The sequence below is a fragment of the Camellia sinensis genome, chromosome 6 (assembly GCF_055761805.1).
Source record: "Camellia sinensis isolate YWXY chromosome 6, ASM5576180v1, whole genome shotgun sequence".
Lineage (NCBI taxonomy): Eukaryota > Viridiplantae > Streptophyta > Magnoliopsida > Ericales > Theaceae > Camellia > Camellia sinensis.
Genome location: NC_138966.1, coordinates 151252840 through 151324928, shown reverse-complemented (window position 1 = coordinate 151324928; position 72089 = coordinate 151252840). Strand labels below are relative to the sequence as shown.

Here is a 72089-nt window from a genome sequence, read left to right as displayed (position 1 = left end):
TGTTGTTGTTGCCATCATTATCACCATTGTTATTATTATTATTATTATTATTATTGTTATTTTCTTTCTTTTTTTGATAACGGGGTATCCAAGCCAGCTTACATGTACCTCGACTAATCCCAAGGCCATGAAGTTAAACAATAGGGCAAACCTCTAGTGGCGCCTTGGGGTGATTCAAACTCAAGAGTACAAGGTCATGAGTTACCATACCTGTGTTCCATTGTGATTGTAAGTTAGCTTATATCTCTCTTTTCTATATAGGTTGTAAAGTAAGACCTTCATCAATTTGTCACCTTAGTCTAGATTAAACAAACTTGTGAGAGCAAGCGGTGCATTGATAGAATGCATGGTTAGAGATTTAGACCCAAAAAAAAATGTGAGAAAAAGGCGAAAACGGGCCATTTGGGGGAAAAAATTGAAAACAACCCCCACACAACCCCAAGATTTTAACAGTCACGTCAGAATAGATTAAACAAACTTGTGAGAGCAAGCGTTGCGTCGATAGGACACATGGTTAGAGACTTGGACAAAAAAAAATGTGAGAAAAAGGCAAAAACGGGCCATTTGGGGGCAAAAATTAGAAACAGCTCCCAAACAACCCCAAGATCATAACAGTCACCTCGTCCTAGGTTTAAAAAACTTGTGAGGGCAAGCGGTGCGTTGATAGGATGCACGGTTAGAGATTTAGATAAGAAAAAGTGAAAAAAAGGCGAAAACGGGCCGTTTGGCGGCGAAAATTGAAAACAACCCCCAAACAGCACCAAGATCATAACGGTCACATCGGTCTAAATTACACAAACTTGTGAGAGAAAGCGGCGCATTGATAGGACACACGGTTAGAGATTTAAATATCACGAGTGCTGTAACCTACAAGTCATAGTAGCTAACTTGCTAGATCAAATATTCACTTATGTTATCTAGTTATTGCAATATGAGGTATAAAATCCAAATGCAAGCATTGATTGATAACATCTATTTCAATTGTTAGAATTATTATATTGATAGAATTTAATCGGTGGGTCATACATCTATTACTTGTGGAAATTTTTCTGAGTGTAGTGCATTGATATTGATATAATTTTAATGTTGATTAGATGTATACATATGAATGTTGTTTTATTTACAAAATGGTATTAATAGTATTTTAATTTGATCATGTTATCTTCACTTTCCATGGACCTTTTTCAATTTTTGTCCAATTTTACAATCTGAGTGCTACGCAAATATTTTCATAAAAAAATTACCTGACATTATCTTTGTTTTTCTTTTGTATAGATGAATGAACTCATGCACAAAGCTGAATTGTACAGGACTAGTTGGCACTTGTTACATTTTTTTAAGGATTATATATTTTTGGATAGATGTGTATGGAAAGTATTTGGATAGATTACTAGTTATATTTTTGGATGGATGTATATGGATAAAGATTTAAAACATAATAACGACTACTTGTTATGTTTTAAATTTTTATAGGAAAAATTACCAGAAAATCCTATTTCAGATTCTTCTATACCAGTCAGTCTATGTTTTTTATTTTTATTTTACTAAATCCTAAAGTTTACACTTTTAGACCCGGAGGTCCTGTTTTTAGTTTTATTATATTTTTTTGACCATTTTATCCTTAAATATATAGCTGCTTGTTTGAATATCATATTTGGGAAGTTCGTGATGTGCGTTTGGATTCCGGATTCTTTGCAATTTCTGATTTCTCTTTGCTTGCGATTTGCCAGTTTCTAAAGCTATAGATTGGGCGTGATTTTGCGATTACTGAAGCTCTAGATTTTGCTGATTTCGATTTGCAATTTACAATTTTGTCTGGTTTTCAATCGATATTCTGGAGAAGGTTAGTTTTTGTTTGAGATTACTGTTGTGATTTGTTTTGTTCTACATTGTTCTTCGTCGTTCTTCATCGTTTATCATCAATTGATTATGATGATGTTTATGTCATGCGATTAGTGATTGATTTGTTGTTATGATGAAATCATTGTGTTCATGTAAAATTTTGAATGATAAAATTTTGTTGCATCAGTGTTTGAACAAACTATTGTTAAGCATTTAGTGAACTGGAAGTTCACGCTATCAGTATATAAATTGTATATATGTGTGTACACTGTGAGCTTAGAATTTGTTGTATGTGGTGTGTATGCTGATAGACATAGGGTTTATGATTGTTTACTGAGGAGGTAGGTTCTTTTTTTTCTTTTTTTTTTTTTGGATGTAAATATTTGAACTATTTAAAAAGTCATAATACGGTTTGAACAAGCTGTTGTTGGGCATTTAGTGAACTGGAAGTTTACATTATCAGTATATGAGTTGTATAATTGAAATTTTATGTATGAGTGCATGTTGTGGGCTTAGAATTTGTTGTATGTAGTGTGTATGATGATAAATATAGGGCTTATGATTGTTTGTTGAGGAGGTAGAGTTTTTTTTGTATGATGTGAATATTTGAACTATTTAAAAATCCTGATACATTTTACTGTGCTAGCAAATCTTCACACATATGAATGTGATTGAATATTCAAATTATTTTATGTACTATTGATGATTTTGCAGTGTAATACGAGACAAATAGATTTTTTCATATTGTTGTTGTGCTGCTATGGTCAAACATGTTTGTGATAAATGTGGTATAATCATTTTCCTTTGACCAGTTAGTGAAGTGTGTGCAACAAATGGTGTAATTTGTCTGTTGATTTAATCCCCATGTTTTACCAATTGCCCGGTATAAGAATTTTTATTTGGATAACAATGAAGAATTGCAAACCATGATATTGTTTGGTAAATCAACTGGAGTTGAATGAATTGATGTTGTTGTTAAGTAAAAATTGGGTGTTAATAGAGATGGTAGTTTAGCAAATCCATGCATTGAACATGAGGATCAAACAAATTTGCTTCGTAAATATTTTGCGCACAGTGAGAAGGTTTTATTGTCTTCAGTTTGGGCAAATGGTATCACGCATGTTGGTCAATGTTTTACAGGAGGAGCATTTGAGTTTCATACTGTTTTATGCAAATATGCAGTGCAATGTGGGTTTAAATTCAAATATTTGAAGAACGAATTACTGTTGTATGCTCACAGAGAGATGATAGGGGATGTTTGTGGTCTGTGCACGGTAGAGCCTAAAGAGTAAATCAATTTTTTTTACCTTAAGAGATGGTCTAACTTACATAGTTGTGGTGCTGATAATCATACTTCAAAAATTCCAAGGCTAATTAGCTCTGATTTGGTATCAAATGTTGTATCTGAGCGTGTTAGGGACAGACCACTAACGCGCCTCACTAATGTGGCATATACTTTCAAGGCAAACTATAGACTTAATATCAACTACCATATAGCATGGTTAGGTGTTGAGAAAGCGAGAGAGGCTATGCATGGTGACTATTTAATATCGTTTGACTAGCTGAGATGGTACGGTGACGTTGTTAAGCGTTATAATCTAGGAAGTCATATCAATATTGACTATGATTTGAAGACTAGTCAGTTTAAAAGGTTTTTTGTAGCATTTGTTGCGTGCATCAATGGCTTTAAATATTGTTGCCCTTTCTTTTTTCTTCATGGAACATTTCTAAAAGGGTGATACAAAGGGCAGCTGCTTACAGCGACAGCTAAACAAGATAACCAAGGTTTGTTTAGCTTTTTGATGTGAAGTTTTACATTTGTTTACTTTTTGTGTGTCAGTTGTGACTGTTAATATTGGTTTTGTTTTGAGGATTGTTTCTAGTAGCCTTTGCAATTGTTGATTTGAAGAGTGAATCGAATAGGTCATGGTTTCTATATCAACTGTCAAAAGTAATTACTAATAATAGATGCATGACATTTGTATCTGATCGTAACCTAAGGCTTTTGGAAGCAATGTCGAAGGCATTCCCATCAGCATATCATGGATGGTGTTTTGAAAGGTATGGAGAATGGTTTCAAGGAACACTTAATAGGAAAGTTGGGTGATTTTGCATATGAACCTACTGTGACGGTCATCCATTACTAGAAGAGTTGAAGAGTGACGAGAAGCAATGAGCATATAACTTCTTGTTAGGGTTATAACCTAAACATTGGGCAAATGATTACTTTAGGTAAAGTGTGTACAATTGTGTGTTTCATGAAATATAATGAGGGTTATATGTACATTTTTTATATTTTTGTGTTGTTATAACAATGTGAAATGTCACATATGGTATTAAAATGTGACAATTTTTGCTGTCATGTATTAGGGGACAGCGATATGGTGAGATTACATTTAATGCTGCTGAATCATTCAACAATTGGATCAAAGAAACACGAAATCTTCCAATAACAAAATTGGTTGATACCGTTTGGAATCAAATAATGTGTCAAATGTCAAAGCGGAGAGAGATTGCAAACAAGTGGAATGGAATTATTTGCCCTACCTTTAAGACTAACTTCCAAAATTCATTCAATGCTAGTAGGTCATGGAATATGAGTAAAGCTAATGATGATGTGTTCGAGGTGCATTCGTTTCCATCAGTTACAGTTGATATTGGACACTGTGTTTGTTCTTGCTACCAATGGCAAGTAAATGGATTTCCTTGTGAACATGCTGTTACGACTATCCAAAGGAGTGCATATAATCTTAATAATTGTGTTGAAAAATATTTTCATGTAGAGAATTATTGGAAAGCATATGTAGCGGCTATTTTCCCAATACCATCTGTGGAGGAACCAGCTTTTTCTTTTAGTGATTTCATCATATTACCTCTAATTGTAAAACGACTGTAGACCGCCCGAATGTCTCGGCTCTGCGCGCGAGGGCGTGAAATCTTTTGTTCTTAGCTACTATAGTTCGGACTTATGTCACGGTTCTGAATCTAATCTCATAAAGTGCAATGTAAGATTGATAAATCACCAAAGAGTTCAAATTCGGCAAATCGTTTTGGAAAACTGATTTTAATAAAGAAGTGTCAAACGTGGACTGTTTTGCCAGATACAGAGTCGCCACCTAAATATTTTATTTTGAGAAATTTAGGAAATCCTGACTCGTGCCTAAGGCCACGTGTCCGTCATCACCAAAGTTGCCTCGGCTCAGGAACTTGGGTACGAGAGGGGAAGGTCATGTAATGAGCATCCCTGCTCGCCTGATCAAAGGATCAGCCTTTACTAACATGATATTTTGTTTTTTAAAGCACATGTGTTCTTACCGGTTTATTAATCTATTATTATTATGTGTTCTTCCTGTTCGGTTCCAGCCTCACGGCCCAAGAAAGGACCAAGATGGTTGAGTTTTTGATGACCAACATCGAAGTCTTCGCATGGTCGCCTTACGTTATGCCCGGCCTCGATCCAAGTTTTATTTGCCATCACCTCAATGTCTTCCCCGAAGCAAAGCCAGTCATTCAGCGAACAAGGAGATCGGCGCTTCATCACGCCGAGGTAGTTGCAAAGGAAGTGAAAAACTTGCTTGAGGCATGAGCAATTTAGGAAGTGCACTACCCTCGGTGGATTTCCAACACAGTAGTGGTGCCCAAGAAGAATGGGAAGTGGCGAGTTTGTGTCGATTACAAGACAGTTAACCGAGCTTGTCCGAAGGATAGCTTCTCTTTGCCCCGTATTGACCAGCTTGTGGACTTGACAGCTGGACATAATCGGCTCAGCTTCTTGGATGCCTATCGCGGCTACCACCAGATTGCCATGCATGGGCCCGACTGAGAGATTACTTCCTTCATGACTCCAAGGGGACTCTTCTGCTATCGAGTCATGCCTTTTGGTTTGAAGAACGTCGGGGCAACTTTTCAGACGATGGTGACCAAGATGTTTGCTCCTTTGCTTGGGCGGACAATGGAGGCCTACATTGATGATATGGTGGTTAAAAGCCGGCATGCAGGAGACCACTTATCCGACTTGGCCGAAATATTCGCCATTCTCAAAAAACACAAGCTGCGCCTGAATGCATCTAAGTGTGCCTTTGGCGTGGGATCCGGAAAATTTTTGGGATTCCTAGTCACTAACCGAGGCATCGAAGCAGACCCCACTCAGATCAGTGCCGTGCAAGATTTGAAGCAGCCCAGCTCGACTAAGGACGTGCAGCATCTGGCCGGGATGGCCACCGCGCTTAATCGATTTATAAGCCGATCATCAGATCGCTGCCGCCCTTTCTTTCAGGCATTGAAATCAAAGTTCTCATGGGACGAAGATTGTGACCAAGCTTTAGCCGAGCTCAAGGAGTATCTGTCTTCTTTGCCACTGTTGGTTACATCAAAGCCAGGCGAGGAACTCTATCTTTACATTGCCGTCTCACAGCATGCAGTCAGCGCGGTGCTTGTCCGAGTTGAAGGAATTAAGCACCTCCCAATCTTCTACATCAGTAAGACCTTGCTACTGGCAGAGTCGAGATACTTGCCATTGGAAAAGCTTGCGTTAGTATTGATGATGGCTTCAAGGAAGTTAGCGCACTATTTTCACGCCCATACCATCATCGTTCTGACCGAATTCCCCTTTAAGGCCTTGTTTGAACAGGCAGACTTCTCTGGCCGAATTCTCAAGTGGGCTGTTGAATTTGGTCAATTTGATGTTAAGTTCCAGCACCGCACTGCTATAAAAGCCCAGACCTTGGCCGATTTCGTTGCGGAATTCTCACATGGAACTCATTCGGTGTGCCTGGTCGACATTGCCGTGGTAGACGATGAGGTGAACACAAGCATAATCGAGACACGACAACTTGGTAGAGTTGGCGACGCGAACTTTGCGCGCCCCTCCAGCACACTCTCAGTTTGTACAAATCCACCGCACGGTGATGCGATAATGGAATTGGGAATCACCGTCCAACCTGCTCTGTCCGGTACCGCATCACAAAGAGGGGAAGAAATGGAGGCACTCAGCACAGAGCCTGCGACCGGCATAATACCGCAACCTGGAGATTCGCCTACGGACTTGGGCATTGTAGATCAACTTGCCGAGTCCGGTGCCGAATCACCAAGGGGGGAAGAAGTGGAAGCACTCAGCACAGAGCCTGCGGTCGGCATAATACCGCAACCTGGATATTCGCCTACGGACTTGGGCATTGTAGATCAACTTGCCGAGTCCGGTGCCGAATCACCAAGGAGGGCTGATGTGGAACCAGTCGGCACAGAACGTACAGCCGAACAGTCGAACAACCGTGATCTCATCAACCTTCGAAACTCTCAGGACCCTTCAGAATGTTGGAAGCTCTTTGTGGGGGAGATGTGGAAACTTTTCGTTGACGGAGCGTCGAACCGTCACGGTGCCGGGCTAGGTATCGTTCTTATCTCGCCGGATGGCCTAACTATTGAACATTCTATCACCCTTGGCTTCCCAGCATCCAACAATGAGGCCGAGTATGAGGCACTTTTGGCCGGACTCAAGAGCGCTCTTCAGATGAAGGCTTCTGAGCTAATGGTGTACAGTGATTCCCAGCTTGTGGTTAACCAAGTTTCTGGGGTTTACGAGGCGAAGGACGACAGAATGGTAAAGTACCAAACTCTGGTCAGGGACCATATCAAGCGATTCCAGGCGATCAGGGTCCAACAGATTGGCCGAGAAGAGAATGACCGGGTCGATGAGTTGGCCGGCCTTGCTTCTATGGTCAACCGCACATCTCCCAACCCTCTGTTGATCGAATTCCTTCCAAGGCCCAGCATTGAGAAAACCGGGCAGACAGATGTACACTGCGCCGAGTTAGGTCCTTCTTGGACGGACCCTATCATCACCTTTCTCAGAGAACGAACCCTTCTAGCCGATAAGAAGGAGGCACACAAGGTGCGAGTAAAGTCAGAGCGATTTTGGCTCTCTCTTTCAGGAGCTTTGTACAAGAAGTCTTTCACCGGTCCTTACCTGAAATGTGTGCACCCGAGCAGCGTGGAAGCCTTCCTGTATGAAGTTCACGAAAGCATCTGTGGCAGTCACATAGGGGGCAGGTCCTTGGCTTATCGCACTATTTCACAAAGCTATTGGTGGCCGTGCATGCAAGCCGACGTACAGAAATATATTCGCAAGTGCCAGAAGTGCCAGAAGTTTGCACACCAGATTCATCAGCCGGCCAGAGACCTTCTTCCCCTCACCAACCCTTGGCCTTTTGCAATGTGGAGATTAGACATAGTGGAGCCGCTCCCAACAGCACCAGGCAACCGGAAGTTCTTCATTGCGGCAACAGACTACTTCACCAAGTGGGTTGAAGCCGAGCCTTTGGTAACAATCAAGGAGAAAGACGTGAAGCGGTTTGTCTGGCATAATGTGATAACACGGTTCGGCGTCCTTAAAATTTTGATTTCTGATAACGGCACCCAGTTTGACGGTCGCCTAGTCAGAGGGTTTTGTGAAGATTTGAAGATTGAATTCTACAACTCCACTCCGGCTTACCCACAGTCCAACGGTCAAGCCGAGGCGTCAAACAAGCCTATTCTTGACGGACTGAAGAAGAGGCTTCAGAAAGCCAAGGGAAAGTGGGCCGAGGAACTTCTCAGCGTCTTTTGGGCATACCGAACTACCCCGCGGCGTTCTACCGGGAAAACTCCATTCACTTTGGCTTATGGCATGGAGGCGGTCATACCTTTGGAAGTAGGCATGCCCACTCTCAGAAGTGAAAGTTTTGAGCCCGAACTGAAAGCCGAGGCCATCGCCCTAGAACTAGACCTAATGGAAGAGCGTCGGGAGAAGGCCCTGATCCACGTGGCCGCCTACCAACTAGAGCTCTCAAGGAAGTACAACAAAACGGTGCACCCCAGACCGTTCAAAGTATGTGATTGGGTTTTGAGAAAAGTTATGGGCAACACCCTAGTGCCAGGTGAAGGCAAACTAGGGGCAAATTAGGAAGGACCCTACAAGATAACCGGTCTGGCGGGCAAGGGGGCATACCACTTGAAGGATCTCGATGGTAAAGGAATACCCCGGCCATGGAATGCGGCCAACCTCAAACTGTATTATTTCTATCTTTATTTTTCTTTTTGTATTATTTCTAGCTTAGGCTTTCTTTTTGTGCAAAGGAATTTTTTGGCTTACACTTCAGAATGTAATTCTTTTTGTCAATATATAGAAGTGTCCTCTTTGCTTTGGCATTTTGATTATTGCTCTGTTTTGAGTTTCCCAACCGAGATGATTTACTCCGGTTGGAAGAGTTGATGACCTGCTCAACTTAGGTTTCCCAACCGAGATGATTTACTCCGGTTGGAAGAGTTGATGACCTGCTCAACTTAGGATTCCCAACCGAGATGATTGATTCCGGTTGGAAGAGTTGATGACCTGCTCAACTTAGGTTTCCCAACCGAGATGATTTACTCTAGTTGGAAGAGTTGATAACCTGCTCAACTTAGGTTTCCCAACCGAGATAATTTACTCCGGTTGGAAGAGTTGATGACCTGCTCAACTTAGGTTTCCCAACCGATGTGACAATTCACTCAACATAATCAATGAAATGTCAAAACAAATTCCAAACACTAACAATGGCGTTTTGAGTCAATTGGAATCTCAATAATATGGCTCAACATAATCGATTTAACAATGAAAATAGACTCCAATCATTTACAATGTGAAGATTCATTTTTGAAACACAAAATTCAACGATGGAATATCGATAATGTAACACAACATTAATATAACATGGATAACAAACTTTAAACATTCATAATGAGAAGATTCATACTTCAAACACGAATGTCAATAATGAACTATTAATAATGTGACTCAACATAATCAATATAATATGAAAAACAGAATTCAAACATTCACAATGAGAAAATTAATTCTTAAAACATGAATCAGAACATTCATAAAACCAGAAATTTGTAATTCATAAATTACAAATCGTAAATGTTGAGTCCCTAAACACTAAAGCTGAAAAACAGAGCATTCAGAAATATTTGCAATTGGAATGTAAATATTTTCATTTACTTATACCAATGTGACATGAAAAACAAAGCATTCATAAAGAAGAAATTTATAATCTGTAAATTTCAAAGGCTAAATGTTGATTCAATAAACATTAAACCTTAAACATTGAAATGTAAATATTCAGATTTAGTGATTTTAATGAAAGAATATGAACTAGTGGATTTAATTTCAGAAAATAGTATGAAATTGAAGAAAACAACTTACTTTTGTTCACCATTGTGGATATCAATTGGAGTGACGATCGCAATTGACAGAATGAACAGTTATTGGCGATCTCAGTTGCCGGAATGGATAGTTCTTGGCAATCTATGTTGCCAGAATGAACAGTTCTTGGCAATTTTTGTTGTCGGAATGAACAGTAATTGCCAATCGTAGAGTTTTGATCAAAGAAGAAAGAGTTCAATGTTAGGGTTCTGATTTTGGGGAAAAACAAAATTGTAGAGTTTTTGGTTAGTGTTTCAAAGAAAAAAGGCACCTATGATATGAACATAAGGGTAATATTGTCATTTTATCAAGGACAGGACTAAGTGGAATATTATAGTAAATTTTGGACTAATTGGAACATAAGTAATTAAAGTAGGATTTATGAAAAAAGCTCCCATTTTTATACTAGATGGATGTGAATTGGATAATTATATAGATTACATGCCCTTTTTAATTGGATGATTATGTAGTTTGGAATTACTTGTGGATGACAACTTATAATAGTTGATGACTTTAATTAAACATGTTAAGTATTGGCTGATTTGTATATTGTTGGATGTTCATGATTCAGTTGATTTTGTTGTTTTGAATGATTATTGCAAATTACAGGTTATATTGAATGGTTTGAATGGATTATTATATATCGTATAGGCCAAATAGAATTCTTTTTAAATTTTATTTCTATTTTGATAAACAAAAAGAATTGAATTGGCGACCAAAATTTGGTTTGGTTTTTTCTCTTTTGACGACCAAGTGATTAGTTGGTGTTTCACTATTCACATTTGGCGGCCAAAATATTGGTAGGCAGAAAGATACATTTGGCGACTAAATAATTAGTCGGTAAAATTTATAATTTTGGCAACCAAAGTGCTTGGTTGCGAAAAGATCTATTGTCGACTAAAGTTTTAGTCGCGCAAACATTATTTTTGGTGACTAACATTTTTGGTCAGGAAATGTGACAATTAGCGGCTAACATTATTTAGTTGGGAAAATATCACTTTTGGAAACTAAAGTGTTTTAGCAACAAAATGGTTTAGTCACGGTAATGTAACATTTAGCGACCAAAAATTTTGTTGGCAAATACAATTTTCCCTGTAACGATTCCAAAATAATTACAATAATCCAACTCCAACCACTACTTCAAAGTGATATAAATAAAATAAGAAGTTTTCATTAATCAGAGTTAATATACAAAAGGTGATACATGCGATATACATTCATAAATCATTCATTCTGAATCTACAGCATGTGTTACAAGATGAAACAAGAAATGAAAGCTAAACAGATATTCATATGCTCTAATAGCTTACATCTTTTCAAGATCGTGCTTTGTTACAACAAAAGGAGTCATTAGCTTAATACAAATGAAGCCCTAGGCTTGAAAAGCAAGTAAATACAAAACAAAAGTAAGCCTTTAGCTCCACAATCCTTCCAAGCTAAGTCTTGGCGGAGACATATCACTAGCACCTAAAAATGTTTTTCCCAAGTAAGGTGAGCCAAAGCCCAGTAGAAGCAATCTAGCACAATATATAAATTTTAACAAAGATATAAGTATGATATGCATATATAATGCCCATGATAAAATTATTCATATTTGCACAAGATCATAATATTCCAAGTTTCATATCTCAATTCATTTCATGATAATTTATTTCACCTCAATCCATGAGTCCAGTCCATTGTTATCCAGACAACCCCTACTGAGACTACAATTCAGTGGTTTTTTAACCAATACAATCATTACACAACACTTCAATTTGTCATTTTGCAAAAATTTCGTCCGCGAGAATCGGCATCCATGTATATATGTGCGGTTTTCGGGACTTTCACCCTGGACATTTAGGCTAACTTAATTCAATGGAGTCCATCTCTTTCTTCTCCTAAACATGGAGTACATCCCCTTTCTCCTTCAAAACATCATACATATACAATGTATTAAATCACAGTCATATTCAATGACAGCAATTAAGAGATTAGTTTCAATTCACCTAATCTTCATAATTTCTACAACAATCATAACTCTCCTCCACCAATTGCCCAAACAGATATTTGTAAACAGATATACTATCTCCAAGATAGATAATAAACATTTCAAATTTCCATAGGTGAGAGATAACAATATACAACCCCGCCATTTATATAAACATCTATCCAATTTCACATTCCCCATACCAATTTCATTATTTATACAAAATAATCATTTGAAACATTTTAGGGCAAAATTTCATTTTTTTCCAAATCCAATCCACATGTCAAAATCAACAAATTTAACACAACACAGCCTCACATCTACACCCGTAATCATTTTCAATACCTTTATTTGAAAACTCCTCTTTTGATTTTAAACCAAAACCCTAGGTTTGTCTAAACTCCTCCAAATCCCCAACATTAGTTGCACAATCAACAAATAACTAAGTTAAAAATCATAGGAGAGTGTAGAAAATCCCAACCTCAAAGTGAGAAGACAAGCAAAACAATGTAGAAACTCCAAAAACGCCGAAATCAAGATTTATTCGGATCAAAATGTAGCCCTTGAGGTGCTCTACCTTTTTTTCTAAAGACACCAAGGAAGATAAACCAATGGATCCAGATGAAAATGTAGAGAGAGAATGAGTTTTAAAGAGAGACTTAAGATTTAGGGTTTTGAAATGTTTTAGAGAGAAAAAGAGATGAAAAAGTAATGTAAAAAGTGGCTGTTACGAGCTGATAAACACACAGTCCGCGTGAGAGTGAGAAGTGACACTCGAGTGTCAGACACAATAAGTTGTTCCGCTCGAGCGCTGTAAAACCCAAGTTGTGTGTAGACTTATTTTATTTGATAGATTAGTAATTAAATTAAGTTATATGGGTCATTTAATAATATCAAAGAATTAGTTATGAGACGGCGTTATAATTTCTATTACTTATATGGGTAATTTTGTAATTTTGAGAAATTAGGTTAATAAGCCCACATGTTGTGGCTTTAAGTATGGGAAAAAACAAAACAGGGGCTGGTGAGGGTTTTGGAGGCAGCAAGGGTTAAAGTAAAAGAAAAAAGAGAGAGAGAGAGGATTCAAGGGAAACAACGGTAGGAATTGAGGGGAACATTCTTGATGCTCATTGATCACGGTATCTTTCTACACCATTGTTTATTTTATGTAAATGGATCAATAGGCAGTCTAAAGGTCATGGAAAAAGAAAATCTATGGGAACGCCTAATAGATGTATGGTGCAATGTGTATAGTATATTGTGTGGGTTCTTGATAACAGTGCAATCTATTGTGTAGGTGTAGTTTTAACAATAGAGTTTGGTATATTAGATAAGGTGTGTTTGGCTATTAAATTGGGTGGATTGATTTGGTGTCTCTTGGATTTTAAGTACTGCATATATATGTATATATATATATATATAATGGGTTTTTGTTGATGTGTGAAAGACATCAAAATATTATTTTATTTGAGGTTCTATGTATTAGGTTTGTGTGATTGAATTAGTGGAGCTGGGTGTTTGAAGTTAGTGTGGTGGAATATTACTTTAAGCATTTGAGGTAAGTAATCCTCTATCACTGTTGGTACATTTTTACTCCTATTGAATCGTTTAAAATTATAAATATTTATTTATTGCCTTCATGTTCTCTTAAAATAAAATATGGGTCAAGTATAAAACAGCATCGAATATTATTATGAAAATTATTTGAATATTTTGTTAAACTATTCTAAAAATTGTACCAAATGTTTATTCTGAAAATATCGAATATTTTATTTAAAAGTCATGTATTGTTTGAATTTTGAATATCAATCTAGTCTGACTATGATTTAGACCCTAGCCAATGGGGGTTATTTATTGGCACAGAAACCAGTTTCTTTTGGGGCTTCACCACCGGCCTAGGTGTGATTTTGGGCCTTGTCACAGGCTAAGTGACCATAGTCGCCAAGACTTGAATTTTGTGAATCAAATCATCGAACCATCTGAATATCGAACCATCGATTTGAACAACGAATTTACTTTGAATTATCTTGTTGGCTTTTCAATTCAAATATATTGTACATTGTTTATTTTCAGCTATGAAACCATCTTACAAATAATTGTTCATTTATTGAATTGTAGCAAAAATTATATTTATTAGTTATCGACTTTTTATTTTTTTGTATACTTGTTCCAGCTAGCAGTGATGGTTGGTTATTTGCTGGGCTATCTGGCTTACCCTTATTTTATTTTTTTTAGATTCTGAGGAGTAGAGTTGCGTGAGTTTTTTTACTTGTGGGTGTGCCAAGAGTAGGACTATGATTTTAATTTACTTTGGGTTACTAGTTTGTTAGTGGATTATAGTAGTGAACTTGGTGGATAATTTCATACGACAATGATGGTTTATTATTTATGGATTTTGGCATTATGATAATTTAAGATTTAATTTGTGTATTTTATATTGTTGGTTTATTTGATTGGACTCTTAGCCTTACATGCTCACTTAGATGAGTGTGCGGCGTTGTCACGAGGCTTGGGGTGTGACAATTTTGTGGTATCAGAGCCAGGTTGTAATTTTAAAGGCTAGTATAGAATAGTGGTGAGATTGGGTAGATGTAGGATTGGGAACGCTTAGAATTTGGAACATTGTTAATTTTATTAATATATTATAGGGATTTGAGAATGGAATAAGATGATATTTTATTATTGATGCATATAGGTTGCAATGGAACATGAGGAGACATTGGCAAATACGGATAAGAATACAGGCCAAGGTCAAACGAATCGACGAACTGGTAATAACAACCGACGAGGGAATGTAACTAATAATGGTAGTGGTTCTCAAACAGTCAGAAGAAATCAGGGGCAAGAGCTAGGACAACAAGAGCAAGCTGCAATCCCCAATCTAGATGGGATGGTTCAAGGGTTTCAGACTTTGGCCGGGGTGGTGCAACAACAAACCACCATAGGAAATAACTTGACCGGACTTATGGAGCAACAACAATGGATTCAGCTAGGTGTTGGGCCACAACTAAGGCCACGTTGTAACATTACTGAGTTTAAGAAGATAGCATTGGCATTTGAGGGAGCCACAGACCCTTTGGAGGCTAAAAAATGGTTGACAGAAATAGAAAATTTATTTCCCGTTTTTTAGTGTACGGATGATCAAAAGGTGACCTATGCTGCGTGTATGCTACAAGGGATAGCTAATGATTTGTGGCAAATAGAGAAGTGCATACATGAGCATGATGCCAACCCATATACATGGGAAAGGTTTAAGAATGCATTCAATAAGAAATACTTCTCTAGGAGTGTTCGTCTACAAAAACAGAGGGAATTTTTTAAGTTAGAGCAAGGAAATAAAACGGTTGCAGAATACAAAGCTGAGTTTACGAAGTTGTCTAAATTTGCACCAGCATTTGTAGCAGACGAGGATAGCAGAGTACGAAAGTTCGAAAGTGGGCTAAGAACGGACATTATACAATAGTGGTTCCTTTTGAGTTACCTACTTTTGGAGCAATGTTCAATAAGGCATTGTTGGTTAAGAGTGGCCTCACTAGAGCCCAAGAAGAGAAATAAGAGAATTATAAGAAGAGACCTAGTACTTCCAACTTCCAAACTAGCAACAACTCGAAGGGCAATGCTAAGAAACAAAACACTTCTTCGGTTGGGAGTTGGGGAAGTCAAACTGTGGGTCATAGTGTTGACAAGCAGAATGATCGGGTACAATGCACTAGATGTAATGGGTTCCATCGGGATAGTGAGTGTCGTTGGAATACTAGGGCTTGCTTCTCCTGCGGGCAATAGGGGCACAGGATAGCTGATTGCCCTAACCAGAAGGGGCGTAAGACTGAACAGAAAGCACGGACAGACAAAGTGTCTTTAGGAAATCAAAAGAAAAATGCAGGTCATAAGCCAAAGACTCAGGGCCGAGTGTACGCATTCATGCGACAAAATGTTCAGACTTCCAACACAGTGGCGTCAGGTACTGTTTTAGTGTCTTCTGTTTAAGCAAATGTGTTATTTGATTCTGGCGCTACAAATTCATTTGTGTCTATGGGATTTGTTGAGAAACATGGATGGAAATGTGTCTCTAGAGAGATCTACTTATGTGTTGAAATCCCAATAGGAGGTGTTATGGTTGCTGACTTAATTTGCGAATCTCGTGTGGTTAGTATAGATGGCAGGAAATTGCTTGTAGACTTGACTGTTTTAGATATGCGGGACTTTGACATAATTCTTGGGATGGATTAGCTGGTAACCAATTATGCTTCTGTTGATTGCCGAGGCAAAAGGGTAGTATTTCAGATTCCTGACCAACCAAAATTTTATTTTGTGGGTAGTGCAGTCAACACTCCTCCTCTGGTAATCTCAACTTTGCGAGCTAAACGGTTGTTAAGGAATGGTTGTGAGGGTTATTTAGCTTTTGTGAGAGATAACCGTGAAACTAAATTAAAGTTAGAGGATATTCTAACTGTAAAGGAATTTCCCGATGTTTTTCCTGAACACTTACCGGGGTTGCCACCAGATAGAGAGATTAAGTTTGCCATCGAATTAATACCTGACACGGGTCCTATCTCCAAGGCTCCGTATCGGATGGCCCCAGCAGAGTTGAAAGAGTTGAAGGAACAATTACAAGAGTTACTAGATAAGGGCTTTATTAGGCCTAGTGTTTCTCCTTAGGGTGCGCCTATTTTATTTGTGAAAAAGAATAATGGTAGTTTTCACCTTTGCATTGATTATCAAGAGTTAAACAAGGTAACAATTCAAAATAAATATCCTTTGCCCAAAATAGATGACCTATTTGATCAGTTACAAGGAGCACAAGTCTTTTCTAAGACTGACCTTCGTTCTGACTATCATCAGTTGAAGGTTAAGGCGGAGGATATACCTAAGACCGCCTTCCGAACTAGGTATGGGCATTATGAATTTTTAGTGATGTTGTTTGGGTTTACTAATGCGCCTGCAGCTTTTATGGATTTAATGAACAGAGTAATTAAACCCTTCCTAGATCAGTTTGTGGTAGCTTTTATTGATGACATTTTTGTGTACTCAAACAGTAAAGAGCAGCATGAAGAGCATCTGCGAATAGTGTTGCAGATATTAAGAGAGAAGAAATTGTTTGCTAAATTAAAGAAGTGTGAATTTTGGCTAGAGAATGTATCATTTTTGGGTCATGTGATATCTAAAGACAGGGTGGCTGTTGACCCCAAGAAAGTAGAGGTTGTGGTAAAGTGGAATAGGCCTACTTGTGTCACTGAAATTCATAGCTTCGTGGGTTTAGTAGGATATTATAGAAGGTTTGTTAAGGGATTTTCCCGAATTTATATGCCTTTGACACGTTTAACACAAAAAAGGGTTAAATTTCAGTGGTCTGATGATTGTGAGAAGAGTTTCCAGGATCGAAAGAGTCGATTGGTGTCTGCTCCAGTACTTATTGTTCCGTTCCGGGGATGAAGGTTTTACCATCTATAGTGATGTATCGAAGATGGGCTTAGGTTGCGTCCTGATGCAGAATGATAGGGTAGTGGCATATGCGTCTAGGCAGTTGAAGTCATATGAGCAAAATTATCCTACACATGATTTGGAGTTGGCTGCAGTGGTGTTTGCATTGAAAATCTGGAGGCACTACTTGTATGGGGTAAAATGTGAGATATTCACTGATGATAAAAGTCTGAAGTATATTTTCACTCAAAAAGAATTGAAGATGAGGCAAATACGATGGTTGGAGCTATTAAAGGACTATGATTTGGCTATCAATTATCATCTAGGAAAAGCCAATGCAGTGGTGGATGCCTTGAAGAAGAACTTTTGGTGGAATAATATGAAGAGGGAAATTGCTCAGTATGTTGCTCAATGTTTGGTATGTCAACAAGTGAAAGTTGAACATCAGAGACCAGCAGGTAAGTTACAACCTCTTCCTATTCCCGAGTGGAAGCGGGAACATATTACCATGGATTTTGTGACAGGGTCGCCTAGAACCCAAGGTGGTAACAATGCTATTTGGGTTATCGTTGATCAATTGACAAAATTCGCCCACTTTCCAGCTTTTAAGGTGGTGTTCTCCTTAGAGAGGTTTGTAAAATTGTATGTCAAGGACATTATGAAGTTGCATGGTATTCCGGTAACCATAGTGTCTGATAGAGATAACAGATTTGTATCTATGTTTTGGAGGAGTTTGCATACAGCTTTGGGTACTAGTTTGAATTTTAGCACGAGCTTTCATCCTCAAACTGATGGACAGTCAGAGAGAACTATTCAAACTCTTGAAGACATGTCGAGGGCTTGTATTATTAATCTTGGAGGTTCTTGGGATGAGCATTTGGCCTTAGTGGAATTCTCTTATAATAATAGTTATCATGCGAGCATTCAGATGGCACCATATGAGGCTTTATATGGACAGAAGTGTAGATCACCTATTTGTTGGGAAGCTGTGGACAAAAGGAAGTTGTTAGGGCCTAAGATTGTGCAGCAAACTATGGACAAGATCAATCTTATTAGAGAGCGCCTTCGGACTGCACAAAGTAGATAGAAAAGTTATGCAGATAACAGGAGACGTCATTTGGTGTTTGGGGTTGGAGACCATGTGTTCCTTAAGGTGTCTCCTATGAAAAGAGTAATGAGGTTTGGTGTTCGTGGTAAATTGAGTCCTAGATTTGTTGGACCATTTGAGGTTTTAGATCGAATTGGAGAGGTAGCTTACAGACTTGCCCTACCACCTTCACTAGCTGGAGTTCATAATGTCTTCCATGTTTCAATGTTGAGGAAGTATGTACCGAATCCCAATCATGTGATTGATCATGCACCGTTGCAGTTTAAGGAGGACTTGACCTATGAGGAACACCCTGTAAGAATTGTTGATAAAAAGGAGCAGCTTTTGAGGCGTCGAGTCATCCACTACGTTAAGGTTCAATGGAGCAATCACTTGGAAACAGAAGCCACTTGGGAACTTGATGATGAAATGAGACAAAAGCATCCACAACTTTTTGAGACTCCAGGTATGTAAAATTTTCGAGGACGAAATTTCTTTTAAGTGGGGAAGAATGTAAAACCCAAGTTGTGTGTAGAATTATTTTATTGGATAGATTAGTAATTAAATTCATTTATATGGGTCATTTAATAATATCAAAGAATTAGTTATGAGATGGCATTATAATTTCTATTACTTAGATGGGTAATTTTGTAATTTTGGAAAATCAGGTTAATAAGCCCACATGTTGTGGCTTTAAGTCCGGGGAAAAACAAAACAGGGGTTGGTGAGGGTTTTGGAGGCAGCAAGGGTTTAAAAAAATCTAAAAGAAAAAAAAAAAAGAGAGGATTCAAGGGAAGTGGCGATAGGAATTGAGGGGAACATTCTTGATGCTCATTGATTAAGGTACCTTTCTACACCATTGTTTATTATATGTAAATGGATCAATAGGCAGTCTAAAGGTCATAGGAAAAGAAAATCTGTGGGGATGCCTAATAGATGTATGGTGCAACATGTATAGTGTATTGTGTGGGTTCTTGATAACAGTGCAATCTATTGTGTAGGTGTAGTTTTGACAATAGAGTTTGGTATATTAGATAAGGTGTGTTTGGCTATTAAATTGAGTGGATTGATTTGGTGTCTCTTGGATTTTAGGCACTGCATATATATATATATATATAATGAGTTCTTGTTGATGTGTGAAACTCATCAAAATTTTAATTTATTTGAGGTTCTACTTATTAGGTTTGCGTGATTGAATTGGTGGAGCTGGATGTTTGGAGTTAGTGTGGTGGAATATTATTTTAAGCGTTTAAGGTAAGTAATCCTCTATCACTGTTGGTACATTTTTATTCCTATTGAATCGTTTAAAATTATAAATATTCATTATAGCCTTCATGTTCTCTTAAAATAAAATATGGGTCAAGTATAAAACAGTATCGAATATTATTATGAAAATTACTTAAATATTTTGTGAAACTATTCTAAAAATTGTACAAAATGTTTATTCTGAAAATATTGAATATTTTATTTAAAAGTTGTGTATTGTTTGAATTTTGAACATTAATCTAGTCTGACTATGATTTGGACCCTATCCAATGGGGGTTATTTATTGGCATAAAAACCAGTTTCTTTTGGGGCTTCACCACCGGCCTAGGTGTGGTTTTGGCCCTTGTAACGAGCTAAGTGACCATAGTCACCAAGACTTGAGTTTTGTGAATCAAATCATTGAACCATTTGAATATCGAACCATCGATTTGAACAACAAATTTACTTTGAATTATCTTGTTGACTTTTAAATTAAAATGTATTGTACATTGTTTATTTTCAGCTATGAAATCATCTTCAAATAATTGTTCATTTATTGAATTGTAGCAAAAATTATATTTATTAGTTATCGATTATTTATTTTTTTGTATACTTGATCCAGTTAGCAGTGATGGTTGGTTATTTGCTGAACTGTCTAGCTTACCCTTATTTTATTTTTTCAAATTCCGAGGACTAAAGCCGTGCGGAGTTTTTACTTGTGGGAGTGCCGAGAGTAGGACTACGATTTTAATTTACTTTGGGTTACTAGTTTGTTAGCGGATTATAGTAGTGAACTTGGTGGATAATTTCATATGACAATGATGGTTTATTACTTATGGATTTTTGCATAATGATAATTTAAGATTTAATTTGTGTATTTTATATTGTTGGTTTACTTGATTGGACTAGCCTTGTGTAGACGTGCCCGAACGTCCCGGCTCCGCCCGCGAAATCAGAGCGAAATCCGTTTTGTTCATTAGCTGCTACAGTTCGGACTCAAAGTCACAGTTCTGAATCTAATCCTGCAAAGTGTAAAGCAAGATCGATAAATCACCAAAGAGTCCAAATCCGGCAAATCGTTTTGGAAAACTGATTTTTGTAAAGAAGTGTCAAATATAGATTGCTTTGCCAGATACAGAGTCGCCACCTAAATGTTTTATTTTTGGGAAAATTTAGGAAACCCTGACTCGTTGCGTAAGGCTACATGTCCGTCATCACCAAAGTTGCCTTGGCTCGGGAACTTGGGTTCGAGAGGGAAAGGTCATGCAATGAGCACCCCTGCTCGCCCAATCAAAGACCGGCCTTTACTAACATGACATCTTGTTTTTGAAAACACATGCGTTCTTATTCCGGTTATTAGCCTAGAATTACTATGTGATGCGCACAACACACAATTATAGACTAGATCGCCTAAGTTTGAACAAAACATCTCATGTTTGTTTGTTTGAAAATGGTTTGATTGTGCTACTCGTAAGTTGGCTAAGACGTGGATTTGCCACCCTCGAGTGGGCTTAGAAAACATGATTTTGCCACTCTCAATTGGGCTTAAAACTCGCATTTTGATGAATTGTTCCAATTCAAGTAATCCAACCTTCATCCATAGGCATTCAGGCAATTTAACACATAAGCAGTTAGCTTCATGGCAAGCATGCTGTCATGTTAACACTCACACTCATGCAAGATACTAAAGCATAAAAGCTTACCTAGTACTTTAGCCAAAACAATAGCTAGTTAATAATTAATACATGATCCTAGCTATGTTAAGATAGCTAATGCAACACATGCAAAATGCAACTAGAAATAGGCTCGGCTATTCTAAAATGGCATATGAAATGCAACTTGATAATCATGTATTCAAGTATGAATTGAAATACAATGCAGTTAGTATGATGCGCCGAGCCTAGTGCATGCAATACAGATGAATGATGCAAACATGCATAGCATAAGGATGCTAATAGAAACATGACCTAAAACTAACTATTGTAAGCGGTTAAGTAAAAGGGAGAAAGACGTAGGGTTGGACGACATTCACACACTCACGCACACTTATTACAAAATTCGCCCTCTCGACAGAGGGTCCGAATAAATAATACAAGCTAGCTACGCTAAGCTATTCTAACTAATCTAATAATCTAATTAGACTAATTATTACAACACCAAAACTAATTAACTAATAAGCTAATTAATTATTACGATCCAAATTGGAACAAATAGCTACACTAAGCTAAATGAATATTACAAAACCAATTAAATGATTAAATTACACTAACTAATCATGAATGCTGAGATGGCCTCGCAGGTGAGGAAAAGATGCATGCCCGGTCGGCTTTGCTCGGAAATCATGTTGCCTCTGTTTGCACTGTTTTAGACTGCTGAAAACTGTGCCAACTTCTGAAACACTTCTGATCCACCTCATGGATATGCTGAGAGGTCATCGGCCAAGAGGTAAGGCCATCGGCCAAGAGATGAGGGTCATCAACCGGTTTTTAGTCCATCGGCCAAATATTGTTAGCCGATCGGCACTGCAGATAGCCGATCGGCCATCCTTCCTGCAGACTGCTCCTTTTTGCTGTAGCAGAGGACAAACAAGGGCATGGCAATACATTTGCAAGAAAATGTTGTGCAACTACACCCCTTATCATGTTTGAGACTCAAAGGAGTGTAGTGTTCGACACTCGAGCCATCAATCACGTATTTCGATGCATGATGGCCAAAGAGGCCGAATTGCACAAATCAATATGGAATGAATGCAAAAAACACATGAATGCCTCACACTCTATCATGTTGGATCAAGAGTGTCGGCGACCGAGAATTGAGGCACGTTTCGTCACTTCAAGTATGAAACGTCCCTCGTTTCTCGTGTTTGGTTTAACACCCAAACCAAACACAATGCAATGCATCCAACATGGAGATGTTATGCAATACAACATGAGCATGCCAAATGCAATGTAACAAGTATGCAATGCAACCTAGACATGCACACATGCAATATAATAAGCATGCAACAACAATGCCAACAACAGGCATATGACAACATGCAAAGATGGACTAGTATGCAACAACATGCAATGTGACAAGCATGCAACAACATGCAAAGATAGACTTAAACCAAAATGGGCAGACCTCAGCCATACCCAAATCAGTGGCCAAAATGATGAAATGAAGGCATGAAACGCAAAACAAGCATGCATGCCTAATGGCTCAAGAATTAAGGCATAAGATCACAACTCTCAAACATGAGCAAGGAGTGACAAATGCAAGTGTATGAACACACTATAAGCTCTGAAATCATGCATGGAATGATGTCAAATCAACCAAACGATACAAGTATGGCATGCAAGAGGCTTAAAGCTTGAAGCTAGCAAAAGGGACTTACACCACAGCTAGGCAATGCATGAAGCATATGGCCAATACAACCCAAAGCAGTCCTAGAGCATGGAAAAACAATCACAAAACATGCATGGAGCAAAACCAAAACAAGCTAGCATGAAGGGTCAAAACATGGAGTATGCAAGGCCAATAAGGAGGTTTACACTACACCTACCAAAGCCAAGCATGAGATGACTTAACCAACAAAAATCAGAGTTATGATATGTCAAATTAACACCAAAAATGGGCTAATACCAAGTCAACACATGCTTGAATAACAAGCTCATTCATTAGGCATGCAAGACTAATAAAGAGGACTTACACTACAAGTGTAAGAAGCAAATAAGGGATGCCCTAACCAACCAAAAACAAAGCTATATGATGGCAAAAAGAGACCAAAAACACACTTAAATGGTGGTCCAAAAGCCTAGGCAAGATGGCATACACATGGGCTCTTTTTAAGGCATAAAGCATGAACCCTTCAAATCATTGAAGGAGTGAAAGATGTGAGTGCATGGCAATGAAACATACTCTGAAATCACATAAAAAATGATGCCAAATCGTGCAAATGGTCCAAGTAATGGATGCTAGATGCTTGGAAACTCAAAGCTAGTGAGCTAGAATGCACTATGGCTATACAAAGCATGGCATGCATGACCCAAAAAACATAAATCAGACCTTAAGCATGCTAAAACATGGCCAAAATCTTCTTGGAGTTAAGCCAAAATCACACTAGAATGATAGTCTAAAGCATGATGCATATTGGGCTAGTGTGCAAGTTTACACTACAAGTGTATAAAGCATGCAAGAGGTGACCAAACCAGCCTAAAACATAGTTATGGAAGGTCCTAAAAGTCACAAAAAAGTGCTTATACAAAGCCACAAAGAAGTAAAAACACATGCTCATTTGGTTGGCCATCAACACATGCTAACAAGACAAGAGGAGGGAGGACCACCCCCTCCTATTTTGGCCCTCAAAACAAGGTTTCTACCACTGAAATTCCTCTGGATTTCAGTGGTTTTAAAGCCAAAAAGAAGTTGTTTGAAAAGCTTGAAAGTTAGCTCAGAAGGGCATACAAGCCAAGGAGCAAAAGGGAGGAAACACCCCCTAGCTAAACAAGGCTTAAACCAACACTTTTAGGATTGAAAAACAGAGGAAAAACAGAGGAAAAACAAAGGTTTTTGTAGTTCAACACCACCCCAAAAAACAGTCCCAAAGTAGTTGAAAACTATGGCAAAGCTAGTATGCAAAGCAAGCTAAAAGGGAGAGAGATATTGTCACGACCCAAACCCGCCCCTATGGGTTTAGGCCATAACCGGCCAGTAATCACAAGATTACCTACGGCCTCAAATCAAACCAAACATAACTCATCAGAGTAAAGGGGCCAAACGGAAGCAAAATTTAAAACTTTGTCCATAGAGCTGTGCTTACATGGCAAAGTCTTCGCCAACATGACAAAATATAAGTACATAACAAAAGGCGAAGACGAGTCTCGTGCGTGAGACGCAAGGGCTGACTCTCCAAAACCTTGGTTGTTCCACACAGACTTCACTGAGGCTAGGTCTGGACCTCTCTTGGCTCACTTACAAACACATGAATGAGCGTGAGCGAAAGCCCAGTGAATAATATCAATTAAAGAAGATGCATTGGAACAATATAGATCGAATAGCCTTAGGCCCAATTCATAGTTCTATCTAGTATGTAAATAGATATAGATCAAGTAATTTCGGTTCCAAACACTTCAGACGGCCTCGGGCCCAATCCATTCATGTCAAACTAGCCTTTGGCCCATTTGTCTTTCATTCATGTCAGACTGGCCTCCGGCCCATTCATTCTTTCATTCAGATCATACTGGCCTCCGGCCCATTCATTCTATCATTCAGATCATACTGGCCTCTGGCCCATTCATTTTGTCATTCAAATCATACTGGCCTCTGGCCCATTCATTTTATCATTCAGATCATACTAGCCTCCAACCCATTCATTCTATCATTCAGATCATACTGGCCTCCGGCCTATTCATTCTATCATTTAGATCATACTGGCCTTTGGCCCATTCATTTTATCATTCATGCCGGACTGGCCTTTGGCCCATTCAGACTTTCATATCAAACTGGCCTCTGGCCCGTTCAAACTTTCATGTCAGACTAGCCTGTGGCCCATTCATACTTTCAAGTCAAACTGACCTTTGGCCCATTCATTTGGCATAGCAAACATTGAACAAACATTGTCCACCAATCAAATTAAGAAGCTTGTAAACTTACATAGAAGTAAGCAATTGGACAACAACATATTTCAGATATCTTTGTCAAGATATTACTCACAGTGATCGGTTGGTTGATTTGCCCTGGAGCTTGACGCTACACATCATATAACACATATGGGTCACAAACGATTCAATCCGTTCTTAATTCACATATTCCTCTTTACGCTTCGTTCTAATCCTTCTAACTCATTTACAATGCTCAATGTATGCCTAAGAGTACTTAGAAGTGAAAGAGAACAGAAAACGAAACACAGAATGCCTTTTCAAAATTTCAGAAAACAAGGTCCCCGCTCGAGCATGGACTTCCCCGCTCGAGCGGACCCATGAGGTCTGCAAAAGTGCTGGTTACATCAAATTTACGCTCAAGCGCGCACTCGGACGCTCGAGCGCACACTTGATCTACATAGCTCCCTGCTCGAGCGGACGTCAAGTCTGTAGAAAATACTGGGAGCTCGTATTTCCCGCTCGAGCGGCGGTTCCCCCACTCGAGCGGACATCAAAAATTCTGGGTTTTCCAGAACATGTTCTTGAGCTTCAACTTGATATTCAAAGGCTCTAAATGCATGATTTCAGCTCAAACTCCACATATACATGTACTAACATGGTACAAACACTAAATTACAACATTATGAAGCTCAATTCCATGAATCAAATACATGCATGGCCCAAATTGACCCAAACTCATCACCAACACATTAAATTCAAACATTCAAGACCAACACCTCCATGATTTGTACATGCATGTGGGAGATACCCATTATTCTGAACTTAGTTGGTGAAGAGATGATTAAATACATGGACTCTAGTCAAAATTCAACATGAGTCATGTAATTCAAGCTCAAATATGCAAACTCAAAGTAATTTCTTACATGCATGCACATATTGGCTTCCAATTCAACATGATCAACTCAATTTCATCATACTCAACTAAATTCATGTTCTTGACCATTAATCAAACTTGAATTCACAAAATTATAATTTAAAGTTCATGAATTCACTTACCTAGAGGCTTTAATCTTCCTAAATTATGGTCAAATCTAGAGTTGACCTCTCAATCTTCACAAACTTGAGCCAAACACCCAACTCTCCTTCTTCCTCTCTCTCTCTCTCTAGCCGACCCCTCTCCCTCTTGCTTAGAGTTAAAATTAGCCAAGTTAAGTAAAAGAGAGAGATTGAGTGTACATGGCCCTTTATATAAAAGCCCCACTAATCAAAATTATAATTATTAAATAATTGGGCACTATATCCTTAATTTAATCTAATTAATTTGATCCGAATCAATTTTCAGTTAAATTTCACCGTAGGCTCTAAAAATTATGCCAATCACAATAGCGCAATCAATTACAGTTTTCGTGGCCGATAAGGCCTTCAATTTAATTTCCAAAGCAGATAATCAAACAGATATTCCTACGGTGAATAGATAGAAATTCAAAACCACATATTTTCACATAATGGCACACAAAACCATATCAAACACATAATCACATTTATAGTAAGGGCCAATTACCATAATACGGAATAGGGTTATCACAGTCTTCCCCCCTTTAGGAGGTTTGGTTCTCCAAACTTATTATACTTTCGTCGGGAACAAATGTGGATAGCGTAATCGCATTTCCTCCTCTTTTTCCCACGTGGCATCCGTCCCATAGTGTTCTTTCCATTCTACTTTCACCATTGGGATGGATTTGCTTCTCAGTTGTTTCACTTGCCGGTCAACGATTCGTTCCGGCCATTCGGCGTACTTCATATTTTCATCAATAGCTACCCGGTGATAATCAATCACATGAAACGGGTCTCGGAGGTAACCCCTCAACATCGACACATGAAACACATTATGGATTTGTTCAAATCCCGGTGGCAAAGCAACCCTATAGGCAACTGGGCCGATCCTTTCCAGAATCTGAAACGGCCCAATGTAGCAGGGCGACAACTTGCCCTTCTTTCTAAACCTGACTTGGCCTTTCATTGGGAATACATTATACACATGGTCACCGACCTCATACTCAAGAGGTCGTCTTCCAACATCTGCATAATTCTTTTGTCAGTCCTGAGCAATTTTGAGCCTTTGCCGAATAGTTTTGATCTTCTCAGAAGTGTCTTGCACAATTTCAGGCCCAAGTAAAGCTCTATTCCCGACTTCTGTCCAACAAATTGGTAATCTATACCTTCTACCATACAAAGCCTCGTATGGTGCCATGCCGATGCTGGAGTGGAAGCTGTTATTGTATGCAAATTCCACAAGTGACAAATAGTCTTCCAAACTCCCTTGAAAATCTAAAGCACATATCCAAAGCATATCTTCCAAAGTCTATATCGTTTGTTCTGATTGCCCATCTGTCTGTGGGTGGAATGTAGTATTGAACCTTAGTTCTGTCCCCATAGCTTCCTGCAAACTCTTCCACAATCTTGAAACAAATTTCGGATCTCGATCCGACACAATGGATACCGGGACTCCGTGTAAATGGACAATCTTATCAACATATGTGGTAGCCAACCTATAAGCATTAAACGTAGTTCTAACTAGTAGAAAATGTGCAGATTTAGTCAGTCTATCAACTACAACCCAAATAGAATCCATACCTCGAGGAGTCCGAGGTAGGCCAACAACAAAATCTATAGTCACATGCTCCCACTTCCATTCAGGAATAGGGAGAGGTTGAAGTAGACCGCCTGGTTTCTGATGTTTAGCTTTAACTTGCTGACACTGAAGACATTTGGACACATATTCTGTAATTTTTTTCTTCATTTTAGGCCACCAATAGGTTTGTTTTAGATCCCGATACATTTTATTGTTACCTGGATGCATAGCAAACACTGATTTATGGGCTTCATCTAAAACCTTTCTCTTTAGTTCTGGAATATCTGGGACGCGCATTCGGTTTCAAAATCTCAATATTCCGCCTTCAAGGCTGAATTCTGCTCTTGGACTTGTCTCAAATTCATCAATTACTTTCTTGAGGAATTCATCCCCTATTTGTTTCTGTTTAATCTCATCAATGACTGCCGGTTCGGCTGAAATAGCGGCTATCAAGCCGCCCTGTTCACACAACACCACTTCAATTTTAGATTTCTCGAAATCTTGCAAGATCTCTTTCTGTTCAGTAAACAAACAAGCTATACTCCCCGTTGATTTTTTGCTTAAGGCATCAGCAACTGTATTAGCTTTCCCGGGGTGATACTGGATCTCAAGATCATAGTCTTTTATTAGTTCGAGCCACCTCATCTGTCGCATGTTCAACTCCTTCTGTGTAAAGAAGTATTTCAGACTTTTGTGATCCGTGTAAACTTCACACTTTGCCCCATATAAATAATGTCGCCAGATTTTCAAAGCAAACACAACTGCGGCCAATTCCAAATCGTGCGTTGGGTAGTTTTTCTCGTGTGATCTCAACTGTCGGGAGGCGTAAGCAATAACCTTTCCGTTCTGCATTAATACACAATCCAAACCTTTATAAGACGCATCACTGAAAATTACAAAATTCTCCGTACCTGTGGGCAATATCAGTACTGGTGCAGTGGTCAATCTCGTTTTCAGTTCGTGAAAGGCATCTTGTCTTTCGTCATTCCATTCAAATGATTGCCCTTTGCGTGTCAGTTGGGTAAGAGGTACCGCTATCTTTGAAAAGTTTTTCACAAACCTCCTGTAATACCCGGTTAAGCCCATGAAACTGCGGACCTCTGTTACATTTGTCGGTGTAAGCCAATTCATAATTGCCTCTATTTTCTGTGGGTCCACTGAAATTCCTTCCTTGTTGATCACATGTCCTAAGAAAACAACTTCATCCAACCAAAACTCACATTTCTTTAGTTTAGCAAATAATTTCCTTTCCCAAAGTATTTATAGGACAGCTCTCAAATGATGTTCATGTTCAAGTCTATCTTTAGAATATATCAAAATGTCATCAATAAAAACCACAACAAATTCGTCAAGGTAGGTTTTAAAAATTCGGTTCATTAAGTCCATAAACACTGCCGGAGCATTAGTCACCCCAAATGGCATAACAAGAAATTCAAAATGACCATACCTCATTCTGAATGTGGTTTTCTCAACATCCTCTGCCTTTACTTTCAACTGGTGGTACCCGGATCTCAAATTAATCTTGGAAAACACTTGTGATCCCTATAACTGGTCAAATAAGTCATCAATACGGGGTAAGGGATATTTATTCTTTATTGTTACCTTGTTCAGTTCTCGATAGTCAATACACAAACGCAGGGTTCCATCCTTCTTTGTCACAAACAATACAGGTGCACCCCATGGTGAAATGCTAGGTCGGATAAACCCTTTGTCAAGCAGGTCTTGCAGCTGTTCTTTCAGTTCTTTCATTTCAGCAGTAGCCATTTTGTAGGGAGTTTTAGAAATAGGGTGCCTGATACAGTTTCAATAGTGAACTCTATCTCCCTGTCTACCAATTCCCCTGGTAATTTATTTGGAAACACATCTGGAAATTCTCCAACAATAGAGATACTGTTCAATTCAACATTCACAGATTGTTTAGACAATACATTGCATAAATAACCCTGACACCTTTTCCTGATCAGTTTGCATGCTTTCATTGCAAATATCAAATAAGGTGGAGGTACTACCCCATTACCCACAAACACAATTTATGTATGTTCTGGTGGTTTAAATACAACTCGTTTGGTCACACAATCAATAGTGGCACAATATTTAGTTAACCAATCCATGCCCAAAATTACATCAAAATGCCTAAAGTTCAAGGGTAACAAATCTACATATAGGATAGCATCCTCAATACGCATGTCACAAAACCGGTATATGGATTCACACAATACAGATTCCCCAGATGGAGCAGACACACATAGCAGATATGGCAGTAATTCTAGAGGTCTACTCAGTCTAGATGCAAATGCACATGTCACAAAAGAGTGTGTGGATCCGGAGTCAATCAACACAAAAGCATCCTGATTACATATAAAAATAGTACCTGAGACAACTGCATTAGCATTCCGTGTATCGCCCGGAACAAGCGCAAAAACTCTTCCTTGTCTCACGGTATCCCCGATGATAGCAGGTCTCATAGTATTTCCTAGTTTCGGGATTGATGCAGTTGAGTTAGCTGCTAGCTTCCCACCGTTCTGATTACAATCTCGGGCCATGTGCCCTTGTTTACCACATTTGAAATAGGCTCCTGACACACGGTAAAAACCCCACGATGCCTTTTGCTACAAATATTGCACATGGGAGATGTGTCTCGGGAAGAATTCGAAGTATTTAAGGAGCCCATATTTTGCTTTTTCGAAAATTTCTTCTTTGAGAAAAATCCTTACCTTTTGTTGCCTTTCCAGTCAATTGTGGACTTAGTCTGTCTGGCTATGTTAGCCTCTGATATTATGGCCCTGTCTAGCACCCCAATGTAGGTTTCCAACTTCAAGACATTCACCCTTTCTAAAATGTCACTTTGAAGCCCACCTTCAAAATGTCTCGCCTGCTTATAATCAGTGTCAATCACATGTGGTGCAAACCTGGCCAATTCAGTGAATTTGGCCTCATACTCAGCTATAGTCATACTGTCTTGTCTAAGTTCCATGAACTCTGCCACTTTCCTATCTCGAACACATTGTGGGAAGTACTTGTCATAGAAAATTTCCAAAAATTTCATCCAATCAACATCTCTATGATTTTCTCGCATTAACATCCACCATCTTCTTGCCTCATCTTCTGGCATAAAGGTGGCTAGAAGCACTTTCTGTGTCTCCGAACACGGAAACACTTCGAACAATTTTTCGATGCCGACGGCCCATGCTTTGGCTTTCAACGGATCTAATCCCCCGTGAAACTGTGGTGGCTTCATTTTCTTGAATTCTTTAGTGAGAGCTATTATCCGATCATCATTCTGATTATCTGGCACAGGAGGTGCCGGAGGTGGAGGTGGAGGATGTGGCTGTTGCCACTGTTGTTGCTGCCTTAATGTCTCTGCCATTTCCTGAATCAACCTTTCCATTCTATCTATTCTGGCAGTAGAGGACTCTTCTATCTCATCACCTATTGTTCTCACCATCTGATTAAACTTATATTATACTTCATACAAAAGATTCACAAGTATTCATATACTAGAGAGCATACATATTCAATTAATTTGCAATGCAAGCAAATCACAAACTTATAACACATAGTTGTTCATATCAAAACATTTAAGCATATTCTTGATACTTTCAAATTCATACTTATCACATTAATGCATCCTAGATCTTTTCTAGACGCTTACTGCTCTTTTGGACAAGTGTGTGAGTTATTAACTCGTGCTCTGATACCACTCTATCACAACCCGAACCCGTCCCTTTAGGTTTAGGCCATAACGGGCCAGTAATCACAAGATTACCTACGGCCTCAAATCAAACCAAACATAACTCATCAGAGTAAAGGGGCCAAACGAAAGTAAAATTTAAAACTTTGTTCATAGAGCTGTACTTACATGGCACGTCATAACAAACCATACATATACATGTTAATAACTCACTTCAGAAAATATAGTAGCATAAGGTTCTGTACAGACAGGATCATTTAAGTCTAAGTCAACCCACGAAAACTATATACAACAGATTCAAAGTCTTCGCCAAAATAACAAAATATAAGTACATAACAAAAGGCGAAGACGAGTCTCGTGCGTAAGACGCAAAGGCTGACTCTCCAAAACCTTGGTTGTTCCACACAGACTTCACTAAGGCTGGGTTTGGACCTCTCTTGGCTCACCTACAAACACATGAATGAGCGTGAGCGAAAGCCTAGTGAATAATATCAATTAAAGAAAATGCATTGGAACAATATAGAACGAACGGCCTTAGGCCCAATTCATAGTTCTATCTAGTATATAAATAGATATAGATCAAGTAACTTCGGTTCCAAACACTTCGGACGGCCTCGGGCCCGATCCATTCATGTCAAACTGGCCTTTGGTCCATTTGTCTTTCATTCATGTCAGACTGTCCTCCGGCCCATTCATTCTATCATTTATGTCATTCATTCTATCATTCTATCATTCATTCTATCATTCATATTCTATGCACGAGGCAAGCATATTCTATGCAACGTTGAAAGCATATTCTATGCATGATTGAAAGCAAAGCATATTCTATGCGGAATCAAAAGCAAGCATATTCTATGCATGAATCATAACGATGCACGGCATGCATACAACAGAAGTGTATATGAAAGTGCACATTCTATGCAATAGAGGGGCATCAAACATGTACTCTAGTGCCTCTAATTTACCTCTCAGAGGACTTTGCAACACACTCAGCTCGAAAGGGCACACCATGTTCATATTGGTGAGAGATAACATCAGCATGTGAAAACCACAAATGCCGCTTTTCTTCTCGATCATATTCGCAACTTTCCTATTCTCTAACGGGGTGGCAAACTAGGTTGGTTCAGTATCCAGAATTGAGGCGCGCACACGCTACCTCAACCTATAGGGCTTCCATACAGATTTCAAGCTAGGAATACACCCCTGGGTATTTAAACCAAACTTTAGTCTCGAAAATCCCGAACCCTTGCGTTGTAGGCATCGCCATTCGAACTCTAGTTTCCACCGTCGCAGTTGGTCTCCTAGGAACTCATTGCGAACACGGCCAAGATTCCTCTGGCAAGGAATAGTACTCAAGGAGAGCACTTCTGATCGCCATTCTAGCTTGAAGCAGGCTTAATCTTGAGCTTGAGGTAGAGGCACACTCATACTTCGAAGCATTGGCAAGACCTAAAGAGGTACACACGGAATGCAATCTCGGAACTTACTGAAGTTGAAACAAACTCAGATGCCTAACATTTTCTCTCTTTTCTTTTACTTTGCAGTCTGGAACCTATATAGCTTCAGACAGGTCCCGGTTTTATTGTTCTCATATGACTTGGGTTGAACCCTACAGTTTTATGAAAGAACAAATCCTGTTTTGCACATATGTGGAGAACGTCACAGCACTCTGAGCACAAAACGATTTTTTTTTTTAAATTGAAATTGAGAATGAGTTTTTGATCGGGTATTGAGCCTACGACTAACCATAACAAAAACGACTCAACAACGGAAAACAAAAGTAAAACAACCTAAACACATCTATTGACACCCGAAACAACTCAAAACAAGAATCGAGACAGACAAAACACAACAAAACACAAGACTCAAATGTGCACAGGGAACCTGTTTCTCCGGGTATTGTTTCCCACCCTTCCTTATTTGTGATTCTTACATCTCTTGGCCCTTAGGCTCTGTTTTTCTGAAAAGCCCTTTTCTCACTTTTCTCTCAGCGCACATCTCTCTATTCTTTAATCTCTCTTCCTTTTTATCCCTCCCCTGGGTGGTTGATGGATAAACAGGAAGTTGTGGGCTCTTGTCCCTAGCATTCCGCTAGATTCTTCTTCTTCTGCTCACAACAGTGAACTTTCCTACAGAGGGGTTGCGTTACAACTGGGTGTGTAGCAAATCTGCAACTGACATCGGTTGACGACGCCCCTGGCTTAACTTGATCAAGATAGGCTACAACCTGTCCCACCGGCCAGGTATACAATTGATTGGTCTCACAGACATTGCGTTTTCTACGTCCCCATTCCGGGTCAGACGCCAATTTTTGATTTGATCATCCAGATGAGGGAACTGAATATCCCACTCTAGCTCCAGTTCATGCTTCGCACTTATCTTGATACCTCGCTGCTAGGAGGATGAGAGAGCTTTCGGCCATTTGCTGTTTGCTTCAGTGGTGCCCTTTTCTGGCGAACAAGGTGCCCTTTCTGGTAAGTATGTTGACAACGGGGAAAAGACAAGAAGCCTGACTCAACTGTCCCCCTAGTTCATCATTTTGACCATTTTTTTGTTTTGGCTTTCTACTAAAACAATTTTGACCAACATGAAAGTTAGATTAACATGCTTGTTCAATTTTCTGATTTGAAATCATGCAAGTCAGGTTGTGAGCACTGAAAATTTTCTTTTTTCAGGTCCAAAAAATGGTCCAGTTTTGAAAAAATAGAAAAAATTTCGTGAGAAAATTAGTCAACTTCATTAAAAATTCTCAAAAACTATTTTTACAAATGGCCACTGCTCGACCAATGTAGAATTTACCCTTGAGATGCACAACCTCAGATCCAAAATAATGGAAAATTCCCCCTTGTTTTGAATGGCACTGTATGGCAACGGAAAGTTGCCCCTTGTCTGAATGGCACCACAACGCACTGTAATCAGTCCTTAAAGTGACGATCACAATCGAACTCTCAGGTATAGAGAAGACAAAGATGATCAGAACCATTACATGGACACAGTCGATTTTAGAAGTGTTTATGGCTGGACTTCAGAATGAAGTTGCCTACGTATCCCAAACATGGGAATCAAGCCTGACGTAGTTCCGGGTTAAGGTACACTCAGGTATTAACCTCTCCATTTGCGCTCTAACTTTTGCCAAGGCCGCCCTTCTAGGTTTTCAACCTTGCGAGCTCTGTATTTCTTTTCTTTTTCATTTCTTTTCATTTCATTTCTTTTCTTTGTTCATTTCTTTTCAGAAATTTTCATTTTTTTTTCATTATTTCTTTTTTGTTCTCTTTTTTTTTTTTTTTGCTCTAACTTTTGCCTGGGTCGCCCTTCCGGGTTTTCGGCCCAGCGAGCCTCTCAAGGGTAAAAGTGTAGCTTTGTCCATGTCAAATGATTTTAGGATCTCGAAGCCATCTGTATCCAAAAGAATGACTGTTGTTCGCTGATGATGTAGAAGTTCATCCAATGGGGGCTGAATTTGCCCCTAGTGTTATGGATAGGAACTCGGTTGTCCTTTAGCAAAACTTTCTTCTTTCTTCCCTTCTGGGATTTGGCATTCTCGCCGATCTTCGTTAGCATGAGAAATATCCCGAATTTTTTTACTCTTCGAGTGCATTTGACATTTCTGTCCCTAATTCGAGGGGTGTTTCAAATCTGGCTTCGCAAACTTCCTTTGATAACATCTGATCTACTTGATCTGACTTTCTTGCCCCTAGTTCGTGGGCTGCTTCAAATCTGACCCACACAGGCCTCACATTGTGGTTGACTATTGAACATTTTGAATCTAAGTTCAAGGTTTGAAAGCAAAAGGGGTTGAGTCTCGAGGCTGAGAGCGATCCTAGGCTGCACAATCTCAAGAGCGATTCCACACAAGTCTTCACAAGATCACGTAAAACATTTTTTGAAATCTTTTAAGAAAGCGACTAATCGCTCACGCTGAAGACAATGCGGAACCAATCTGGATCAAGTCAGAATCCTTCTCAGTACTCACACTAACATGCATGATCTCATTCATTAAGGGCTTAGCATGCCTCTCTTTCTCTCAGTTGATCAAATTTGTGCAAATCCTGAGGAATTCCTTCCCCTTCGTTTTCATCACAATGTTATAAAAGTTTTGAAAAACTTAGGTCAATGCAATGATTTCAAGGCACAGAAAAGTAGGTGAAATTCACTGTCGTTTCATTCAAATCTTCTAGCACAACTGGCACAAGGCAGAAACAAACACAAGAGTGTGAAAATCACTGCTGTTTCATTCAAATTTGTTGGCACAACTGGCTCCAAGGAAGAAACAGACTCAAAGGAAAGTGAAAAGACAAACACAAAACAAGCAAGTGATGTCTGAGGTAACACCCCTGAAATCACCCGACTCTAACAAAATAGGACTGACTCGATACAACAAGACAGACTCGATTAACTCAGTACAAAAAGATTGACTCAATACAACACAACAAGACTGACCCAATACCCAAGTCAGAAAGTAAAATTAACAGCATTTGTACATTGCTCAAAACAGTGCATGCCATCCACCATATCTGGAGTAAAATGAGGGCCATCCGCAAGTGGTTCATCCCTCGATCAAGTGATCACATTATCCCCCAAGTTCACTGATCTAGTGTCGATAGACTTTGCAGAGCCTGGTGCGACAATGACCTCATTGTCAATCAGATCTTGTATTTCGTGGCGAAGACGGTAACAACTATCAGTGACATGACCGATTTGTTGATGGAAGGCACAGTACTTGGCCGGATCGTGGGAGGGAGGATGTTTATTCGGTAATGGCCACGACTCCTGGGGCTTCAGATGCCCCTCTTTGATCAGGACCCTCAAGGCCGTTGACAGAGACATGTACAGTGGGGTGAACACCCTTTGGCCCCGAGATGGGTATTTGGCAGGTTGTGAGCTGGTTGTGTCGGATGTACCGGCGAAAGGGTCGGCAGGTGCTGACTTTTGATGATCTCTTCTGAGTGTAAGATTGGAGCTGAAAGGGGTGTTTCTGGTACGGCATCCCTTATCTCAGTTTGCCCCTTGACTCAAACTGCCTCCAACTTGAGTGGCGAAAGTGTCATCCACAGTTTTTGCAACAACTACGAATACTTGCTGTTTGTTCAGCCCTTCGTCTTTCAAAGCCTCAATAGCCCACTGAAGGTGTTCATGGGACCAATTTATGTCCCTACCTTGTTCTTACCACTGGCCTCCACTTTGCCAAGGGATTGACCTTCTTCCAATAAAACCTGTCCCAAGATTGGGGGACCTTTTGGCATAAAATTTCTGGCATGCGATGTGGTCGATGACGGAGCCAATATCCCAAAGGCCAGATCTGCCATAGTTCTCTGTAGATCTTCGATCATTCTCATCAGGTCAGAAGTAGTGGGTTCACGGGTTTGAGATAATTGGGGTTCAGATGCACCCATCATGCATAAGCCCATGCTTTTCGGGATAAACACCTCAGGCTTGGGTAGATAGACCGGGGTGATGTATATGCTCGGGTTGTAGACAGATAGCAATATATGGATGAGGTTGAGGTAAGCAGGAGATGTTTGGTCATTGGGGTCTGGAGGTGGAGCTATAGTCCGGTTGTCGATGAGATTCTGGACCACATGACAAAGGCGGTAGCAACGATCAGTGCCATCACCGTGCTGTTGATGATAAACACAGTATTTGGAGGGGTTATGCCTGGCAGGGAGTGGATCAGGCACAGGTTGAGGATCAAGGGGTTTGAGATGCCCTCTTTCCATCAACTCTTTTAGTGCACTGGTTAGGCTCATATAGAGAGAGGTGAAAGTTCTACCCTGAGCTCAGGTCGGGCCGGCTGTTTGTAGGCTTGGATTGGCAAAAGGGTCGGCTACGGTGACTATATTAATCTCAATGGGTTTGGGAATAGTGCTACTACCAGCTTTGGTACTCCCTACAAAAACCCTCCTTATCAGTTCACTTGTTCTGGGAATAATCCCACTGTTGAACGCATTCTCGACCTGAACCCCCAGTTCATACAAAATTTTGAAAGTGAATAGTGGAGCGACTATCAACTTTTGCAACATATCATGCTCGAGGTTTCGCCCCACTATCCGCACTTGATCCCTCTCAGAAGGGCGATCTGTCATCTGTGCTGCCTTTACTCTCCACCTCGCAACAAATTCCACAAAAGACTCTACAGGATTCTGATGGGTTGTTTCAAGCTCTTTCATGGTCATTTCAACTTGGGTATTGTAAGAATACTAATCAACAAAGGCCTCAGCCAATTCTTCTCAGTTCTGTTTCACTGTATTCTCCAATTTGGCATACCAAGCGGCTGCTACACCCGATCGGGTTCTTCCATACAGAGAGAGTTTATGTGGCTTAGTCAGACCCATCGGCTTCAGGACATCCAAGAAAAGCCGGATATGTACTATAGGATCTCTAGACACGTCGAAACGGTCAATATATGGCATTTTGAATCTGTCTGGGAGCTGTACGACAGCCGTGATGTACCCATCCTCAATGTCAAGAATGGAGTTAAGGCTCTGTGCCCTTTTGAATTGCTTCTCAAGGTTTGCAATTTTCACTGCAGTCGGATTGAATTCATTAACATCAAAGGGATGAAGCCTCTCAGTAGGCTGCACTAGGGATCTGAACACCTGAGCTTGAGTCAACCCTTCTCGGGGATCCGTACCATGCAAATCTTCAGTTGGCAAAAGTGGGTCAAAGTTCGGTTGAGGTCCCAAAACCGAATGTATGGAAAATGTCCCAGATGGGCGTTACATTTCGACATTGGTCTCATCCTGCATAGCAACTCCTTGGTTTAATGCCACTATCACGGCCACAACTTCTTCTGAACCCTGTGCCATCACGACTTGCTGGGTTTGAACAAAGGTAATGTGATTGGTGACTGACGAATCAGTTGTACCGGTGAGCCTTGATTGGCCTTTTTACCCTACCTCAGCGAAGGAAACACTGGTTTCCCTTGAACTAAATCTCTGACTCGACAAAGTCTATCAACACAAGTCTGGTGTACTCGGGGGATGTTGGAGCCTTCTAAAGCTATGGTTCCAAGACTACCTTGCAAAAGAGAAAACAAACAGCATCTCAGCCTGATTTCACCAAAACAGATATGAGCACAACTGAATGACTGCACTCTTTACTAAATTCTACCCAAAATTCGGCCTGTAAACGGATACCCTCAGGCCGATACTCAGACTTGCAAACTGATACATGCATTCCTGTAGAGATGCACTCAAAAAGCACATAGCAAGAAAGTGAGAGCCAAAACACCCCTATGGAGGGATAGGGTTTCCCTGTCCTATCTTGTCAGGAGCTAGGGTTTTACTACGCACACAGCAGTTTTCAAACAACCTACAATCGGGTAAGCAACTTGTCCTAGTTTGGAATGGTCACTACAATTTCCGATATGCACTAGGTCGAATGGTCAAAAAGGATGCCCCGGTAAAAACTGGGGTTTGTGTTCCCGTCGTGGCAAAGCCTACAACCGGTCAGCCTTATGGCACGCTTCTCAAAGCAAGCCTCCGACAAACCGTTCAGGAATAGCATACGGCAAACACGGTATCCTAGGCACACCAATGCAAATGCAATCCAAAGAGACACATAATTAATCAAAACAAGATATCATGAGTTCGAGTCAAGTTCTCTAAATCCCCAGCAGAGTCGCCAGAAACTGTAGACGTGCCCGAACGTCCCAGCTCCGCCCGCGAAATCGGCGTGAAATTCGTTTTGTTCATTAGCTACTACAGTTTAGACTCAAAGTCACGGTTCTGAATCTAATCCTGCAAAGTGCAATGCAAGATCGATAAATCACCAAAGAGTCCAAATCCGGCAAATCGTTTTCGAAAATTGATTTTTGTAAAGAAGTGCCAAACATGGACTGCTTTGCCAGATACAGAGTCGCCACCTAAATGTTTTATTTTTGGGAAAATTTAGGAAACCCTAACTCTTTGCCTAAGGCCACGTATCTGTCATCACCAAAGTAGCCTCGGCTCGAGAACTTGGGTACGAGAGGGGAAGGTCATGCAATGAGCACCCTCGCTCGCCCGATCAAAGACCGGCCTTTACTAACATGACATCTTGTTTTTGAAAACACATGCGTTCTTATTCCGATTATTAGCCTAGAATTACTATGTGATGCGCACAACACACAATTATAAACTATATCGCCTAAGTTGGAACAAAACATCTCATGTTTGTTTGTTTGAAAATGGTTTGATTGTGCTACTCGTAAGTTGGCTAAGACGTGGATTTGCCACCCTCGAGTGGGCTTAGAAAACATGATTTTGCCACTCTCAATTGGGCTTAAAACTCGCATTTCGATGAATTATTCCGATTCAAGTAATCCAACCTTCATCCACAGGCATTCAGGCAGTTTAATCCATAAGCAGGTAGCCTCATGGCAAGCATGCTGTCATGTTAACACTCACACTCATGCAAGATGCTAAAGCATAAAAGCTTACCTAGTACTCCGAGCCAAAACAATAGCTAGTTAGTAATCAATGCATGATCCTAGATATGTTAAGATGGCTAATGCAACACATGCAAAATGCAACTAAAAATAGGCTCGGCTATTCTAAAATGGCATATGAAATGCAACTTGATAATCATGTATTCAAGTAGGAATTGAAGTACAATGCAGTTAGTATGATGCGCCGAGCCTGGTGCATGCAATACAGATGAATGATGCAAACATGCATAGCATAAGGATGCTAATAGAAACATGACCTAAAACTAACTATTGTAAGCGGTTAAGTAAAAGGGAGAAAGACGTAGGGTTGGACGACATTCACACACTCACGCACACTTATTACAAAATTCGCCCTCTCGACGGAGGGTCCGAATAAATAATACAAGCTAGCTACGCTAAGCTAAGCTATTCTAACTAATCTAATAATCTAATTAGACTAATTATTACAACACCAAAGCTAATTAACTAACAAGCTAATTAATTATTACAATCCAAATTGGAACAAATAGCTACACTAAGCTAAATGAATATTAAAAAACCAATTAAATGATTAAATTACACTAACTAATCATGAATACTGAAATGGCCTCGCAGGCGAGGAAGAGATGCATGCTCGGTCGGCTTTGCTCGAAAATCCGTTGCCATGTCTCATGTTGCCTCTGTTTGCACTGTTTTAGACTGCTAAAAATTGTGCCAACTTCTGAAACACTTCTGATCCACCTCATGGATATGCTGAGAGGTCATCGGCCAAGAGATAAGGGTCATCGACCAGTTTTTAGTCCATCGGCCAAATATTGTTAGCTGATTGGCACTGCAGATAACCGATCGGCCATCCTTCCTGCAGACTACTCCTTTTTGCTGCAGCAAAGGACAAACAAGGGCATGGCAATACATTTGCAAGAAAATATTGTGCAACTACACCCCTTATCATGTTTGAGACTCAAAGGAGTGTAGTGTTCGACTCTCGAGCCATCAATCACGCATTTCGATACATGATGGCCAAAGAGGCCAAATTGCGCAAATCAATATGGAATGAATGCACAAAACACATGAATGCCGCACACTCTATCATGTTGTATCAAGAGTGTCGGCGACCGAGAATTGAGGCACGTTTCGTCACTTCAAGTATGAAATGTCCCCCGTTCCTCGTGTTTGGTTTAACACCCAAACCAAACACAATGCAATGCATGCAACATGGAGATGTTATGCAATGCAACATGAGCATGCCAAATGCAATGTAACAAATATGCCAAATGCAATGTAACAAGTATGCAAAATGCAATGCAACCTAGACATGCAAACATGCAATGTAATAAGCATGCAACAACAATGCCAACAACAAGCATATGACAACATGCAAAGATGGACTAGCATGCAACAAGATGCAAACTAGCAGGCATGCAACAGCATGCAATGTGACAAGCATACAACAACATGCAAAGATGGACTTAAACCAAAATGGACAGACCTCAGCCATACCCAAATCAGTGGCCAAAATGATGAAATGAAGGCATGAAACATAAACCAAGCATGCATGCCTAATGGCTCAAGAATTAAGGCATAAGATCACAACTCTCAAACATGAGCAAGAAGTGACAAATGCAAGTGTATGACCACACTATAAGCTCTGAAATCATGCATGGAATGATGCCAAATCAACCAAACGATACAAGTATGGCATGTAAGAGGCTTAAAGCTTGAAGCTAGCAAAAGGGACTTACACCACAGCTATGCAATGCATGAAGCATATGGTCAATACAACCCAAAATAGTCCTAGAGCATAGCAAAACAATGACAAAACATGCATGGAACAAAGCCAAAACAAGCTAGCATGAAGGGTCAAAACATGGAGTATACAAGGCCAATAAGGAGGTTTACACTACACCTACCAAAGCCAAGCATGAGATGACTTAACCAACAAAAATCAGAGTTCTGGCATGTCAAATTAACACCAAAAATGGGCTAATACCAAGTCAACACATGCTAGAATAACAAGCTTATTCATTAGGAATGCAAGACTAGTAAAGAGGACTTACACTACGAGTGTAAGAAGCAAATGAGGGATGCCCTAACCAACCAAAAACAGAGTTATATGATGGCAAAATAAGACCCAAAACACACTAAAATGGTGGTCCAAAAGCCTAGGCAAGATGGCATACACATGGGCTCTTTTTAAGGCATAAAGCATGAACCCTTCAAAGCATTGATGGAGTGAAAGATGTGAGTGCATGTCAATGAAACATACTCTGAAATCACATAAAAAATGATGCCAAATCGTGCAAATGGTCCAAGTAATGCATGCTAGATGCTTGGAAACTCAAAGCTAGTGAGATAGAATGCATTATGGCTATACAAAGCATGGCATGCATGACCAAAAAAAACATAAATTAGACCTTAAGCATGCTAAAACATGGCCAAAATCTTCTTGGAGTTAAGCCAAAATCACACTAGAATGATGGTCTAAAGCATGATGCATGTTGGGCTAGTTTGCAAGTTTACACTACAAGTGTACAAAGCATGCAAGAGGTGACCAAACCAGCCTAAAACATAGTTATGGAAGGTCCTAAAAGTCACAAAAAAATGCTTAAACAAAGCCACAAAGAAGTAAAAACATATGCTCATTTGGTTGGCCATCAACACATGCTAACAAGACAAGAGGAGAGGGGACCACCCCCTGCTATTTTGGCCCTCAAAACAAGGTTTCTACCACTAAAATTGCTCTGGATTTCAGTGGTTTTAAAGCCAAAAAGAAGTTGTTTGAAAAGCTTGAAAGTTAGCTTAAAAAGGCATACAAGCCAATGAGCAAAAGGGAGGAAATACCCCCTAGCCAAACAAGGCTTAAACCAACACTTTTAGGACTGAAAAACATAGGAAAAAAAAAAGGTTTTTGTAGTTCAACACCACCCCAAAAAACAGCCCCAAAGTAGTTGAAAACTATGGCAAAGCTAGTATGCAAAACAAGCTAAAAGGGAGAGAGACATACCTCTTGATGCACAATAGCAAAACAACCACTTTTCTGAGCCAAACAACCTTCAATCTGCCCAAAAATAGGTTCCAAGGGACCTCAACCCAATGGTGATCAACTTTGATGAAGGATGCCTAGGCAAACTAGAAGTATTTCTTTACTTCTATGCACTTCTATGCACAAAATGGGGAAAAGAGAGTGAACTATAGAGAGAGGGGCAGAGATTCAGCTCTGGAATTTCTATAGAGAGAGAGGACTTTTTAGAGTGAGAAGTTCTCAAAATTTCTCTAAGCCTTTCATATGTTCTAACCCTTGCAAAATGGGAGATATATCATCGTATATAGCAAAAGCAAGACTCAAGGTCGAAAATATCTGATTTGGGATAGCTAGAGCAAGCTGGAAACAGTTTGAGGAGAAATATCTGCAAAAAATCTGAGTTTTGGACATTTTTGGACGATCGGCCAACATTTGTGGCCGATAAGGTTCACTTTTGGCCAACCTATGGCCGATGAGGTTCAATTATGGCCGATGCACTTCCATAGAGGCCGCTGGAAAAAATTAGTCCTGGTTCCTGACTTGAAGCAAGCCTAATTCCTTCATCTGGACTCCTTTTCAAGTCATTCTTGAGCCTAAACTGTAGCCCCAGAAGTCTTCTTTCCAAATTTGGAAGCCTCACCTCAAAATTCCATGTGTGCTAAGAGATATCCCTCTTTTAGTGAAGGTTTCTCAGTTTCAGTCCAACCGGAATGATGCCCAACTTCAACCAAACCAATCATATCTCCCCCATCCAGACTCGGCTTTAGGAGATTCTTAAGTGAAAAATAAATCCCTAGAAGTAAGATTTCCAACAGTGGTGGCCTCATATCTGAAATCCAAGTATTCAAAAGGATGGGCTTGATTTAGCGAGGGTTGCTCGACTCTCTCTTAACGATTCATGCCCAACTACTTCCCTAACTGGGTTTCTTCCCTCTTTTTTTCTTTTCTTCAACTCCAAACCCCTAAGCAAGGTGTTTTGAAATATTTTTCAAAGATTTCAACTCTCTTTCATTCATTTCCACTTTGTCTTTGCTCGGTTTATCGACAAGCGCAACATTTGACAAAATGCGAGCCTCGGAACATCGTAGAAACTTCTTTTCAAAAATATTTTGAAATAGAGGGTTTTAAGGTCTAAAAACCATTCAAAATAGCTTTGGTCCAAAATGAGTGTGAGGTTAGGATTTGACTCTCCTCTTGTCGAAGAAATCGAACATTTGCCCTGCACATCTTTCATCACCATGTAAACCATCAGTAGGGTCCAAGTCTTAAAGGCGGTCAAAAATGGGGTGTCTACACCTTGCATGCTCATTTAGATGAGTGTGCGGCGTTGTCATGAGGCTTGGGGCATGACAAGCGCAAGAAGTGACGCTCGAGCGCAGAATACACATATCTAGTAGTTTTGTAGACAGAAGAACATCGCTCGGGCGCAAGAATTCCTCGCTCGAGCGTAGGAATTGCCACTCGAGCGTAGAATACATTCTACCAATAGTTTTGTAGGCCTGTGAAAGTACTGAAAGTTCATAAAGCCCGCACGAGCGCAAGAAGTGCACTCGAGCGGAGGAGCAAAATTCTAGGCTGCAAGGGTTTGGAAAATAGGAAACCAACCTGTCCCAAAAGCAACCACAATAATCAAATAGCCAAATTTAAGGATATACAAGTGAAACAAGATGTGAACAATAATATGAAACTATGAAACTCGAGTCCGGGCTACAACAAGGGTCGGGTCAATACCAAAATTGCTATATTTCCTGACTAAAAATATTTTTAGTTGCTAATTAGTTTTCTTGACCCTCAATTGGTGACCAAAATGGCGACCAAAAAAATTAGTTTCCAAAAACTTTTGCTGACTAAAAATAGACTTTTACCGACTAAATTTCTAGTCGGGAAAAGTGCAATTTCCTGTAGTGAATCCACCATCCCTACCATCTTCTCTGCCCTTACCCACCACTCCCATCTTGATTCGGCTATTCTGCCATTAGAAATTATTCAAGGTCTCGAATTTAAGTCATAAGGATTATTGAAATTTATCCAATTGTTAATTTAGAATTTAAAAATTATTCATAATGTTTAGAAGTTAGCTGAGACACCCACTAATTTTAAAAAAAAAAAAGAAAAAAGAAAGAGAGATATATGTGGGTCACTACAAATGCATATGTATATATATAAGAGGTGCGCCTCTATTTACACACCATAATTTATCTCAAGGTAAACCACTTCTAAAGGCACACCTTTAATAATTTGGTAACTATATATTTTACTCATCACACACCACAAATTTACATATTTACCCTTACTCACACACCCATCCACAACAATATACACACAAACTCCCATATTTACCCTCACTCACTCACACACCTCCACACACCCACCTTCTTCCATCTCCCCCTCTCCATTCTCTGTTTCAACCGGTGAACATTGTCTTGGTACTCAACATAGAGTAAAGCAGTGATAAAGACATCGTTGGTGCTCAAGTAAAGCATTAGGTGAGTTTTCATTTGGCTTAGATTTTAGGGTTTTATGTATTTTTTACCATTGCCATGAATGAATTAGTTCCAAACCGTTCGATACTATAATTTCGAACCCCAAAAGTTGTACGAGCTCGTTCGATACTTGACTTTCGAACAAAATGATTTTGTCCAGCTTGTCATTGTCAACCTTGTTCGGACCTAGAATGTTGAACTATAATGCTTTGTTTGATTCTTTACTGTCGAACAGTATATGGTTTTTTTTTTTTTCTTCTCTTAATTTCCCCCACATTGGGAAAGTTTCTAATAAATTGATATAACCAATATATCTTTATAGAAGTTGATTAACACAAAAACTAAATGTAAAATCGAACAAAGAAAATAAATAAATGGATAAGATTTTTGAAAAACAGACTTCATCGATAAATTTTTTAAAATCTTATCCATTTAGGTGTTTTTTGTATTCAAGTCTATGTTATGTTTTTTGTGTTACTTACATTGTTGTTGACTTTCTATTAAATAGATGGCAGTGTGTCCATGTGCATGGTTTTCTCTAGTGTGAAAAATTAGTCTTACTTTGTAGGCGTATAAAGAAAATACTTTAATAATTTTTTAAAAAAACAATTGAAAAAAAAAAATCGTGGTGAAGTGTAATTTGGGATTTACACTATTGCTAATTTTGCAGAAAACATAAAACATATAATGAACATGAAGAAATCATAGTTTAAAAAATACAGGTCCCTACACCTAAACATAATGATGAGAATGAAAATCTCAACTTGTTCGCAATACATATTGATTGATAACTGATTCACGAGTCACGACCGAATTTACAGAGGAGATGGTAGGGATGGTGGGTAAGGGTAGAGAAGATGGTAGGGAAGATGGTAGGGATGGTGGATTCACTACAGGAAATTGCACTTTTCCCGACTAGATGGTAGGGAAAAGTGCAACTGATGTTAGGGATGTTATCCCATGTTTGCACTTGTTCGCAATACAAGTTCAAAATTGAGGGTCTCAACTTGTTCGCAATACATGTTTTCTCGACCCTCACGACCGAGTTTACTACTAACACGACATCTCAGATCCATTAGTTTTCTTAATAATATCAGCAAGACTGCCACCTCGATGATTTTGAAAAGATTTTATGGTGAAAATCTTATAAAAACTGGAAAGTGAAGATGATACTTGAAAGTTTTATTCAACTGTTGTTGTCATGAAAATAACATCCATGACTAGAAAACATGACTTGTGCTGTTGAAAACATTAGGCAAAACTGAAATGAAAACATATAGGAAAAATTCATGTGAATTGTGTTGTTGAGACTTGCTTGCTTGTCAAAACCAATTTGTCTGCAATTTTTCACATATAATAATATATGTTTGAATATGAATTCTTTGGTCACAAGATTTAGTGTCACCTTTAGATATATAGTATTATTAGGTGAGCAGTTCCTGTTTGAATTTGGTGGGAGATAGTTGGCCATCATTTAACAATTCAATTTACTAATTAATTAATAAAAAAATATAGTGAATCTAGTAGTGGTTGCACACCAAAAATGAGCATTAATTCAATGTGTATATATATCCTTGTCATGTTCCTTAGAAGCAAATCAATTAAATAAAGGGACATGCCACGTGGCGTGTCCCATACATATCCTTGTCATGTCCCCACGTTTGACACCACTATGGCACCTTTCTTGAAGTGTTGGTGCTTCATAGGTGTGAGTATTTTAACCTAAATGATTTGTGTTACTTCTGTTAACTTTATTGTTTTCTATTTCACTTTCATAAATGGATGACCCTTCGCGTATTCCACCCACTGCCTCAGAGAGACGACGTTGTGCATTAACAAATCCTGCCCGTGCCTGAGGTCAAGGTTGAGGTCGGGGTCGGGATAGAGGTCGGGGTGATGATATTGTGTTGGAGAAAACACCTCAAATCTTGGAAGAGGATGTGATTGATAATGGTTCAGGGGATGATGATGATGTTGCTAATGTTGATCAGGTTGAGGAGGTACTCACTGGTCCATTTCCTGGGGGGCCATCAGATCCATCAGTACTGAAGAGCTTCAAGGCACATATTGCAGCAACTACATGGGATTAGAAGGTAGTATATATTTTTTTACCATGTTTCATTCATTTAATTATTTATTGAACCACATTATTTATGTTAATTATTAATTACCTTGCAGGAGAGGAATCCCTTAAGGTGTTATAATCATGCGCCCAAGATTCTTGAGTAGCGGTGGTGGTCAAGAACCGACAATAGAAGGTTTAGAGACATTGTGCAGCATTTAGGCCTATCTTCTTTGGTCCATTGCACATATCGGTTTGTGAATAGGATTGTCATTTCTATATTTGTTGAGCGATGGCAACCAGAGACAAATACTTTCCATTTGACAGTTGGTGAGATGACAATGACATTGGATGATGTGGGTACTATCTTGGGGATCCCTATCACAAGTAGATCAGTTAGTGCTGCAACTTTGACAGATCAACAGGCACATGCACTTGTGGTAGCTGCATTGGGAGTTGATGATGCTGAAGCACCTGAGGAGCTATCATCTGCTGGGGGACAATCAATAAAGCTGGAGTGGTTACGGAGCAAATTCAGTGGTTGCAAAGATTCAGACACTAAGAAGTCCATAGTTTGTGCCGCCAGAGCGTATTTGCTATTTCTATTGGAATGTACACTATTCAGCGACAAGAGTGGAACGAGAGTTCTTGTTGTGTACTTGCATTTGTTCATGGATGTGGCTGATATTCATACATATGGTTGGGGTGCAGCTGCATTGGCATATTTATATAGACAGTTGGGATTTGCCACGAGATCAGCTGTTCGACAGATGGCTGGTTACATGACATTGCTGGAGGCATGGATTTATGAGCATTTCCGGCCATTTAGACCTCACCAAAACGTGGAATATACTACACAATTGCCTCACGTGCGTCGATGGACTCCTCGTCGGGAAGCTGGTTCAACAGTATCACACCTACAGGCGTTATGGGAGGAGCTTGACAAATTGGCATTTGATGAGGTATAACAATTAATATTAGTTCAATTACGTGTTCTCATTCCATGTCACTCATCAAGATTTCATTTGTGTTTCTCTCTTAGGTTACTTGGGATCCATATCGAGATTGCCGTCAACATCACCCATGTCATGAGATCACATTCTACAGTTGCTATTTGAAGTGTTTGGATGCAGTTGAACCCTGCCATCCTGAAAGGGTTCTTAGACAGTTTGGTAGGGTCCAGACCATCTCACCTGCACCACTCGACCCTGTTCGTGCTGTTAGAGGTGTCACAGCAGGCCGATATAGAATGATGTATCAGTATCTTGATCAAATATAGGAGAGTTGGGATAATCATGTTTGATCTACTCGGAGGAGGAGTACCTCAGTCAGACGTCCGGCTGATTGTGTTGATGGTTACATGCAGTGGTATACAAACATCACACACTTATATATCCAGAACCCCACACATCGGTCTGGTTTTGACGCATGTACACAGGATAGTCGATCTGATATGCAGGACGCTGAGGTATGACAATATTGCGCACACATCGTTTACATTTTTTTTTTTTTAGGATGGCATGTGCTAATTACAATTGTATTTGTTCTAAATGCAGCATATACAGATTGCACATCCTATCATCGAGGCGGGCCATAATGCTTGTGTTCGTGAGCCAGATAGGTTATATGAGGCCATTGAAAGGATGTCACGTGTTCTTCAGGGTCAACAAATCGATGAGCCTGGACCTAGTTCTATTCCATTTCGAACATACCATCGTAGGAGACGAGTACATGATAGGTAGTTGGTTTTGTGGTAATCTTATTTTGTAATGGAAAAGAAGTACTCTTTTGATGTTTTTGTTGTTTTGTAATGAACAAAAATTACTCTACCAATATTTTGTAACGAACAAGTATTCATGGTTTGTATTTTTGGTAATCAACAGGAAGTATTATGCCAATGCATTTGATACACCGCAATGAATAAGTACTACCATGTGCATTAAATTAACTCAAAACTTAATCCAACTCAACTATTTAAATGCTAATCCACAAAAATGTATCGATAACTATTTAAATTGCATAACTACAACTCAACTCACATACATCATTACTCATCAAGGTTAATACAATCAAATGTCTCTCTAGTAGCTACCCCTAAATGAACAACTTCTTTAAAATGCTCAATTCGGCGATTATATGCAGTGCCCCATCCAACCGCATAAGAATGATGAAACTTGCACCAATTGGTAGCTATCAGTGGAACTGGATGACCTGGTAACATGAACACCTACATTGACAAAGCTTTAAGAATGAGAGCGATGCAATACAAAATGATAAATTTATTACGCAAATCATAATGCTATACCTAGACAAAATGATTCCCATTAACAAACCCAATAACAATCTCACGTCGTTGAAGTTGTGATATTGGCATTGATCGTAGGGGCAGGAAAGTAAGGCATTGTTATGCAGATAAGTGGTACAATACCACATTATAACAAGATGCAACAAGATGACCCATATCAGGCATAGTCATCCAACGGTGATACCCTGAATTGGGCTCAAAGTATGATAGATTATGGGTCAGCTCTTCAATCCTGTCATGTGAACCATGTAGATGAGTGTAATGGTATACGTGTGTGTACAATTCCTGTAGGAGATCACGCCTAACTTGACCCCATTCAGCCTCTGTAAGCCCTATCAAGCTAGCAATGGCCCAAAACCCGCAATTGCCATCGACATCTACATCCTTGATAAGATGTATGTAAGGCTTCAATCCAACTGAAAGGGCATCAACATATGAAGAAGTCGTTGTACGAGTTCGATATACCTATTCAACAGGGAAGGCATCAATACATAAACAACCAACAAAACACGTAATTTATCATCAACAAAAATGTAAGTAAAAAATGATTGCATGTACCTTCTCTTTGGCAGGCCGTTTTGTTTGTACTTTGACAAAATCCTGTGTAGGGATCTGGGTGCCCATAGGTGAGTGGCTATCATGTCTAGATTGAACCAACTCAAATGTACATGAGTCTCGACGCGTAGATACATCTACCTTCTTATGTCCCTTACCTCGAGGGTTGGGCTTCACATCCGGCTCAATGAGAAAAGTACTTTGCGGATTTGCTATCTCTCCTAACTTATGCAGAATTTCCAACTGCATAATGTAATTAGATGCATTGAATCGCTTAAGTATGAAACCAAACTTTGGTTCACAACTCAATTCCACTTTATCATTTTTCAACTTTTGTACTAGCTCAAGAGTCCTCCAGTGCAGGTTAATACTATCAAAGGGTATTGGACAACCCTGTCGGATGTAATCCGCAATCTCATGGGCACAAGGTAACCCGTGTGTTCGTCGATAAACACATCCACATACTGAAGCATCAATGCCAACATCATTCGCTCGCTTACTCTCTGCTAAGACATGATCTAATGCAATTATGGAGATATTGCCGCGAAACTCTCTAAGATGGGATGGTTTAAACTGGTGTCGTATAACGGTTAAACTCTTCTCAAACGATGCCTTAATATCAACGTGATGTAACTCAAGCAAACTATGGATCTTAGTCCAAGAACACTCAAAATTGACTTGATTAAAACCAAGTTGTTGTTTAAGTTTTGCATGTGCACTTTCAGCCCTGTGTACAATGGAAACAATTAACATAATTAAGTTTAAATAATCAAAATCATAATGACTAATAGTGTAAGATAGACAAATATATATTACATGTTGGTTGTAACATTCCCAAAGTGCATACAACTATCTGTCCATATGGCAACAAACTTATCCTTATATGGATTTAACCAACTTTGTGACATGTATTGTACTGCCTAAGGATATGTATCAAAATCCGTAAGTAGCCTAGCAAGGTGTTCATTGTATTCAAGCTCAGTTCTGGAGAGTACTAAGAAATTCCATAAAGAGATAAACTTGTCTCATTCCTCCTTACTCTTAAACATTTTCTTACATTTCGCCAGTACATTTCTACTAATATGCCATCGGCATAATAAATGTCGAGATGTAGAAAATACAATGTTAATAGCATTCATCAAAGCAAGCTCCCTATCCGTGACAATCACCTTAGGAATAACAATGTCATCAAAAAGACTACGCAATGTAGTTAACACCCAAACATAGTTATCAATCCGCTCAAATTGGAGATATGCAAAGGCTACGGAGAAAGACATATCAGTGGATGTCACACCAACTATCTCAAGAAGAGGAAGACGATATCGATTTGTCTTATATGTACAGTCCATGATCAACACCTTTGAAAATGAACGACGCAAATCTAAACTTACACGATGTGCCCAAAACAAGTCTGTGACAGTCATCGTGTTGTTGTCACACCTATGTTGCTCAATGTAATTATGCTTTTGTAATTCACCCAATAACACTTGTGTAGACACCCCATTTTTGACCGACCTTAAGACTCAGACGTCACCAATTGAGCGCTTGGTGATGTTGCATATCGTGCTCGTTCAGAAGTCTCAGAGTCGCGGCCGTGAGCCCCGCCTCCGGATTTTCGAACCCTCTTCTGTGCCTTGCCTCGGTTTGCGAACCAGACTCGATTTTCTCTATTTCTTTTCCTGGGGGGGAGGGAGAGGTCCCGTAGACCATCTCTCAGTGGCCGTGGGCTACATTTTGTGGCTATAGGCCATTTTGCCCATTTCGGAGCTCGGTTTCCGATTTTCGGGACCGTTGGCCGTGTGCCTCGGTTCGGGACCGCTTAACCATCTCCGTTTGCTCTAAATTTTGGCATGCATCTTAATTACTCCCTTTTGAGGGACACTGGGGCCTGAGAGACCCACTTCGTGGTCGAATGCCACTTTCGGTGCTTAACAGGCAGTTTTCGGGGCCCCGAACTGCGCATTTTAGCCCCCGAACTTTCGTTTTGCATCGGTTTTTGTTCATTTTTGGAAAGTACCTCTATTTCATCACTAGGAAGGCCGTAGAAGGGTGGGAGGCCAGCAATTATTTCAGCAACCAGTTATATATCCTCCGGCGCCCTCCGACGCCCGTTTTTCTCACTTCCAAGCCAATGTTGAACACCCTTGGGCCATTTTCTTGAACTTTTAACCACATATTTGTGATGTACACACATGGGAGGACCCTAAAAGTTGGTGGCCGGCCACTAATGTTGCTTGACCCTTTTGAACCCCTCCTAAAAGTGGCCCATTCTCTCTCCTGTTTTGCAGTTGCCAATTTTGAACCATAGGGTTGTGATGAGGGGACCTGGGAGGACACCTTTTTGTGGTGGCCGGCCAGAAAATCAACTTGACCTTTTTGACCCCTAGCCGGCCGGCTAGAGGGGGTTGCCGGCTGGCCACCTGCAGCTTTGAAAAGGAGCCGGCCATGATCCTCACAAAATTCACTTTACAGCTGTATAGCTGTTTCCCCCAGAAAATATCTCAATCCGGGGGATATTTTTTAGGGAAAAACTTGCCTCCTTTTCCCCCACCTTTTCCCCACCTTTACTCCCCCTTTTTGGTCGATATAACCAGCAGGCAACATTGGTAAGAGGGGTTAGAAAAAATTACCTTCAAGCTTGGTATACAAAATCCTCCTTCATCTCTCTCATTTCCTTGAAAACCTCCAAGTCCAACACCACCATTTCTTCTACACCACCAACCCCCACCCTTCCGTCCTCCATTCCAGAAGTTTGAAGGTGTTCTCCAAGGCCTAAGGGTGCTACAAACTCAAGCCAAGAGTTGCTAAAGACTTGTCTTCAAGGGTGAGTTTCATTTCCCCTTTTCTTGGTCCTTTTCTTGTTTCATTTACAGGCCATACATGCTTGCTGTTTTGAGCTCCGGCCATAACTAGAAGTAGTGTTATTTTGAGCTCTATTTCATGTTTCATTAAGGGACTTTTGTCATTTGAGGTCCATATATTGCACTTGCTTCAATATCATTCTTGATTGTCATTTTCTTGCATGATATTTTTAGCTTGTGTGTGATCTATTTTGGAGCATGATGTAAACTGTAAGTAGGCTTATTTTGAGCCCCTCTTCAACATTGAAGAAGGTCTCATCACTGTTTGGGACCTTCATTTGCCACTTGTCATTATATCTCTCTTTTGGTCCCCATTTTTGTATGACTTGGCACCCCCTTGTGCTTTTGTTTTTGGTCATTTTACAGAACTAAAAATAGTCTTATTTTGGTCCATTCTTCATGTTTCATTAAAGGCCCTTCATGGTTTGAGGCATCTTTCATACACTTCATGTTATATCTCTCTTTTGGTCCCCATTTTTGCATGACTTGGCAGCCTATTATGCTTCCATTTTTGGACGATTTTCAGGTCCAGAAAAGGTCTTATTTTGGTCCATTCTTCATGTTTCATTAAGGGCCTTTCATGGTTTGAGGCATCATTTATATACTTTCTGTTGTATCCCTCCTTTTGGCCATATTTTGCATGATATTTTTGGCTTGCATGCATGCTGTTTTGGGACCGGCTATAAACTGTAAATGTACATATTTTTGGTCCCTCTTCAGTGTTGTAGAAGGGCATTTTTCAGTTTGGATTTTGCATATACCACTTGTTTCATTGCCCTCTCTTGGCCCCTATTTTTGCATGCCATTGTTGCCCTATCTTTGCTTGCTGTTTGGCCATGATTTGTACTGGTAAAATGCTAATTTTGAGGCTGCCTTGCTACTGTCTATTCATTGCATGTCCATATTGCGCATGTTTGGTATAGCTATAGGCCATTTCGGGTGCCAAAATTCATGTTTCGGGACTATTCCATGCATCGGGTGTACTTTCGCCTCATTTCGGGGTTGTTAAATAAAAAATTCTATCAATGGGACATTTATAATTTTCTAAACCATAAGAGACAATCCGTAATTTAAATAAATCTCAAGAGATATATTTAGAATTTATCATTTTTTATGATAGAGTGATTATTTGTATAGTTGTTATACTCAACTTTGAACTATTGTATTTTTAATTTTTGTATAATTAAACCAGTCAGTTAAAAAAACAATTCAAAATTATTTTACATATCCGAACTCATAACTAAAGTCATAATAAAAGGCACATTATCATTACATTCCATCTCATTATAATTAAGTAAATACAACATAAGAGCATCTCCAACGGTTCATTACTTTTTTCACCAAATTTGAGTAAAAAATAGCTGATTTTCTCAATCTGATATGACTTGCTCCAACAGTGCATCAAAAGAGAAGGGTCATCCGATGGGTCGACCGGTAAGGCAAGATTTTTTTTTTTTTTTTTTTTAACCTATTTGAACATTTTTGACCCTGTTTAAACCTACCTATTTGAAAGAGAACCAGTCGACCAGTGGGTCAACCGGCCTGACATCCAGTTGGTTGACCGGTTAGCCTACCCCAACGTTATAGCACAGTGAAATACTGAAATCGCAAGCTTGTTCTCAGTTTGATAAAAGTTTTGTTCTGTTCTCATTTTGATATCAATTTTGTGAAACCATTGGAGACACAAACAGTGACTTTTTCATCAAATTTCAAATTTGATGCTGGGTTTGATACACCGTTAGAAATGGCCTAAGAATTCATAAAAAGATATTATAAATAAAATAAAATGATATATAGATATATAAGGTCTATTCCACTATATATTTCTTCCGTTAAACAATTATTATTTTAAAATTAAAGAATTAAATTTTAATAAAAAAAAATTAAAAATTCACGTACATGGCACGGACCCCGTACCTAGTATGTGTATATGTGTGTGTGTGTTTTGTGTCCACTACTAAAGAAAGGGCCTTTTGAGTCGGCAAATTTTACCGTCGCAAAAGGTAGCCTTTTTGAGACGGCACAGAGTTACCGACTCAAATACCAAACCTTTAGCGTCGACACTGTTGGCCGACACAAAAAATTAATATTTGATAGCATTATTTGAGTCGGTTGAATTTACCGACGCAAAAGATAGACCTTTTGAGTCGGTATAGACCTTTTGCGTCGGCAAATTTGTGCCGACGCAAAAAATTAGACCTTTTTGTGTCGGCAACTGATGCCGTAGCAAAAAAAAAAATTTTATAGCCAAGATATATATATATATATATATTTACTTGATTATATTTAATAAATATATTTATTTATACATATACTTTTATATTAATATTGAGTGTATATATTATAAATAATATATATCTCGTTTAATATCTGAAAGAGGTATGGTGGTGAAGTGGATTTAGTGCGGTGACCTCGGGTCAAATTGTCCAAATGGTGTGTGTTCGACACTTGGGAGCCTTAATGAGAAAATTATGAGTTAAATTTTTTAAAACATTTAATCACTTTTTGAGTCGGCAATTTTTTGCATCGGCAGATTACCGACTCAAAAGCTTTTTGCGACCCCACCATTTTCGTCCCTTGAGTTGTCGTCGAAACGCCGTCGCAAAAAGTTTTTGCGTCGGCAAATACGCTATTTGCGACGGCACACTGCCGACTCAAAAGCCCTGTTTTCTAGTAGTGGTCTATGCATATAATTTGTTTTGAGCCATTCATGGAGTAGGAATTGTAAATGTCTCTACCAATTAAGGCAATTGATACATTATCCGTTAAACCCTTTTGAGGGCCTAGTTCTTTTATTTGCTTTTCTTGCTGTTAAATATTTTACGCTTTATTTCAATCATGAATTTAGATAAAAATTTATAAAAAAAAATAAAAATGGAGAAAAAATTTAGTTTATATTTCATTCACATTATTCTCATTTTTTTTTTCCTATCATTTTTATATTTTTACCTAAATTCATGATTCAAAAACAATCTTAAAATCTCTATTGAAAGAGTTTCATGAGACGTTTTGTATTCAAATCTATTTATGATTATATTATTTGGTTATCATTTTCACTCCAAGGACACGCTCTGAGATGTTGTTGGTCCTACTTTTTTGGCTCAAGATTATAGTCCATCAAATGGTAATTGAGGGGGATAACTAATATGTTATTCGTATGTTTTTGGGAGTGTCCCTTCGTGAGAATGTGGTGCAATTTTTAGTGACATCGAAAGAATAACAGTTCAGAGGAGTTTCCTTTTTGGATGGAGTCTTAGGCTCCGTTTGGATGGAGAATGTGGTGCTATCCCCTCACTATTAACCCCCTCACTATCAATCTCTTCCATTCTATCTCTGAAAACAAACGGGACCTTAAAACTTTAATCAAGGTGACTCATTGGATTGTCAATACTTGTCTTCATAACCAACTACCTTTAGACTGGATGACCAATCCCCTACTGCTTTATCGAGTTTAACTAGTATTTCTGCATAATTTCTGTTTGTTTCTCTTGTGTTCCATATTTCTTTGATAAAAAAAATATGTATATATACATATATGTCAGTTAAATTTAAATTAGTTATATAATAAAAGAGAGAAGATAAAAGAAGGGAAAAAAAAAAAGTCAAGGGGCATTAAAGTAATTTCACATGCTTTTATTAACAGTCATTCGTTTTAAATGACAGGAGTAAGGTGTTTTAAAATTATAGGAAGTAAAATGAAAATGAGAAACTTATGAATTAGTCAAAATTTTCTTAAACAAAAATAAATAAATAAACAAAACTCTAGACCTCAAACCACTTTTGTTGCTCCCTAGCCTAGATTTTCTAATAATTTCTTTGTGAGTTTGATTTTTTAGCTTAATTAGTTTTATTGTTTTCATTTTTAGTAATTTTTCAAAATTATAACATTTAAAAAAAAAATAGTTCTATCTTGATTAAACAATTTTGAAAATAAAAAAAATTAATAATTGAAAAATCTCCATATAAACTTTTTTTTTTTTTGTTTTTTTGTCGAATAAGCCTGAAAAATCTTTAATGAATATTTTTCAAAATATTTATTTCTTTAATATTTAAGGTTGACCAGCTCCAGATCTGAAATGTTAAAAATTATAACATCATTTTAAACAATGTTTACTAAAATTGTTATAAAAAAACCAGCAACTTGTAAGGTGGGCAATTGTAGTCACCATAATAGCAAAAGTAGGATGTGACCCTGATATTTAAATAGGTTATTTACACTTTTTATTTGTATAATTGATTTAAATTTAAATAATTTGATCTCTATATTTTAAGATTTAATTTAATTCTTCTATTTAAATTTTTATTATTTTTTACCTATATACCTTAAGACTCCGGTTGTTTAGAAACAAACGAATGGTAAAAAATAAAAATGGTAGAAAGTGATGTGAAAGAAACACAAGAAATGAAAGTTTATTTTCTTGTACGCATTTGAATAGATGAAAAATTTTATAAAAAAATAATGAAAAAAATATATAATCACTACATAAGAGGGAGTTGTGGGGGAGAAACATGGGTAAAAAATTAAAAAAAAAACAAACAAACAAACAAACAAAATAAACTTGGTCAAGATTTATGGGGAAAAAAGATTTCTGTATATATTTTGCAAGTAATTATTAACTTAATTAGCAAGCTAGTTTGAATTATATATATATAAAAAAAATATATATTTAGTTCTCATTATTTTTTAGAACTTACCATATAAATAAACACATAATTTTTTTTTTCTTTCTCTCTCCCGTGTTATCTAATTAACCAAATTAAACCTGAAAGACCAATTTTTTTTTTTTTTCTTTCTCAAAATTAATTATAACTTCGTTTGAATTCTTCCATGAATTCCCATCAACCTTGTCATCCCCTTACAGTAAACTTTAACACTTTGGTCTCGTTTGAGATATGTTATTTTATTAATTTTTTAATTTTTTAATTAAAATATGAGATAAAAAATTAATATACTTGTGATTTTTAATTTTTTACAAAATAATATATAAAGAATAGCGAGAAAATTTTTTTTAACTTTTTTATATATGTTATAAATTTTTTAATTTTTTTAATAATTTTTTAATTTTTAAACTAAAATTGTTGAATGTAAATCGATATCCTATAACATAAAAAGTAAGAAAAGTCAGGTCGATTTGTCTGGGCCTTTTTTGTCCCATTCGGAAATCTTTTTCACAATAAGAGAGATTCTAAGGAAATCTTTTTTAGTTGTACCTAAGACAAAGCGGAAGGCGTTTTTGGCGTGGATCCATTCAACTCGTTTCGAGTTAAAAAATTTTAAAAAATATTAGTGGACTCGTTTTTAAGGGTTTTTTTTTGCGTTGTCAATTTGATCACCATGGTAGTTAGTTTACGATCTAGCTCGGTCGGCTCTTAACTAAATTAAAATTAAATTAAAATACAAAAATTAGATTATTTAATTTAAATAATAAAATTAAAATAAAATTTAATTCAAACTTAAAAAATTAGATTATTTAATTTATTTCAATTAATAATTCAGTTAACTTTATTATTGTATAAGATAACAATTAGAAAAAAAAAATTAATTAATTTTGTCAAATAAAAAATTCTAACAATAGGACATTTGTAATTTTCTAAACCATAAAAGACAATTCGTATTTCAAACAAATCTCAAAGGGTGTATTTGTAATTTATCCTTTTTAATTATAGAGTGATTATTTGTATAGTTGTTATACTCTTAACTTTGGACTATTGTATCTTTAATTTTTGTATAATTAAATACCAGTCAGCTAAAAAAAATTCAAAATTACTTTAAACTCATAACTAAAGTCCTAATAAAAAGCCCATAATCATTTCATTCAATCTCATTTTAATCAACCAAATACAACATAAGAGGTCATAAAAAAAATATTATAAACAAAATAAAATGATATATGAATAGGTTTATTCCACTATATATTTATTTCATCAAACAATTATTACTTTAAAATTAAAAAATTAAATTTTAATAAAAAGTTAAAAAAATTAGCAACTTGTCAGTACAATGCAGGGCCTCCGTACCTAGTATGTATATATATATATATATATATATGAGAGGGTAATTTTTGTAAAAATTTGGCCGAGCTGGGAGATGGTCATTATGGCCCACAATACGACAGGCTGTGTAAAATGGCCGTAAAGTTACTCCGGCCCAAGAGAGGTACAAAATTACTCCGACCCGAGATAAATGTGATGTTACTCCGGTCTGGAACAACTTGGAGTTAGGCCGGTCTCAGAGTTAGCCCGGTCATGGCGTATTGTGGTTAAAACGGTCAGAAACTTGCTACTCGGTAGCTCGGTCTAAACGCACCATGCTTCGTGCATGAGAGAACTGAGATAAGGTGTAGCAAAAGGAAGAACCGAACTAAGGATAGACCGGCCTATTCTGTGGCTCAGCATAGCCATGATTACTTCGGTCATGTTGGAGTTCGGCCATGGTAAAAACCATCTCACTTGGTTTACGCAGTGAGGGGGGTGTTGAAGGATAATCATTATCTTTCAGGAGTATAAATCCTAGGAGGACTCTGCATGGAGGAGTAGAAGTTCTACTAGGGTTATGCCACACGAAACCTATAAAAACTCACACACATCACCTTTGGAGAGGTAACACACAACTTTGCTTTTTGAATACACAGAGCTTTTGTCTATTTGTCAAGCTTACTGACTTAGGCATCGGAGAGGTTTCCGGCACACACCCACCAGCTAGCTCACGTTTGTGTTTTCAGGTGATAAAGCAATGACATACAGAGGAGCGCAGACTTGATCAACAGGATTATACGAGAAAGTTTATTTCTTTCCCGTACAATTGGCGCCGTCTGTGGGAAAAACAGACAGAACAAAACCTCTTGAGGAACAATGGCGCACAATGAAGAATTAACACAGTCCGCCATCGACGGGCAAACACCAGATGGGGGGCCCAGGCGTGAAGGATTACCTTCTATCCCTCCCATGGCGGATTTGGGGTCCCAACAACATAACCCCAGGAGAGATACTAGGGGAAGACGGACTCACAGCCCCCGTCACTCTCGTTCACAAAGTCCTGACAGACAAAGGCGGAGGATTGATCCTCGCGTTATGGAGGACCGCGTGAAGGAGCAAGACGAATTGATAAGGAAGATGGCGGCGGACATGGAGGCCTTGAAGTGCCAAATAAAGAACAAAAAAGTGACGACAGGAGAGGGGCGCAAAAATAAGACGCCCCCTCGTCACTTAGAAAATCGTAGTAGGAATACCACACCCTCGCAAGGAGAGAGTAGAAGCCTCAGGACAGGCAATACTTAATCCAGGTCTTCCAGAACTCGCTACTCCAGGTCTGAGAGGACGAGATCTGAAAGATCATACACTGAAGGAAGCACGTATTGGCCCTCACATACGCACCAAACCAGATCTAGACCGACAGAGTTACCTAGATCATCCGACTTACGAACCGTGCTCGAAGAAAAAGCACGATGCAAGGAGGATACCAGGGCACGGGATCCACACAGAGTTTCTGCCTTACAACGGTTGGCTCCTCGGACGCATGGTGTCACGCCCCAGACTTGCCCCTAAAAGTTTGGGCATGACCTAAGCAGAAAAGGACACTTAACCCGGTTCCATAGAGGGGCCTGACCGGAAGCTGTAATAATAAGTGATATAAACCAGAAAATATGACATCCATTGAGCTACTAAGTCATGCCAGGATCATAAACATTTCATAGGACAAGTACATCAAAAGCCAAAATACATTTGAGAGTTAGTTATTTACAGGCATATACAAATCCAACCCCGAGGTGGGGTATATAACAAAATTATTAAGTACATAATGACTTAAGCCAACAGCAAAAGTGTAAGCCATCATCTAACAATTCCACAAAAGTAGGGTCCCGATCCCAAGCTTGGTTGTGCCTAGGCTGACAAAAGTATGACGATGCCGAGTTAAGATCGACCTCCTGGTTGATTACCTACAGAAACAGGCATAACACAGGGTGAGCCAAGCTCAGTGAACAATAGTACTGGTATGCTTGTAAACATAATTAATGCTGAAATCATGTAATCAGTCTGTCTCTGTACAGCTTGTTGGGACAACGTAATCGGTTTATAATCGTCATAATGTGGCCCCTGGCCTAAGAATTTCACACATTCAGAAAAGAGTCCTTGGGTTCATAATTTACAATTCATCACATAGACCTTTGGTTCTTTTTGATTCACAAGCTTACAATAGTATAAGTTCATATTTCACACATCGGCCCTTGGCCTCATAATTTCATCGTTCACAAATGGCCCTTGGCCACATTGATTCACAATTCACAAATGACCCTTGGTCACGTAGTTTCACATTAGGGCTCGTAGCCACATTGACTCACAAATGGCTCTAAGCCACATTGATTCACAAATGGCTCTAAGCCACATTGGTTCACAACTTCACAATTGCCTTGATACATTCCATTAGTCACAAGCTTTCACATAAGATGTGTACAACTTCACAACCTTTTTCAATGTTTCCACAATTTCGTATTGAATCACTTATAGCAAATATATCATTTCATGCCAACACAAGTTCGATAGTGAAGTTCGTAACGTCAAGATATAACGTCAATACATAATATGATAATACTTTCAACAAGGGTCACAACGTCAATAATAATAAATACTGAGTAGAGGTACATTGAAGTACTATTACTCACTGTGTTGTGTCGGTGCACTTCCTATTGAGGCGTTTCCTACACACATGAAAAATCACATTAGTCCCTTTATCCTTGTTAAATCAACATTCGGTTCACTTACTTTGATTGAATTAACGAACATTCAAACAATATAAATTGCAGGCTTTGACAACATTAGAGGACCCAACACGCAAAACGAAGCATCCCAACTTTTCTGACTTGAGCTGCACGTGCGGCTAGGATCTCCCGCACGTGCGGCACACCTCCCGCACGTGCGGCATTGAGGCCCCGCACGTGCTTTTTTTGCAGTGTTGAACTCCAAAATTTGCCATTTTCCCGCACGTGCGGCAGTGACTCCCGCACGTGCGGCTGAGGTTCCCGCACGTGCGGCCTTAGGCCCCGCACGTGCGGCGATTCTGCACCAAAAAGTCTGAAAATTCTGCACAATTTCCTCCTCTTGTAGACATGTTTAGGGCCTCAAAAATCTAGCTTTAAATTACTAATATATAAGCTCAAAGCATATGAATACATGTGAACAAGGATCAAATTACATATTTCATTTGAGTAAAAATCAAATCATGAATCCACAACTTAAATTCACTCCAATTCATAAGATTCCTACTTGTTCTCACATCTCAATACATAAACATAAATCATGCCACATACTTGAATTCAAACAAGTCAATTGAAGAAATAGAGTAAAGCCTCTCATAGGTACTTCAAATTGAGTCAAAACATGCAAAGTAAGGTCATCTTGCTAATTTACTTCTCATACTCACAACACCACAATCCCAACTCTTAGGTACATGATTATAGAAACATCTTCACATAAATTATGACAAGAAGGGTTGTGGATGAAAATTAGACAAACATTTACATACCTTAAGCCCAAATCCCAACCTTCTTGAGGACCTTCTCTCTCTACCCTTCAATTCTTAAGTTTAGAGTTATGAATTCCTTGGTTTGTCAAATGACCAAGAACACACATATATATTTCCATAAAGAGAGAATAAGACAAAAATCAATCATTTACACATCTGAAAATTGAAATTTCACAGAAGTGCTTAATATTACCTAAAAATTATGCTGGTTCCAAATATATGATCAATTTTGACTTATTAAGCCGCTAAGGCCCTCAATTTCTAGTTTATCGTTCTAGTAGTAACAGATACATTTCTTTCCTAACAGATACAATTCATTCCACAAGGCATTACAACATAGTTACTTGAACTTATTTTCTTGTACAGTTTCATCTTAGGCATTTAACAGCACAGAATAAAGGACTAACATATATCACAAGCACATATGAGGGTCGGATTGTTACACATGGAAGCGTCGAGGTTGGAATGCCAATACCGCACCCTGCCTACGAACCAACGGACAAAGTATTAGCAAGGTTGCAGACTTCGCCGTTTGTTCCGGCGATTGAAAACGCGCCCCTTCCATCAGGCTTCCTTCAGCCCAAATTCACTACATATGAAGGGAAGACGGACCCCTATTCACACTTGAGCCACTTTCGCCAGGTCATGGCTGTATACAGGCGAAACGAGGCCTTAATGTGCATACTCTTCCCATCTAGCCTTGGCGACCTAGGCTTGACTTGGTTCGAGGAACTTCCAGAGGGCAGCATAGCCTCTTGGGCGCAATTGGCAGAGGCATTCGTAACAAGGTTCCGAAAAAACACTAAAATCCCGGTGGAGATTGACCAGCTACTCTCCATCGACATGGGCGATAAAGAGACCCTAAGATCCTACAATAATCGCTACTGGGAGACATTCAATCAGATTGGGGACTGCCCTACCAATCTCGCCATTGCACAGTATAAAAGAGGCCTTCCAATCGGGAACAGACTAAGGGACTCGATCACCATGATGCCTACCCTTACCATGGAAGCCTTGATGGAAAGAGTGCATCAGCACATCAGGGTGGAAGAGGATGGCGAATGTGCCAAAGCAAAATCTGGCCCGACCACAGTACCAGAAAAGAAGACCTCAGCAAAGGTCAACACGGTAGATCGACCTAACAGAAACAGACGTGGTAGGCGAGATAACGGAGAAGACCGGGATAAAAGATGGTTGAGAATCCGCACTGCCATAACCACGGTGTTCAAGAAACCGATATATCGGATTCTGAGCGAAATAAGAGATGAGCCTTTCGTCAAGTGGCCAGCTAAGCTGGGAGAAGCACAAAAAGACTACGATGAAAGATCGCGGTGCACCTTCCATAAAGAAAAGGGGCACCGCACTGAGAATTGCACACCATTGAGACAGCATCTGGAGGAATTGGTGGCAGCAGGTCACTTGGATAAATACATTGAAGGAGGGACACAACAAGCCCCCCAGGACCATAATAACCCCAATGGGATGCCAGTCGACGCCCCACCTCAAGGCATTATCAATGTGATTCATGGAGTTTTCGAACCTGAGCGTGTATGCGAGTTCAGGGGATCAATCAAAAAGGCTGAACACTTAAGAGAGGTGCTAAGTGCCCAACCTGCCATCAAGAAGGGGAAGACAGAAGCCACAAACGTCATGTCCTTTTCAGATAAAGACTTAGAACGGATATATTGCCCTCACAATGACGCCCTGGTCGTCACTCTCCGAGTCAAGGATTTGACGTCAAGCGGATTTTGATTAACCAGGGTAGTTCATGTGAAATCATGTACTACGAAACATTTAAACAACTGAAGCTACAAGACAAAGACTTGGCGCCTGCTGTATCTCCCCTAATTGGATTCAACTCCATGCCAGAATGGCCCGTCGGCAAAATAATTTTTCCAGTTAGAGCAGGAAGCGTGACGAAACAAGTGGAGTTCTGGGTATTGAAGGTCCCCTCTACTTACAACATCATCCTGGACAGAACATGGCTGCATGCCATGCGATCGGTGGCGTCATCCTACCACCAAGTAATGCGGTTCCCCAACGACACCGGTGTAATTGAAGAAGTCTATGGAGATCAGATCATGTCGAAGCAATGTTTCGTCACGGTAAATGACAGTTGAGAGTAATGAGCTATTCGCAGATGTCGGCAAAGCGGCGGATTAGAAAGCAGTGGAGAACTTGTTAGAGGTAAAAATAGATGAAAAGAACCCGGATAAGTTCTTTTTGCTTGGTTCGTCGCTGTCCAGCACTGAGAGATTAGAGGTCTTGGAATTTTTAACCTCTAACATCGAAGTGTTCGCCTGAACACCCTATGACATGCCAGGCATTGATCCAAACTTCATCTGTCACCAACTCAATGTCCACCCATCCGCCAGACCAGTCATTCAGCGCACTCGCAGATCGGCACTTCACCATGCCGAAATAGTGGCGGAAAAAGTAGGTAACCTGCTAGAGGCAGGAGCAATTAGAGAGGTGCACTACCCAAAATGGATCTCCAACACGATCGTAGTGCCAAAGAAGAATGGCAAATGGCGTGTCTGCGTCGACTACAAAACAGTCAACAAGGCGTGCCCAAAAGACAGCTTTCCTCTTCCACGGATAGATCAACTGGTAGACCTAACAACGAGGCACAACCGACTTAGCTTTCTAGATGCATACAGAGGCTACCACCAAATCGCCATGCATGAACCAGACCAGGAGGTCACATCCTTTACAACTCCAAGAGGACTATACTGTTACAAGGTCATGCCCTTTGGCCTGAAGAACGCAGGGGCAACATTCCAACGAATGGTCACCAAGATATTTGAACCATTGTTAGGAAGAACGATGGAGGCTTACATCGACGGCATGGTGGTCAAAAGTAAGGATGAGAATGACCATCTCAAGGACCTAGGATAGATGTTTGAAATCCTAAAGAAGTACAAGTTGCACCTCAATGCATCTAAGTGTGCATTCGGAGTAGGATCAGGCAAATTCCTGGGCTTCCTTGTGACTAACCGAGGTATAGAAGCGGACCCCTCCCAGATCAAAGCAATTCAGGATTTGGAGAGACCAAATTCAATAAAAGAAGTGCAGCATCTCACCGGCATGGCAGCCGCGCTCAATCGGTTCATAAGCCGATCGTTAGACAGACTACGACCATTCTTTCAAGCTATAAAAGCCAAGTTCGAATGGGACGAAGAATGCGACCAAGCTCTGGAAAGCTTGAAAGAATGCATGTCCTCTCCACCATTGTTGGTCACCCCAATACCAGGAGAAGAACTCTTCCTGTACCTAGCAGTCTCCCAGCACGCAATTAGCGCAGTGTTGGTCCGTGCGGAAGGAATTCAACATCTGCCCATCTATTATGTCAACAAGACCTTGCTGGGAGCCGAAACAAGGTATTTGCCACTAGAAAAACTGGCATTAGCTTTGATGATGGCCTCCAGGAAATTGGCACACTACTTTCACGCCCACACCATAGTCGTCCTCACAGCTTTCCCTCTAAAAACTTTGTTTGAGAGGGCGAACTTTTCTAGGCGAATTTTGAAGTAGGCAGTGGAGTTGGGACAATTCGATATCAAGTTCCAACCCAGAACCGCAGTAAAAGCCCAATCTTTGGCAGACTTTGTCGCAGAGTTTACTCTTGGAAGTCATCATATATGCCCAGTCGACCTAACTGACACAACCGAACTAGGGATGGAAGTTGGCGCCGGAATAGCGCCACCCCTAGCAAAAAGTACACAGTCAGATTCCAAGGCAGACTAGGCTAAAGACAGCAAGGAAGAAGCAAACCAAGCTACACCAAACCAAGACTCACCAACAAATAAAGACTTGGTTCAATCAGATAGCGAGGGGCAGACAGCAAGCATGGACCTTGAAGAAAACACCAGCAACATTCTTGACCCCACGACATCATCCGACCCATCCACTTGCTGGAAGTTGTTCGTTGGTGAGATGTGGAAGCTCTTTGTGGATGGAGCATCCAACCGGCATGGTGCAGGACTTGGCGTAGTCCTCATCTCACCAGACAGCCTGGTTGTGGAGCAAGCAATCAACCTTGGCTTCCCAGCATCAAACAACGAAGCGGAATATGAAGCACTTCTAACAGGACTCAAATCAGCATACCACATGAAGGCCACCGAATTAATGGTCTACAGCGACTCACAGTTGGTGGTAAACCAAATTTCTAGCGACTATGAAGCAAATGATGATAGGATGGCCAAGTACCAAGAATTGGTCAGAACAAAAATCAAGAAATTTGAAGTAGTGAGGATAGAACAGATAGGCAGGGAGGAGAACGGCAAAGCAGACGAACTAGCAGGCTTCGCCTCAATGGCAGACACCTCCATCCCTCATCCACTACTGATCGACTACCTACCTAGACGAAGCATTGAGGACCCTGAAGCAGAAGAGGTATGTTGCGCAGAACTAGGCCCCTCATGGATGGATCCCATCATACTATTCTTGAAAGATGGCGTCCTACCGGAAGAAAAGAAAGAAGCCAACAAAATTAGAGCAAAGTCACAGCGATTTTGGCTCTCCCCATCTTTGGCATTATACAAAAAGTCATTCTCAGGACCCTATCTAAAGTGCGTCCACCCCAGTAATATAGAAGCATTCTTGTACGAGATACACGAAGGGGTGTGCGGAAGCCATCAAGGAGGAAGATCGCTATCTTACAGGGCCATCTCCCAAGGATACTGGTGGCCATACATGCAGGCAGACTCAGAGAAATATGTGAAGAAGTGCGAGAAATGTCAAAAATTCGCACACCAAATACATCAACCGGCTAGAGAACTCCTACCATTAACTAGCCCATGGCCTTTCGCAATGTGGGGCTTGGACATAGTAGGACTACTTCCAACAGCACCCGGCAACAGGAAGTTCTTTCTCGCAGCAACAGACTACTTCACAAAGTGGGTGGAAGCAGAAGCATTGGCATCAATCAAGGAAAGAGATGTGAAGAAGTTTGTCTGGCAAAATATCATCACTCGGTTTGGAATACCAAAAGCCCTAATCTCAGACAATGGCACTCAGTTCGACGGCAGAATCTTCAGAGGCTTTTGTGAAGAGTACAAGATAGAGTTCTATAATTCTACACCGGCATATCCCCAAGCAAATGGACAGGCAGAAGCTTCAAACAAGGTAGTCTTGGATGGGTTGAAGAAAAGGTTGGAGAAAGCCAAAGGCAAATGGGCGGAAGAGCTTCCTCATGTTTTATGGGCTTACCGCACCACACCTCGGCGGTCAACAGGAGAAACACCATTCTCCTTAGCCTACGGTATGGAAGCAGTAATCCCACTGGAAGTTGGCCTCCCCACAATTCGAAGCGAAAAATTTTGATCCCGACTTGAATGGAGAGGCCATAACATTGGAGCTCGACCTCGCCGAAGAAAGAAGAGAAAAAGCACTAGTTCACATTGTTTCATATCAACAAGAGTTATCCAGAAAATACAACAAAACGGTGCATCCAAGACAATTCAAGATCGGAGATTGGGTACTGCGAAAAGTGATGGGAAACACCTTGATACCAGGAGATGGCAAGTTAGGGCCAAATTGGGAAGGTCCTTACAAAGTGGTTGGGTTAGCAGGCAAAGGGGCATACCACCTAGAAGACAAGGACGACAAAGTAATCCCTAGGCCGTGGAACACCGCCAATCTCAAGTTATTTTATTTTTAGCTTTCCTCTTTCAAACATGTGTAATTTTTTCCTTCCTCAATAAAACAAGTCGATTCTTTTCAGCATAGTTGTCTTTTATCAGTTTTAGAGAAGATAGGAACATTGCAAACATTTTACTTTAGGTTGGCTGGAAAAACCAATCTATAGGTTGGCTAGATTAAACCAACACCCCTCCTAAGCCCAGGATAAGGATCCAGGCTGCAGAACGTTTGGTCGGAATAACCAAACATTCTATTCTAAGTTGGCTGAAAAAACTAACTTAGATGTTGGCTGGATCAAACCAACACCCCTCCTAAGCCCAAGATAAGGATCCAGGCTGCAAGACGTTTGGTCGGAATAACTAAATACTTTATTCTAAGTTAGCTGGAAAAACTAACTTAGAGGTTGGCTGGATTAAACCAACTCTTGTTACTCTTCAGCCAAAGTAAGGGTATGGCTGAAGAGTGGTTGGCTGGATCAAACCAACACCCCTCCTAAGCCCAGGATAAGGATCCAGGCTGCAGGACGTTAGGTCGGAATAACCAAACACTTTATTCTAAGTTAGCTGGAAAAACTAACTTAGAGGTTGGCTGGATTAAACCAACTCTTGTTACTCTTCAGCCAAAGTAAGGGTATGGCTGAAGAGTGGTTGGCTGGATTAAACCAACTCTTGTTACTCTTCAGCCAAAGTAAGGGTATGACTGAAGGGCGGTTGGCTGGATTAAACCAACTCTTGTTACTCTTCAGCCAAAGTAAGGGAATGGCTGAAAAGTGGTTGGCTGGATTAAACCAACTCTTGTTCCTCTTCAGCCGAAGTATGGGTAAAGTTGAAGAGTGGTTGGCTAGATTAAACCAAACTCTTAGTACTCTTTAGCCAAAGTAATTATGTCGGCTAAAGAGTGGTTGGCTAGTAAGCGTAGTTAGATTGACCAGTTAAAACCGAGATAACAGTTGGAAGTAAAAAGATCATGGAAAAATCATTACAAGTACAAACATACAGATCAACCAAAATAAGAAAAAGGAATTTTTCATTCATCAAAAGAGCAATTACAAAGGGGGGGCCATAGCCCGATTACAAAACCAAAAAGTAACAAAGAAAAGAAAAGTACAAAATCAAGTGAAAAGGTCTTCAAGGTCGGCATCAATATCAACTTGAACACCGGTTGCAGATGGAAGATCAGTCTCAGAAGTAACTGGCAAAACAATATCAGTCGATGGCTCAACAGTCAGGTCTTCAACCGTTGCCTCCAACCGAGTTGATTGATCGTTGACTTGCTCGTTGACTACCGGAGCAACAGTTTGTTCGTTTTCTTCATCTTCATCATCTGAACCCTACAAAAACTGTTGTTGGACAGAAGCAGCATATTCCGTTAGTGAGGTCGGAATGAAGTATTGCGGAGCATTGTAGACCTCGGTTTCGGGCCCACAGTCGAGCTGTTCCTTAGCACTTCTCCAACCACACTTGAAGAATAAGTCTTTCGCTCCCTCACATTGCAGAATATAGAGGCCTTCCGCCTCTTTGAAACCTTCAGCATTGGCATCACCGACCTTCTTCTTCAGCTCGGCGATTTCGGTATTCTTTTTCCTTTCCAGCTTGACTAGCTCACGAAGGTATTTGTCTTTCATCACAATTAACGCCTTCTGCTTGTCAGCTTCAGCCGAGGTAACTAGTCCAGATAGACGAGCTACCTCAACCTCTAGCTCGGCCGTTTTTTGATTGGATTCCTTCAGCTCAGTTGTTTTTGCTTCAACTTCTGCCAGGGCCTGCCTCATCGTTTTCCTGAGCTCCAGCACTTTCTTATGTGCAATGTTGTTCTTCTGAATGGCCTGTAAAAGAGTAGTGACTCTTTTTAGCCGGACTGACAGTTGGGAAAAGTTAGACAAAGAAAAGGGAGAGCCACTTACCAGGATCATTGATTTTGTTGATGACCGGATGGCCTTCAGCTCGGTGTTTAGTTGTTTGTTATGGTGCTCCATGCCTTTTGGAAGGCAAACACTCTTGGCTAGATTGAAAGCCATCAAGTGATCCTTCTCAACAACAACCGAGTCAGTTTCCTGAATATTTCAGTTTTGAAAGGTAAGACTTGGAGCCCATTTGGAGGAGTCAGCTCGGTCAGAGTACTCCGGCTGAGGGCTTGGTTGAGGGCTGGGCGGAAGAATGGTCTCATCCTCGTCAACAAGTCGTTGCTCGGTTTGGCTAGTCTGGGCACGCTTGCTCGCCCGAGATGAGGATGGCTGCTGGGATGGAAGGGCTACCACGGTCTCAGTCATCTGACCGGTTTGTGGTACCTCGGGTCTGTTAGTTTCGGTTAGAAGCGCCCTTACTCTGTTCCTTTTAGCTATTTCTTCTTCAACGATCAGTGGGATTAATCTGATTTCTGGCAAGGTTGGGTCTGGTTCTGGGGCCTCCTCTAACAGAAAGTCGGTCACCCTCGCTTTTCGGCGGCCGCTGTATCTATAGGTCGGCTCGAACTTTAGCAACTTGGCCCAACTACGTTCTGGATACCGTAGTGCGGTGCGCAAGGTTGCTAGATTTGGGTAGCTGTATAGAGAATGAAGGTGGGCAGAATCTACAAAAGAAGAATTGTTAGTTCGGCTGAAAGATTGAAAAACTGAAATATAGGAAAGCACGCAAGAAAACCGAAGTACGTATACCGGATTCTCCTTTTTTCCAGTTTATACGTCGGCCAGGAATCTGGGCTTGGTGGTCCTCAAAGTTCCCAGACACCCAGAAAAAATCGCCATCATTCAAGTCCTTATCCGGTGTGTTTTTTATTATTTTCTCACGACGACAGCGTATTCTGAGATAGTACACCCAGCCGTCTTCCTTCGTACCAATGGAGTATTGGTGAAAGATTTCGGCCAGACCGAGGTTGCGACCGGCTTGGCGGTTTAGTTCAGCTATTCCCATTATTATACGGTATGAATTGGTGGATAGTTGGGTTGGGCGTAGTCTGGTTTGCCTAAGAAACTCACAAATCAAGGGTTGGACTGGAAATCGTAGTCCGGTTTCAATTATGGACAAGAGGGTGAAGGGGACAAAGCCTTCATTCCCCCAGGGTATGACATCTTTTTCTGCCAGGGTAAGGTGTACATCGTCAGGTATGCCATAATCCCTTCGAAATTCGGCTAGACCACCTAGCGTCTCTACTAGAAACCTATACTTCCCCATTTATTGTATAATTTATGAATAAATTAGTTTGGTCCAAAAATTGTGCTCAGTAGCACGGTTGAGCGCGCAGAGGAGTGCCTGGGCAACCTAAGTCTGCAAAGTAGAAAAGAAAGGGGTTAAGCACAGATCATTGGACCGTGCTACAAAATAAAAGTAAAAAAATAGGAGCCCTACTTCGGCTATGTGGATACTACAGGTTCTAACTCGGTTTCTGCAAAGGTGATTGGTAGCTCGGTTTGAGCAGGGATTTTATTAGTTCGGGCTTGGCAAGCGTCTCGATATCTCGATTGTGGAAATGGTTTTGTTTGACCGGTTGATCGTCTAGGGGCAGCTTTTTGAGTTCAATCTAAAAAACTAAGAAAGCCGGTTTA

General features: G+C 39.7%; 1 protein-coding gene across 1 annotated transcript; it reads right to left on the bottom strand.

The window, feature by feature from the left end:
* Positions 1-49711: 49711 nt before the first annotated feature.
* LOC145793701 (uncharacterized) lies at positions 49712-51948 on the bottom strand. Its single transcript, XM_082876570.1, has 5 exons — positions 51646-51948; positions 51355-51377; positions 50528-51251; positions 50093-50434; positions 49712-49891 (listed from the first exon to the last, which is right to left on the bottom strand). The coding sequence occupies exons 1-5, from the start codon at positions 51946-51948 to the stop codon at positions 49712-49714; spliced, it is 1572 nt and encodes a 523-aa protein (XP_082732696.1).
* Positions 51949-72089: the final 20141 nt, after the last annotated feature.

What these genes read in the sequence shown, in the direction of transcription:
- LOC145793701 (XM_082876570.1), bottom strand. Translation starts at nt 51,948, where the DNA reads ATGACTGTCACAGACTTGTTTTGGGCACATCGTGTAAGTTTAGATTTG. An exon ending in GTTGTATGCACTTTGGGAAT is followed by an intron (nt 51,252 to 51,354) that starts GTTACAACCAAC and finishes CATTGTACACAG; the next exon opens with GGCTGAAAGTGCACATGCAA. An exon ending in TTGCATCTTGTTATAATGTG is followed by an intron (nt 49,892 to 50,092) that starts GTATTGTACCAC and finishes TTGTCAATGTAG; the next exon opens with GTGTTCATGTTACCAGGTCA.